Genomic DNA, 72089 nt, shown 5'->3' with positions numbered 1-72089 from the left:
CACTTACATTTCCCCCTATCAGGCTTTATCAAAGTGTGGCCTATTGCTGGATTTTCCCAGCCTTCATAGTCAGGTGTTCATCATGTGATCAGGCCTTGCAGCCACCATTTTAGATGTTGGCAAATTCTCTGCAACAGCATTTTACATCTTCTTTCCACCGATTGTCTCGTTTTGCACAGAGGGAGGAGTTTATATGGCCAAAAGCTCAGTTAGGAGGACTTACTTCTGTCATGGAGTATGATATAGATTGAAGACAGGGCCCTGCTACACCGCATTCCTGAGGCATATTGTTGATATATTTAATATTATACATAAAACAGACACAAATATACATCGCTCCTGCAACATATTTTTGATTGTACGTTTAGTGTCTTATAGGGCAGGCACAACTAGGCATAGACTTATTATCCATAGTTCACACCTCCACACATGTATTCAAACTATGTATATCAGCCAATTACCCAAACTTCCACATCCCATACATGCTTCTCTGCACATATTGCTATAGCTTGGACTAATCTGAATTGTCCAGGAACACTATGGCTATCATTCATAAAGCATTCCCACATGCGGAAATGCTGAAAACAGCTGACTTTACCGAGCATTTAGCAAAGTGTCTATTCATAAAAGCTGTTTCCGCATGAAAAGCTACAATTACCGAGCAATGCGATAATTTATTGCCTTGTGCAGTGATTATGTTAACACATGTCACTATGGGCCATTTGCAATTCCCTTTTTCACCTGAGTTTTCTCCTAAGTGATATTTTTAAACTTGTCAATAAAATGCCTTTTAAGCCACCAGAGAGCAAGAAAATACTCAAAATAATTTTGATAGTACTATTTCACCTACTTTTTGGTTCTTTTTTAGTTGAAATGTGCTGAAAAGTTATTTTAAATCAAAGATGAAAAATTATCTCCTGGGAGAAAAGTCAGGTGAAAAAATGAATTGCTTATGGCCCTATATGTCAATTCATAAAGATTAGAGTAAGCGGTGTCAGCATGGAGACTACCGGCGCTTCCTTGGCAGAGCCGATAAGCATGCGGAGAACAGCTAAGCTAATGAAACAGACCTCCCAGGCAGCAGCAGTAAGGCCTGGTGCACACCAAAACCCTAGCAGATCCGCAAAATGCTAGTAGATTTTGAAACGCTTTTTCTTATTTTTCTGTAGCATTTCAGCTAGCATTTTGTGGTTTTGGATAGCGTTTTTGGTGTAGTAGATTTCATATATTGTTAAAGTAAAGCTGTTACTGAACAGCTTCTGTAACAAAAATGCCTGCAAAACCGCTCTGAACTGCCGTTTTTCAGAGCGGTTTTCCTATACTTTACATTAGAGGGAGAAACGCCGCCGCAATCCAAAATCTGCAGCAGCCCAGGAGTATGCATTTCTGCAAAACGCTTCCCGCTCTGGTGTGCACCAGCCCATAGAAAAACATTTCCCAAGCGTTTCCACATCCGCAAGCGGATCGAAAAACGCTGCCGAAGCACTCTGGTGTGCACTAGGCCTAAGAGCATAACAAACACCGGCATCCCAGAATACCAAGGCTGTGTTTTTTAACCCCTTGGGTACCTGTTTTCATATTTATTTCACATCACAAAGCCAGCATGTGTAACATTTTTTTTGAAGTTCTTCTAAGCTGTAGCAATTAAATAGATTGTTTAGAAAGACTGATAGACAGATTCAGCGCAGATCCAGGTCAAACAGAGGTAGTTTAAAAAAAAATGCACATGTAAAGGGATGCTGGGGCTGCCTCTTCTATAGTAAAGCTGTCTCTGGAGGAGAACATTTATCAACTCGGCTTCTTCTCGTGTTTCCACAAGCCTACCGCCTGCCTAGAGCCAGCCATTGCTACTGTAAACATTTTTATGAATGAGCACACAGAAGTCTAGAATACCGAATGCGGCATTTTCCCGCACAGATTTTCTTTTACCGCACTGCTTTTATGAATGATAGCCTATGTAGTCAATCTCTCCATTGAGTCCAACAAGCTCCAGTGATCGTAGAGGGTAGATACACATTATTTCGATTTTACAAAGTTGTCCATCTCCTCCCTGCTAGCTCGCAGCATCTGATCCTCAGGATGCTGGGCATTAGCAATACGATCACCAGTCACATGTGAAGTCCTGCTTCCTTTCTGGATAAAGTGGCACCTCATGTGACCCGGCAGCATGTAAAAGGTCACATGAGGAACCGCTGTAGCCATTGATGTAGGATGCTGGATGGGCGAATGGAGATCCCATCACTGGAATGCTGAGCAGGGGCGTAGATATGGGTAGATATGGGTGGGCAAGGGGGGACATATGTCCCCAGGCACAGCACTGTGAGGGCGCTCAGCACAGCTACTGCACCCCAACGCACATGAGAGGTGGCTCGCTGGCTGCCTGACATGCCCCTGCTTCTCTCCCTCCATTTGCAGAGTGCAGAAACATTACAGCAGCAGAAAAAGCGGGACACGTCTGGCTATCTAGAAGGGAGAACATCTGTCTATATAAACAGGAGGAAGGGGGGAGAAAATCTGGCTATATAAACAGGAGGAAGCGGAGGCAAGTTGGGCTATCTAAAGGGGGAGCACATCTGCCTATCTATGGGGGAGCACATGTGGCTAGCTAAACAGCATTTATCCATCGGTCTCCACACATGACCACACCCACATTCTGATGCATATCCACGCCCATTTTGTCCAGGTGCGGGTTTTTTTTTTCAAATATTGTCTTTGTCCTCTGGCGCTGAAAACCATAGCTACACCTCTGACGCTGAGAGCAGGTAAATGAAGCGGCGCTGCGCATCTAAGGAGGGGAAGATGGGGAGTGGGGTGGGGGGGTGGGGGAGGAGACATTTGGGGAGGGGAGCTGCCACCATCTCATTGTTGCTGCCCTGAAGCATGTGAGTAACGTTGCATCATGGAAGAACCACCCCTTGAATGTAGGAAACATTTTTAGGTTCTCCTGGGAGACAGGGATGGTTCTAGAAACAATGGGGTTCCTGGGCAGAATTAACCTGGGGCAACTCCCAACAGTCCCACTCCGACCAAAAAGGGGCATAAGGGTCGGTTTGTTACAACTAAATTTCCCCCATGTGGCCCCTGAGCTGGCTGCTGACCTCCCTCCCCACCATCACCCCTCTACTTAACTGTGCTCCCTGGAGCCCCAGCAGAGTTTTCGGCAAAGTAGCATCTCACCTGTCCCAACGGGCACGCTCATCTGTCGGTCCGTGGCTCCGTGAACTCCCCAACTTCATCCTCACAGGGTGCTTCGCCTCCGTGACCCGGTGCATGTTATTGCATAATAGCATGCTGTGGGTCACAGTGAAGATACGTCCAGCGGGGGATGAAGGAGCGACTGCACAGAGTCATGGAATGACAGAGAAGAACGGAGAGGTGAAACGTTAACCTGCTGAAAACTCTACAGGGGCCCCAGGGAGCATAGTTAAGGGTTGAAACTTTGGGAGCCCCTACAGGCTCTGGGGCCCTGGGGTAATTGCCCCCTTTGCCTCTATGGTAGTGCTGGTCCTGCAGGGAGATTATTTATTATTGGTGGAGATACCACAGAAAGTTTGTTTGAGATTTCAAGGACACATTTGGAGTGGATTCACACCAAGTGCGCTTTTCAAAGCTCCAGCATTTGGAAAAGTGCTTGGCTATTGTGACCCTATAATGTTCACACAGCAGAATTGGGATTTTCGTAAAATCACACACACACTACATGTAGCATCTTTTGGGGGTAATTCAGCTTGAATGAATGTGAAAAAAATGCACTTTCATTCAAAAATCACTCTGAAAATGATTTGCTAAATACAAATTGCTAAGTGTTAGCGCCTGCGATTTCCGGAGCAAACTGAGGTTTCTTTCACATGATGCATGTTGCATTACAATTGGATCATATTGCAACAATGCCAAAAGCTCACATTGCCAGGGTCAGATTTCTGGAATGGCCACAGAGGCCCGGGCCTTGGGTGGCTGCAGCCCAAGGGGGCACCTAGACATGAAATAAGGGCTGCTACCAGTGGTGGGGCAAATTTTCACACATGCAAAATTTTGCTTTGAAATTTGCAATTACACCTCGTAATGCAAAATTTCAGAGAAAATCGTAATTAATTTTAGATTTAATATTAATTTAATAATTTTGCATAATTTTTATGAAATTTTGCATAATTTGGTTCCAATTTAGCAGTTAATAGCAAAGCCCCCATATATGCTATAGCTACCAGAATTGCTACATATGTCAAAGAGACTCTGAAGTCTCTAAAAACACGTCTTTTTATTTCATAAATCTGTTTAATATCTTAGCCCCTAACTAAACCGCTGCATTCCCGCCGCTCTAAACTATCTAAATTCGTCCTAACTCCCCCCTACTCTCCCCCGCAAAATCCACGACTTTCTTGGTCGTGGATTTTGCTGTCCTAAGCGCTTCCATGTGAGGCAGAGCTATGAGCTGTAGCCCTGCCTCATACACGTCTATCAGCCGCGTATCTCCACTAGAGTTGATCGGAAAGAGCAAATTCCATTCCGCCAGAAATCGCAGATTCCGTCAGCGTTAAATTCCGTCGCTATGAAAATTCCGCCAGATTTTTACTAAATTCCACGGAATTCCGGATTCCGCCGGAAAAATTAAAATAGTTGCAAAAGTGACATTGTTTATCCTATATGGTAGCCCATAGACCCTATTGACTGTTCCCTTAGTCCTTTTCTTCTTCCTTCCTCCTCCCAGAGGGAGGAGGATCTCGTCTTAAAGGAAATTGTAGTATTTCAAAAGCCAGCTTACATACCTTGGCTGGGAATTGAACCCAGGTCTGAGTGCGAGGTAGGTAACTCACTTCACCACTATACCACCACTACATGCTGAAGCCAGCCTAGCATGTACCATTATGATATATCCAAGAGAAAAATTAGCTTGCTTAAGGATTTGTAGCATGTCAAAAGTCAACTCACATTGGCCGGGAATAGAACCCAGGCTCACCGCTCTGTAGGCTGCTATCCTAACCATTATACCACCAACACTACATGCTTAAACTTCTTGGAGCAGACTTACTTCCTCCCTCCAAAAGACACACATACATCCCCATAAAATCATTCAACAGCAACTGCATGCACAGTCTTTGTGGTACACAGTCTTTGTGGCACAATTGGTTAGCGCGTTTGGCTGTTAACTGCAAGGTTGGTAGTTCAAGCCCACCCAGGCATGGCCTTGCCTTTTGTGTTCAACAGTTGTCCGAAGAGAACCCCAGATAGCCATGTAGATTCATCTCTCTCTCTCTCTCTCTAGTAGCAATGGTCACCGCTTTCCGCAGAATTGTATTTTCCGCAATTTTAGGCGGAAATTGGTCATTCCGTTGGTCAGAACGCAATTGCTTTTTCAATCTGGCGGAATTCCAAAATTGCCTGTGAAATTCTGTCGGTATTCGTTGATGGTTTTAACCTGCTGGGTGGTCTGGACAAGCTCAGCTCGTCCAGTACCGCCGGAGCCTGCCGCTCAGGCCCTGCTGGGCCGATTTGGCTGAAATAAAAAGCAGCACACGCAGCCGGCACTTTGCCAGCCGCGTGTGCTGCCTGATCGCCGCTGCTCTGCGGCGATCCGCCGCGAGCAGCGGCGAAAGAGGGTCCCCCCAGCCGCCTGAGCCCAGCGTAGCCGGAATAAAAAGTTCCGGCCAGCGCTAAGGGCTGGATCGGAGGCGGCTGACGTCAGGACGTCGGCTGACGTCGATGACGTCACTCCGCTTGTCGCTATGGCGACGATGTAAGCAAAACAAGGAAGGCCGCTCATTGCGGCCTTCCTTGTTTATTCTGGGCGCCGGAGGCGATCGGAAGAATGCCTCCGGAGCACCCTCTAGTGGGCTTTCATGCAGCCAACTTTCAGTTGGCTGCATGAAATAGTTTTTTTTTTATTAAAAAAAAAACCTCCCGCAGCCTGCCTGGCGATCTTAATAGAACGCCAGGCAGGTTAAGCTGAAAATTCAGTTCAATAGCATCAAGTCCTAGAGAGAGAGAGCTCATTTTTCTCTTGGGTATATCACAATGGTACAACTAGGCTGGATTCAGTATGTAGCATTGTAGTGTGTTGTGTTGGTGGTATAATGGTTAGGATAGCAGCCTACCAAGCACTAGACCTGGGTCCGATTTCCAGCCAATGTGAGTTGACTTTTGACATGCTACAAATCCTTAAAGGGGAACTGAAGAGAGGGGTATATGGAGGCTGTCATGTTTATTTCCTTTTAAGCAATACCAGTTGCCTGGCAGCCCTGCTGATGCTCTGCCTCTAATACTAGTAGCCATAGCCCCTGAACAAGCTCGCAGCAGATCAGGTGTTTCAGTGGTTCAGACTTTAAAGTCCGATCTGACAAGACTAGCTGCATGCTTGTTTCTGGTTTTATTCAGATACTACTGCAGAGAAATAGACCAGCAGGGTTGCCAGGCAACTGGTATTGATTAAAAGAAAAAAACATATGGCAGCCTCTGTATACCTCTTACTTCAGTTCCCCTTTAAGCAAGCTCATTTTTCTCTTGGATATATCATAAGGGTACATGCTAGGCTGGCTTCAGCATGTAGTGTTGGTGGTGGTATAGTGGTGAAGAGAGCTACCTACCACGCACTCAGACCTGGGTTCAATTCCCAGCCAAGGTATTTAAGCTGGCTTTTGAAATACTACAATTCCCTGGAAGACAAGACCCTCCTCCCTCCGGGAGGGGAGGAGGAGAAAGGGAGTAGAAATAGTTATCATGCAGAAAAGAGTTTGGTGGGGAAACAAAATTCCGTAAAATTCTGTGGAATTTTAAAATTTTCTGCGGAATTCCGTTTTAGCCCTATAGCAATTCCGTTCCATCATATTAGAACCGGAATCACCAAATTCCTTCCGGAATTCCAGCGACCATCCCTAATCAGCAACATGAAGAGAAATAAACCTGTAACATATGCGGCTGCGGGCACGCAGGGTGTCTCCGCAGCCGCTTCGGTTCCCTATTCAGAGTCTTTTTCCGTTCCCTCTGCGTCTAGTACGCCGAGGACGGAATTGTCATTTGCACATAAGGTTTCTGTATCGCGCGGCCGTGCACGTAGACGGGATCTTTATGCTGGGAGGAGGCGCGTCAGCTGACCCACTGGTCGGCTGACGTCAGAGCGGACGTTCGCCGCTCAGGATTGGCTGATTGGAGTGGGAGCGGCTTGGAGGTGTCCTCTGCTTCTTAAGCCGACGCTGCTCACTCGCAACTTGTCTGCGGTTGCGATTACTTATGTGCTAGCGCTCAGACCTTAGACTAGTATCCGGTGTGCTTTGATCTGGGAGGAAACCAGGGATTTCACACAAGACTAGGAGATTATTTACTGTATATTTTTGATATTCTGTGTATGATTCTGGCTAACCTCTGACTCTGCTAATTGCTACTCGTCTTTGTACTTCTGCCCATCTGATCTAGTTGTCGAATCACTGCTTGATTACCTACTACTCTTTTGCCTTCTGACTCTGTACTGTATCTGCCTCTTAGTTGCCGAACCTAGCCTGTCTGACGCTCCAACTCACCAGTGGGCCCTCGCCACTGGTGAAGCATTCTCAATGGTGCCCACCAGCTCCTCTGGTGAGGCTCAGCTAAACTAATCAGTTACTGTATTCTATGGGTGCCCACCAGCTCCTCTGGTGAGGCTCAGCTAAACTTATTGTTACTATGTTCTTATAGTGCCTACCAGCTCCTCTGGTAAGGCCCAGTCTATTGTTGCCCCAAGCACTACTCATACCTTGTATTTTGCTAGCTATGCGTGTATTATTGGTGAGACTGCAGATCACCACATAATCAGGTATAGCGTCTGTATTATTGGTGATTCTGCAGATCACACATAATCAGACGTCTGTGTTGCTACACCGATCGTTACAAAACCACTGTGTATAATGAATCTATATAATATACAAGTTTCACAATTGGAATTGACTTACTGAAATTAACTTTAGTGATAGTATAATTTATTGAGTTGCACCTGTACCGCTACTACCCCAGTGTCCACCACTCAGATGGCAATGTACCAGGTCCACCCAATTTTTCCTGATCTTGGCACAGTAATGGCTGCTTCATTCAAGTTAATAGCACGCATTAGCCAGCAGCACAGATGAAGACGTTCTGGATCACCTATGTTACCCAAACCTTTGTACCGAAGTTACATTGCATTCATGAAGTCTTGTGCTTCTCTCCAGTGGTGTAGGAATAGGCCAAGGATGTCAAACCAGTCCTTTGAGCGCAGATTTCCTGGCACATTTTTTACACTGCTCAAATTAATGGATGGAACTAAATGAGGAAAGGTGTGGTCCATCTGGTAGAACACATTACTCTCTTTCTCAGTCCATCCTAAACACTGGCATGGATCTGGCCCTCCAGGCTTGGAGTTAAACACCTGTGCAATAGTCAATGCAAAGGTTGCAATTGCATCGGGGGCCCTTGGGCCATAAGAAAACCTCCCTGAGACAGTACAAGCTCTTAAAGAGAAACTTCAACCTAGAATTGAACTTTATCCCAATCAGTAGCTGATACCCCCTTTTACATGAGAAATATAATGCTTTTCACAAAATAGACCATCAGGGGGTGCTGTACGACTGATTTTGTGCTGAAACCCATCCCACAAGAAGCTTTGGGACCGCTGTACTTTTGGAAGTTTGTTACAATGTAACAAGGTTTACAGACAGAGACAGCTGTAAACAGCTGTCTCTAACAGCCAAAACAGCTAGGAGCAGCTACATAACCTACCCACAGTAAAAATGTCACCATGTAATACATTTCAGAATGTAAATCGGGGAGAGGAAAGATTTTACAATGAACAAACACTGACTAAATCATTTATACATAATTATGGTAAAAATGAAGCACTTTTTTTACTACATTATTTTCACTGGAGTTCCTCTTTAAGTGGTCCTGTGCTGGTAATCAGTTCTATAGATGCTTTGAATAATAGTAATCATTAACAAACTGTTCCCCCTCCCCCCTCTTGCACCTCTGATACTATGGTTGTACTTAGCGGGTTTCTGTGGGCCGTATCAATTGTTATATATAGAGTGCTTGGGGACCCAATGTAAAAAATAACTTGCACTGGGGCCCATAGCTCCTTAACCACATCACCACTACTCTCATTGTCAGTGGACTTCACTGTACTGCACCCAGGTATTCTACCATAGTAGACACTAAAATTGCTAAAATCCCATTGCCTAAGTAGGAGGAGTGTTCGGCTTAGGTACTTGTATGGCCGATTAGAATTCGGCTCAAGGGTGAGTAGACTTAAGACACCAGAGGCGAAAGACACTGCTAAAAAGTGAAGGTGCAGTGGGTAGGAGTGTATAAGTAAATACTTCTCCATGCCTCCATTCCCCTACACTTAGTCCCTTTACCCTCTACGACTCCAAACCTGCACATACTGCACCGTACATGCGCAGTATGTCCCTTCTGCTCCCCTGTGGCTGTGCAGAGTAACGTCACAGGACAGGAGTGTGCTCCCTCCCCCTGCATCTCCACTCAGCATGTAATGCTCACTGCAGCTGTGCTCTCACCTGTAATCACAAGTGCTCACTCGCAATTCCTTCCTTAAGCTGGAAGGAGGAAGTGCGCTGTGGTGAGGCTTGCAACACGACCAATAGGATACGTGCAAGCTGTTGGAACGCAGGGAAGACGGCGGAATTATGGGTAAATAACCCATTCTCATGTAGCCGCGGCAATTAAATCGGAATTTGAATCACGAGTAAGCACTAGTGATTACTCGTGAGAGCACCGCTGCCTGTGACGTTACTATGCACGGTCCCAGAGGAGCAGAAAGGTCATACTGAGCATGTACGTCCGGGTCTGGAGTTGCCGAGGGGAATGGAAGGCACTGTAAGCATTTGCTTATACCCCCAAAACACTGTACCTTAACTTTTTACCAGTCTTTCGGCTCTGGTATCCTTTAAGAAATAGGGGTATGCACACTTAGCATTCTCCAAGTGAAGAAACCGTTCTGTTTCCATAATGTTGCCCTGGGGAAATCTGTATCTACCACCTTGATGCCTCTTTTACAGTGCGACGTTAAAGTCGCACATTCAAAAAAAAAATGTTTCAACGTAGACTAGCGCACAACAATACAAAGTCTGTGTGACATTCACAGTGCACACGTTGCATTTGTGTGCAACGCTTAATTATTAGAAAGTGCTGCATGCGGTGTATTGTACACGTTATTAGCTGCGTTGGACTGTTTGCACATGCTCAGTAATGATTTGGAAGCATACTTTTCATTGCCTGTATGCTCTACTGTATGCGATGATAACGAGGCATGAAGTTGCATTGATTTTTTTGGGTGGCATTGTGTTGTAATTTGTGTTGCAACTTTAACATCGCATCAAAACAACATACTACTGTGCAAGAGGCCTTACTGTATGCTCTCCTCCAACACGATTTCCTAGCAGCCATACAGCTGTGTGTTCCATCCTACTCAGTGTTTGCTTCCACTTTTTTCTAGCAGAAAGGATTGGGGAAATACATCCGTTCAACAGGAATTTTTACCGCATATAAAAAAAAAAATGAGAACAGTGTCAATATAATCAGGCACTTAATTTTAAACTTCTTTGATTTGCAATCATGCAATTAAGTCTGTTTTGCTTTCTGTGTGGGACATTCACGACCAGCCAGTAGAATGTATATATTCATTGCCTTCGGCAAGAGTCCTCCTGGCAAGAGAAAGCCATCTAGGAGAATTGATACGCAGCTTGCATTTTTTTTTTTTTTATCCACAACCTACCCTTCCCTCTTATCCATGACTAACATTTACCCCTCTTCTCCAAGCAAGATGAAAACTTCCACTATACTCTTCCCCCCATTCCTCTCCCACATCTATACCCCCACCATAGCTGGATGCTTGACACCCATCTTCCACAGCTCTGTACAGCAGAGGCGGGACAAGGTCCTCCAGCACCCAAGGCTGAGACACCAAAGTGCGCCCCTCCATCCCTCCCATCCCAGCCGTCACACACTGATTGCTATTACACTAAGAGGACACCAGGGCCCACAACCTCCCCAACACCTTAATATCTAGTTATCTGGCTTGCAGTCACTGCCATGTATCCCCTTTTCTTATTTCTTTCTGCTTCATACACAATAAGGAATGACAGCTGAATGAATTGTGCGCCCCCTCCTACACTGCGCCCTGAGGCTGGAGCCTCTCCAGCCTATGCCTCGGCCCGGCCCTGCTGTACAGAGTATGTAGCTTGTCACTAACTTCCCTCAGAGAGGCTCACAATCTAATCCTTACCACAATCATATGTCCATCATAGTGTAGGGCCAAGTTAGGCCTAACATATGTTTTTGGGATGTATCTAGAAGAAACCCACACATACACAGCGAGAAGATAAACTGCATGCAGATAGTACCCTGGCGGAGATTCAACCCAAAATGCGAGTGCAATCGATTATGCCATCGTGCTGCCCATGCACTACTGATATTAGACACACTCCTTTAAGGATGAAGTCGGGGAGTGCAGGGAGCCATGGACTGGACAGAGTCACACCCCCTACCAGAACAAGTACGATGCTACTCTGCCAAAGATTGCAGGGGTCCCGGGAAACGCACTGAAGTTGGGTGGTGGTCGGTGGGTGTGTGGGGGGATAGCAGCTGGCTCAGAGGTCATTGGGGGAGGGGGGGACTTTGACTGCAGCAAAGGGCCGCTCATACCTCTTTCTGGTTTAGAGGTGTCAGTCGGGGGGGGGGGGGGGGGCATTGTTACTAGAACTGGCCCTGACATATATTGATCATTAAGAGCGCTTACCTGCTAGAATGCATTAAAACTACTCATGCTTGACTTGAGTAGTACAAAGTTTGTTCATCATTGGACAACTCCCTCCCCCCAAGGAATCAAGGAAGGAATAGTGTTGAATGTCGGAAATTAGAAACACACAAAACACTTTCTCAATGCAAGGCACAGCTTTGCTAGTGAAGACAGTAACTAGTAAGCCAGTACAGCTGTAAACAGTACTTAGAAAGTAACCAATCACTTTTTTAAAGTTCATTTAAAAAAAAGTTCATTTTCACAAAGAAAAAAAGCCACAAAACAATTCAGGTACAAAAAACAAAAAAACAAACAAAAAAACAAACAAAAAAAAACACTGAAAATATAGATTTCTTACATTACAGCTGGGTCAATCTTAAACGTGAAAGATCATGGCACAGCTAGTAAAAGGATACCAGCAAAAACCTATAGGAAAATTCTAAAGCATTAATGTTCCTCTAAAAATCTAAAGCATTAATGTAGTATACAGTGGAACATACAGTCAATGAAACATATGCTCCACTGTAACTGCTCACGTGTTTTGCGGTAATGCATGCCTTTATAATCACAACGCATCCACCACGCTGTGAATGTCCTATAGGTAGTGCATTGTAGGGGCAAGCCGCATCATAAAGTAGTCCTTATGCCCACAACCCAACACTGTGAAAGTAGCCTTAGTGAAATATGATGTTTCAACTATATTTTGCATACTGGCACATAGGAAATGCTCAGTTCAGCAGAAAGGTTATATAGTGCCCTTAAAACAAGTTTTTGGTCAAACTACTAGAACCGGCCAATCAAGTAACCTTAAATATGAACAATTCACATTTTTAAATTGGCATATTCCATCCTAGTCCATGGCGTTGCTCAGAATCTTGTGGTCAACAGTAAGCCCTCCCCCCCTCCTATTCTGGGCATGGACTTCAGCTCACCCCTGACCACCAATTGCTACCATTGCTTTAAAGGAGAGAGCAGGATTTCTCTGACCCCTACATTTGTCTGTTTGGTCACACGAAGTCTTGTAGTGTGAATTTTTCCAGCCAGTAAGGGGCCAAAACAGAAGCACTGCCCAGTCTTGCAAAAAGGAAATTAGTCAATTATAAATAAGCTGCATTGTCTTTTTGTGATCCATTGCTACATCATAAATAGGCCCCTATATATAGTTAAAAGCTTACAGGACAACTGTAATGAGAAGAATATGGAGGCTGCCAATTGTATTTCATTTTAAACAATACTAGTTGCCTGGCGGTCCTGTTGATCTATTTGGCTGCAGGAGTGTTTGAATCACACCAGAAACAAGCACACCGCTAATCTTGTCATATTTGACAATGTCAGAAAAACCTGATTTTGTGCATGCTTGTTTGGGGGCTATGGCTGAAAGTGTTAGAGGCACAGAATCAGCAGGATAGCCAGGCAACTAGTAGCACTTAACCGCTTGCCGCCTGCGTCACGCCAATGGGTGTGGCCGCGGCGGCAGCCCCAGGACCAGCTAACGCCAATTGGCGTAAAGTCCTGGGGCAGCAGTTTACGGGAGATCGCACGCAGGCTGCGCGCGCATCTCCCGCTTGGTGGGCGGAGCTAAGCTCCGCCTTCAGTCTCCGAGCGGCGATCGCCGCTCGGGAGAGACTGTTTCACGCCGAAACTGCCGTGTATTTACATGTGCAGCGCTGCGATCAGCAGCAGCGCTGCACTGGGGACAGCCATGTGACACGGCTGTCCCTCTGGGGGACAAGAGAGCGATCGGCTCTCATAGGCAGAAGCCTATGACAGCCGATCGCCGTGATTGGCCGGCTGGGGGGAGGGAGGGGATTTAGAAAAAAAATAAATAAGAAAATAGCAAAAAATATTTAAAAAAACAAACATATTTTTATAAAAAAAAATAAACACGGGGGGGGGGGGCGATCAGACCTCACCAACAGAGAGCTCTGTTCGTGGGGAGAAAAGGGGGGGGGGAATCACTTGTGTGCAGAGGTATACGGCCCTGCAGCTTGGCCTTAAAGCTGCAGTGGCCAATTAAGGTTAAATTAGGCTGGTCACTAGGGGGGGTTTAACACCATGGTCCTCAAGAGATTAAAGACTCTGAAGTCTCCCGAAAATGAGGTTGTTACTTTAACCACTTCCCGACCGCCGTATATACAATTGGCGGGCGGGAAGTGGACCCGCAAGGACCGCCGTATAGACAAATGGCGGCGGTCCTTTTACGGGCATGGGCGGCGCGATCGCGTCATTCGTGATGCGATCGGCCGCCGGCGACTGGCTCCGCCCCCTCGCGCTGTAACCCGCCGGCCGTTCGGAAGCGCTGGCGGGTTACTAGCACCCGGATCGCCGCATACAAAGTGTATAATACACTTTGTAATGTATACAAAGTGTATTATACAGGCTGCCTCCTGCCCTGGTGGTCCCAGTGTCCGAGGGACCACCAGGGCAGGCTGCAGCCACCCTAGTCTGCACCCAAGCACACTGATTTCCCCCCCCCCCCTGCCCCCTGATCGCCCACAGCACCCCTCAGACCCCCCCCTGCCCACGCCCCAGACCCCTGTTTGCACCCAATCACCCCCCTAATCACCCATCAATCACTCCCTGTCACTATCTGTAAACGCTATTTGTTTTTTATACCCTAAACTGCCCCCTCCTGATCACCCCCCACCCCTCAGCTTCTCCCCAGCCCCCCCCCCCGTGTACTGTATGCATCTATCCCCCTGATCACCTGTCAATCACCCGTCAATCACCCATAAATCACCCCGTCACTGCCACCCATCAATCAGCCCCTAACCTGCCCCTTGCGGGCAATCTGATCACCCACCCACACCAATAGATCACCTGCAGATCCGACGTCAGATCACCTTCCAAGTGCAGTGTTTACATCTCTTCTCTACCCTAAACACCCACTAATTACCCATCAATTACCCCCTATCACCACCTGTCACTGTTACCCATCAGATCAGACCCTAATCTGCCCCTTGCGGGCACCCAATTACCCGCCTACACGCTCAGATTGCCCTCAGACCCCCCCCTATCAATTCGCCAGTGCAATAGTTACATCTTTTCTTCCCTGTAATAACCCACTGATCACCTGTCAATCACCCATCAATCACCCCCTGTCACTGCCACCCATCAATCACCCCCTGTCACTGCCACCCATCAATCAGCCCCTAACCTGCACCTTGCGGGCAATCTGATCACCCACCCACACCAATAGATCGCCCACAGATCCGATGTCAGATCACCTCCCAAGTGCAGTGTTTACATCTCTTCTCTACCCTAAACACCCACTAATTACCCATCAATCACCCAGTCACTGCTACCCATCAATCAGCCCCTAACCTGCCCCTTGCGGGCAATCTGATCACCCACACCAATAGATCGCCCGCAGATCCGACGTCAGATCACCTCCCAAGTGCAGTGTTTACATCGGTTCTCTACCCTAAACACCCACTAATTACCAATCACCCCCTGTCACTGCTACCTATCAGATTAGACCCCTATCTGCCCCTAGGGCACTCAATCACCCGCCCACACCCTCAGACCCCAGCCCTGATCACCTCGCCAGTGCATTTTTTGCATCTATTCCCCCCCTCTAATCACACCTTGAGACACCCATCAATCACCTCCTGTCACCCCCTAGCACACCTACCCATCAGATCAGGCCCTAATTTGCCCCGTGTGGGCTCCTGATCAGTCGGCCAAACCCTCAGATCCCCCTTCCGATCACCTCCCCAGTGCATTGATTGCATCTATTTTCCCCTCTAACCACCCCCTGAGACACCCATCAATCACCTCCTGTCACCCCCCTAGCACTCCTATCCATCAGATCAGGCCCAATACAACCTGTCATCTAAAAGGCCACCCTGCTTATGACCAGTTCCACAAAATTCGCCCCCTCATTGACCACCTGTCATCAAAATTTGCAGATGCTTATACCCCTGAACAGTCATTTTGAGACATTTGGTTTCCAGACTACTCACGGTTTTGGGCCCGTAAAATGCCGGGGCGGTATAGGAACCCCACAAGTGACCCCATTTTAGAAAAAAAGACACCCCAAATGTATTCTGTTAGGTGTATGACGAGTTCATAGAAGATTTTATTTTTTTTTCAAAAGTTAGCGGAAATTGATTTTTATTGTTTTTTTTTTTTTCACAAAGTGTCATTTTTCACTAACTTGTGACAAAAAATAAAATCTATGAACTCTCCATACTCCTAACAGAATACCTTGGGGTGTCTTCTTTCTAAAATGGGGTCACTTGTGGGGTTCCTATACTGCCCTGGCATTTTAGGGGCCCTAAACCGTGACGAGTAGTCTAGAAAACAAATGCCTCAAAATGACCTGTGAATAGGACGTTGGGCCCCTTAGCGCACCTAGGCTGCAAAAAAGTGTCACATGTGGTATCGCCGTACTGTAATGTGTTTTGGGGTGTATTTTTACACATACCCATGCTGGGTGGGAGAAATCTCTCTGTAAATGGACAATTGTGTGTAAAAAAAAAAATCAAACAATTGTCATTTACAGAGATATTTCTCCCACCCAGCATGGGTATGTGTAAAAATACACCCCAAAACACATTATACTACTTCTCCTGAGTACAGGGGTACCACATGTGTGGCACTTTTTTACACCCTAAGTGCGCTAAGGGGCCCAAAGTCCAATGAGTACCTTTAGGATTTCACAGGTAATTTTGCGACATTTGGTTTCAAGACTACTCCTCACGGTTTAGGGCCCCTAAAATGCCAGGGCAGTATAGGAACCCCACAAATGACCCCATTCTAGAATGAAGACACCCAAAGGTATACTGTTAGGAGTATGGTGAGTTCATAGAAGATTTTATTTTTTGTCACAAGTTAGCGGAAAATGACACTTTGTGAAAACAAACAAAATCGATTTCCGCTAACTTGTGACAAAAAATAATATCTTCTATGAACTCACTATGCCTCTCAGTGAATACTTTGGGATGTCTTCTTTCCAAAATGGGGTCATTTGGGGGTATTTGTACTATCCTGGAATTCTAGCCCCTCATGAAACATGACAGGTGGTCAGAAAAGTCATAGATGCTGGAAAATGGGAAAATTCACTTTTTGCACCATAGTTTGTAAACGCTATAACTTTTACCCAAACCAATAAATATACACTGAATGGGGTTTTTTTTATCAAAAACATGTGTGTCCACATTTTTCGTGCTGCATGTATACAGAAATTTTACTTTATTTGAAAAATGTCAGCACAGAAAGTTAAAAAAATCATTTTTTTGACAAAATTCATGTCTTTTTTGATGAATATAATAAAAAGAAAAAATCTCAGCAGCAATCAAATAGCACCAAAAGAAAGCTTTATTAGTGACAAGAAAAGGAGCCAAAATTCATTTAGGTGGTAGGTTGTATGAGCGAGCAATAAACCGTGAAAGCTGCAGTGGTCTGAATGGAAAAAAAGTGCCTGGTCCTTAAGGGGGGGGGGGGGGGGGTAAAGCCCACAGTCCTGTGGTTAAAAACCTCATTAACATTATTGCCCCTCTTAAAATGCCACAGAACTGCAGCTAAAAACCCCTTCAATCACCCCAAACTCACCCCTTTATCAGCAGGCAAAATCCACGACTTTCTTGGTTATGGATTTTGCTGCCGCCTCTATGCGCATCAAGCAGCGCGTATCACCGCCTCTCCTCCGCCCCTCTCAGTGAAGGAAGACAGAGGGGCGGGGGAGAGGCGGTGATCCGGGCTGATTGACGCACAGAGGCAGAGCTGCGCTGCCTCTATGGGGAAGAAGCCCACGATGTACCCCTGTGAGTTTGGGGTGATTGAGGGGGTTTTCAGCCGCGGTTCTGCAGCGTTATAAGAGGGGCAATAATGTTAAGGTTTTTAAAGTAAAAACCTCATTTTCAGGAGACTTCAGCGTCTCTTCAACAAATTGAAAGCAAATCTGGTTCTGCCCCATCCCACAAAAAAGACCTGCACACAAGGCGCACAATAATACCCTAGTTAATAATAGCACTGTCAAAATCTACACAACACAAACTACGGGGCCTACTTAGATTAAATAATTACTGCTTTCCCCTGGAGCTTTATGTTTAGCATTATGTAAGATTATGCCTAACATGCATTTATAAAATTAAGTACTGAACATTAACAAATGGACATGCACCATTGAAGTAGACCTAGACTCTTGCACAGGACAGAATGAAAACAACTGCACCCTGTGTGTATTCAGAGAGAGTTTAGTCTAATTCCCCCTTCTCTGTGTCTAATCACCACCGTAATTTCATCTCTTTGCTGTGTCAGCTCAGGAATCCCCTCTGCCATGGCAGAGCAGCTAATCTGTAAACACAGGATGTTAACCGTATGTCTGTTTCTGTGAAAACAGGAAGTAGACACTGCAGATTTGTTGCAGGGTTTGTATCAGCTGTAAGAAAGAAAGGTTTTTCTGTATAGTTTATTATGCTGTTGTGGATCTTTTAGAGCAGAGAAGAAGTTCTGAGTTCTGGTCCACTTTAATGGTAAAGCAGGGACATTCATTTGTACACCACTAACATCTGGCAAAAGAAAAAAAATGCAAAAGAAAGAATGGAATGGGTCACATGATCTCTCATCAGTTACCATTAAAGAGTCAAATGCTTGTTTTGAAGGAAATGCAAAAGGGCACGTACATCAACAATCATCATTAAGGGCAGCTTCCATAAAAGGGAAAAATATAAGTCTGCCTGCAGTTAGAGTTTGTTTGCACTTCCTATATAAAAACAGACAGCCAACATAGTTCCCTTGCAATTTTACTTTGATCTTATTTTTATTTACCCCCCCCCCCTTCTCCTCCTATCCATCTTTACAGGTTATACTGGTCTTTTGTCATAAACTCAGTATTACTGGATTTAGTTGGGAATGACTTAAAATTCTAAGTTTCTACCGTAGCATTCCTATTATTGTACTAACCACAAAATCATAAAAATGTAAACTCTGTATCTATAGCAGATAAACCTATTAATTTATTGGTGCAGGTGGATTAAAATGTATCCAGTGGATGCATAGAATACACTGCACCTGTCAGTCCTTTGGGGACACGGCAACCGCATACGGTCTGAGCTTTTGTCAATAGCTCATCTAAGCTTCAGTGTCATTTATAAATCTAAACAGCTGACCACACAAGAAAGAAACCACAAGGGGCTTATAAGACTTGTCCTCTTGCAAACATGCAAATATATTGCTGGTTAAAAGACAAAAAATGTATTTCGAAACTGGCAATATGGCAGTTTTCTTTTAATATTCCTGGTAAAGAGATATCAAAATTATTACCAATAAGAAAAATTTGCCAAACGATATACACGTGGTGCTAATTAAACAGTGAAAAATAAATTTGGAAAATAAAAAAATATATATCACAAAAACCCCTCTTCATATTACACAGCTGCAACTGATAATCCAGAAGAGTCATTTCTTTATTAAGTCAAACTATTGAATATCATTATGTTAATGCAAGTTACATTAATTGCAGAATTCGTAGAAAAAAAAAAAAATCAGATTGAGACACCGTTCAGTAAAGAGTAGCTAAAATAAATAAAAAAAAAATATCACAAAACCATCTTTCCCTAAACTAAACTGCCCGAGGGAATGAAATTAATTTACATTGGATAGTCTTCATTTCTACATTCTAACAGATGTTACCGTAATTTAATAAAGTGTCCAAGTGCATAAATGTGCAAAAACTGATACGTCTATTTAAAGAAAAAGGTTGATGCAAAAATGCAACTCTAAGAATATTAACACCCCACCACTACCAATCTTCACTTGCCTAAAAATTCTTTCCTTGAAAGAAGATGTAGTGGGAATATTTGTGTCCCTTGATAAAGATACTTTAGCAGCAACTGCAAAAAGAGGTAACATTTTGTTAGAAGGATCATCAGTAATTATCTTGAAACTCAGTAATTATCCAGAGAAACCAGTGTTAGCCTGTCCCAAATTCAGCTTCACCTATTACTTTTTACTGGCTGGCTTGAAAGAAATGCAACAAATAGTAGCTACTGTTAGAGAGAATACAAGCAGATTAATGTACCCTCTTTTTATACATCGATCTCAAATTCTCTTACGATGTGATTACTATAATTCTCAAGCATGGGTATTGGAATAGCAAAACTATAGAAGGAGAAAACACAAAAAAAATACACAACTGGTACTTAAATTGGTCATTTTTTTTTATGTTCGTCTTCAACTTTATTCAAGTCCTAAGAATAGTAGTAATAAATAAATTTAAAAAAATGCAGACGTAAACCACAGACATTAACCCTTTGTCCTTTTACACTTAATCAGTTGCTGTCAGTTATAACTGAACGAAAACCAAATTTCAAAGTAATGCCCATGTTTTCCTATGGCCTCTTTTACACTTAATGCGTTTTACTGAAATCTTCTTCCCAATGCACTACTATGGAAAAACCGCGTACCAACGCGTACTAACGCGTACTAATGCACACCAAATGATTAAGTGTAAACAGGGCCTTAGACTGCCAGTTTTTGTTTTCTTTTTTACAAAAGCTACATACAAGTACCAGCTTGGTTTGTATTGTGTTTATTAAATTTCTTGCCCAAATCTACCTGTACCTAAGTCCAAATTATTTAGTAAGATTGTTAATAAAGGTGCAAATTAATCTGAGATGGTTGAATTATGATTGAATTCTGCTATTATCTGCTAATTATTACGGGATGTTTCAGAAACCTGCATGGTTGCTTAAAAACACCTAAGCATTCTAACACTGATGTGTAGCAGAGTTATGCAAACTATATGTAAACTGCAATTTATGGTATTGTAAAATGTCTTGACCATGAGAAAATTTAACGTGACCAGTACAGTTTTGAGATAGACATTGGAGTGAGATTCTTAGTGGCAGAAGCAAGTATTTAAAATTAAAAAAAACACTTAAAATGATTAACTTCACTGAAAATCTTTAAAGAGAAAACAAAACAAACAAAAAAAAAAACTCAAAGGGAACTACGGTGCATTCCCTGTATAAACAGGAACATAAACAGAGGGGAATAGTTGCATAGCACATTATGCAAGCATTGCTTATAGTAATGCATGCAGTCAATGAAAAGTATGCTCCACTGCCACAGTAAGTGCAAGCAGTAAAGAGCAACACTGCGCTAGGCCATTGTAGTCAATTAGATCCCATCGCACCAGATGCACTTTGAATGTTGCATAGACTTGTGCCCCACTGTGAACTTCGCTTAAAATAACCCCCCAAGAAATATGAATGCAGTACTTTACATGGTACATTGTGACCACTTCCTTATAAAATATATTTAATATATTAGTAGAAATGTCACAATGACAAAATTGTGAAAATCACATGAGACCCTATTCACACACACACAAACAAATGAGTGAAAACTTGATGCATTTGAATATGGATTCAAATTACAGTATCATTTTATTAATTCATTAAAACATAATTGGACTCAACTTTCAAAAAGAGTGCAAAATTGTCCATTTCCTGCCCCTTCCCCCCAGGAAAAAGGTAAAACAAACAAAAACAAAAAAAAAAGAAAAGAAGTAGGATCTAAAGAAATATACACCTCACTTTGTTCTGCAGTTAGAGAGTATGACTGTTTTGATTTTTACTGCTCAAGAACTGTAACGTTCTAAAATAAGATTGTTGCAGGCCAAGTACACTTAAAAGACCACAAAAACGTATTTACAGTTGATATTTGTTCATTTATATATTTATATATGTACATATACACAAGCATCTACAATTTTTCTCTTTTTGAAATGGAAGGATGATTAAGATGCCATATTTAGCAGCAACTGAATTTCCAGCACACATCCTGTGTTGAATATATACTTACAAATAGGAGCAATATCAGAAGGCGAGAGGAAGGGGAGGCCGCAAAAAATAAGGGTGGGGAGGGAAATGTCATTTTGTTTCAGACAACCTGCGTGCTTTTCACTGCACACAAATCTAATACACAAAGACAACAAATGCACAGAACATCCATTGGTGAATGTGTAAAAGGGCTAGATCTACAAATTCTGCATTATGACATACCGTAAAAGGAGGGGGGGAAAAAAAAAAAAAAATCTGTTCAAGGTTACTCTATAAGATCCTAAAAAGCAGTCTTTTTCAAAGTCCATGTTCTGTCAGTCAAAAAACAAAATAAAAAAACCCTCAGCAATAAAATTCCCTTAAAATTTTCTCTCACTTACAGACAAAGCCAATTTTACCATATTACTTTATGCAACACCACTGGGGACCATGTTAAAACTGAATATATAAAATAAGTTAATGCCAAAAAGATCAACAGTCAAGACTTTCAAATTCGCCATAAATGTTACAGCCTGTTTACAACTCCAGTCTATTAGTATTTACTTCCAAATACAAAAAGACCAAAGTTAATGCTTGCATTTTGTATGCAGAGCTAAAAGTTATGAACACTAATAAATACACTCAAAACTCTAGAAGTTGAACATGATATAAAAAAAGTCTCAATGGTGCGGTTCAAAGAAAAAAAAATCTAAATAAAAAAAATTGAAAGAAGCAACCTCTGGCTGCACATATTGTCCTCGAGATTGGATATGCTAATTTGTGGCAATTTCTTTGCTTTCTTCCACAAAACGCATAAATCTGAAAGAAGTCCCATTTTCGCTGCTTGCCAGTTTCTCCAGACCCGCTAGAGGTGCATTTGGTTCGGAGTTTTGCAGTTTATCTAGGTTTCCAGTCATGCCACTGACAGGGGAGCTCCCACCATTTCCTAAGCTTCCAGTCATCGGAGTGATTCCCCCATTTTGAATAACTGAAATCTCATTGGTCTTCATCGCCAAACCATTGGACAAGGCTGCAGCATACTGATTCCAGAAAGTGGATGGATCGCCATTCCCGGTCCTGGCAACCAAGTCTTTTGGGAAAATTTCTGGAAATTTAACTGGATTTGCCCCTAAAAATGTCATTGGACCATCCACAGAAAGACGTCTTCCTCTCCTTGCAGGTGTACTGTTCCACATATGAGTCCCCATGTGAACCTGTTACAAAAAAAAAAAAAAAAAAAAAATTAATTATCTTGATTAAAGTTAAATGAGAAAAGGAAAAAAACTAACAAAAAATTATTTAGAGGTTTCTGTTTTGTTGGAGGTTTGTTTTAATTTTTTTTTTAATTTACTACTGGCCAAAGTGCCGCTTTAATTTTCTCCACCTCTATGCTCAAGGAATGTTCCTTGGGCAACGATATTAAACACAAAAACACACAGTTCATATATAAACACTTTAGCTGGCTCATGCCTGAACATCTGTTCATGCTCTGACATAAGCAACTAATTTTACATCAACTCTGGCTGGTGTAATATGTTGGTAGCCCTTTATAAAAAGAATAAAATAATCTCTGAAATTCTCACCATCCACCGTACCATAGATTCTGGCAAAAGTTATATTCTCTATAGGTAAGGTACAACGCAGAAAGCCGCAAGTACACGGAATTAAAGGGAACCTAAACCAAGAATATGGATTTTCCTTTTAAAATACCAGTTGCCTGGCAGTCCTGCTGATCCTGTGTCATGCGTTCAGCCACAGCCCCTGAACAAGCATGCAGATCAGGTGCTCTGACTGAAGTCAGACTGGATTAGCTGCATGCTTGTTTCAGGTCTTTGATTTAGCCACTACTGCAGGCAAAAGAGATCAGCAGGACTGCAAGGCAACTGGTATTGTTTAAAAGGAAACCTCCACATCCCTCTCAGTTTAGGTTCCCTTTAACTTATTTCATTTGATCTACACTCTGCCAAGGTCTACACAACTTAAAAAATACATTGAAACCTACTGTATATATTTGTATATTTGTCATTTAACCTTGAGGGCTTAGCCACAGTGGGATATTGCATTGTAATGCGACGTTAAAGTCACAATGCAGCATCACAATGCAAAAATAAAAGTGTAACATTAACGCTGCATTACCGTCACATACAGTAGGTACAGTAAAGCATACAGGCAATGAAAAGTATGCTTTCCTGTACCTGGTAACGTGTGTTTAGAGGTAACACTGCAAGCAGTGCGTTACCATAATGCTACACATTACAATGCGACGCTAACGTCACACTGTGAACTTCCCATAGGATTAGCATTGCAATGCGGTAAGCTGCTTTATAAGATTTTATAACGCAGCTCCGCAACATCCCACTGTGAATGTAGCCTGAAGGACAGAGCTACAGAAGGACTTGCCCCAGTTCCATGGGGACTTCCATGTGTGCTATGAAACACAGGGCAACTGATAACAGGCAGTGGGGTGATTTTTCCAGTTGGAACTACAAGGGGAATATACATTATACATTTCAAAATAGGGCAAATGGGTGAGAACACTGCAATTTTTCTGTGTGCTTGACTGCAACTATGGAGATTTCCCCAATATCTGGTTGGGCTGATTTGTTGGAATGGTCAATGAGATACAAGTTAATTTGAGTTGCCACAGAACTAGGAAAATTGCTATTCTGCTTTTAAAAATGAATCAAACTCTGCTTCATTTGATTGCAGCTTTCAAGTTCCATAAATGTACATTTCAAACTTGAATAATTCTGCATCAAATTAGAATGATTTGCATCTGATTGACATTCCTAGGGATGGGGGTCTTCTAACCATGAACAGAAAAACAAATAGAAAATAAATAACTTATCAGATATATATTTACTAAGATTCTCTGCAGCCAGTTAAACTCCTGGACTAGACTGTTTCATATTAAATGTACTCATTCATTTTTCCACCCTTATTTTCTCAACTCTGTTCAAAACTAAAAATGAAAACTTCTTGCTTGAATTCTACAGAAATCAGGGCTGGACAAATTCCACAGGGTCATATAGGGGTGTACCTATTAATTGGCCGTCGGGAGATTTGGGTGTAGAGCAAAGTTGATAAATGGCTCACCCTGCCCCTGCACAAGTCCCGGCGATGTCAATAACTATTCCCCCTCCAGGCCACCATAGATTGTGTGTGTGTGTGTGTGTGTGTGTGTGTGTGTGTGTGTGGGGGGGGGGGGGGGGATGTAATTCAGCTTCCAACCTAACTACAGTGTTATTGTAGTAATTGGTGTACAGTCTTGACGGTGCCCAAATTACTCACGGAGCACCGCTATAGCCATAATTCCCATTACTGCCTATAGTGGCAACGGCTGCGCCCAAGTCTACTACACTGTTTTTACAGCGCTCACAGATAACCAAGGTTTCTTGAAAATTATTGTTAATGGAAATACCTCCCAGAATCATCCTATTGACTCCTGAGTTGCATTGACAGGATCCTTATTTAATAATGTATCCACACCTACTTTTAAGTTATGCATAGAAGTACTGCCTTATCCCCAGCTGTCACATCAGGAAACTGTAATATGACTAATGGTGGTCATACACGGTACAATAAAAACGTTCGATTTTCCCGTTTATTCGATCTAAATGATCGAATTGAATGAGTTGAAATTTTTTTTTCCCTTTCAAGAAATTCAAACAATTATCCCGTTTTTTTCTGGAAAAATGATCGGACATGCTGGAAAAATCTTTTATATTCGATCTAATGGAATAATCAAACTAAATTATCTAATTGAAAAATTGTACCATGTATGGCCACCTTAACAGTGGAATTTAGTAAGACTTCCTTTTTGGATTAGTGCGACCTGGCAAGTTGAATTTACCTGCCTTACTACTATTGACACCTCTCATCTTCCACCCCCCCCCCCCCCCCCCACTCAAACTGAGGAGGAAGGGACATCTTTTCTCTCCTGCTCTTCCCCATATTTTATTTTTACTTGTGACAGTCAGAACTGAGCTCCAAATCCTAATATGATTAAGTATCTTTTCCTTGTTATAGAATGTAATGTTCCACATGCAAGTGCCAGTGAAAAGTGCTGTGAGTAATGCTGGCAGCTTAACCTGGCAGATGTTTATTACACCAATGAAATGTACTAACAGTGATGGTGGTTCCCTACAGCAAATCTGACTAAAGTTTCACTGTTAATTTCAAAACATCCAATCAGATGGGCATAGGATGGGATGGAGGGGGCAGCGGTTGTGAAATCTAAATATTGTGTGGTCATTGCACATTGGCATGTTTACATTAGGGCCCGTTTCTACTGTACGCGGTGTGATGTGGCTACATAGCCGTATCGAACCGCGGAAAAACTGTAACCAATGCACGGCAATGGTACAGTATCCATTGCATGTTGGTTATGTGGAGCGGTGTGGTCCCAGGATCTGCAGCATGCTGCAGATTCTCACATGGCTGCATCCGTGTCCAGTCTCCTCCAGTCGCTTCCGCATTGGGAGATGCAAGGAGAAGTGATGTGGCTAGGTAGCCACACTTGCATGACTTCGCAAATGGAAATGGGCCCTTAATCAGTGAAACTTTGCTCATCTTCAAAGCACATTTGGTTCAGTGCTCCCACATGTACTGTAGGCAAATGGGATGTTATGCAGATATACCCACAAAATGTCCCTTATGAGCACCAGTCTAAACTTGCAGAAGTGTGGTCAAGCCGGCTAAGGTGAAGATGGCCATGCACTTATAGATCGCCACCCGATTTGGCAAAACAAATGTATTTCTCTCTAAAAGGAATGAATTCCTACACACAGCACACCAATTTTCCACAGATACTAGCAAGCAATTTATTGAAAAATGGATTAAACTGCAGCATTACACTGTCCAATGCAGTACAAAGCTATGACCTATCAAGCAACTATAGCTCTGCCCTCAATCGACCCAGCTTTGTCATCTGCCTGATCAATACTTTTGATAGATTTTTGGTTAAAAGAAAAAAGTACAAGTATGTGCAGGGGAGGTGTAGGGGTATGTCGATAGATAGCACCTGGTCAGAAGGACTTGGGGACTGTGTTCTTTAGAGCCAGAGGTTAACTACATCAGAGTGTACTAAAAAGATTCTACTGAATGAGTCATTCATGTTTTAGATGAGGTGAGGCTCTTCTACTGATCACACATATGCTATTGCTCCGTTATTGCCTGATGAAGCGGGATCAAACCTGCGAAACGCGTTGCATTGTCCCCCGGCATATGTAAATAAACTTGTTGTATTTGACAAACACATTTTTGTGTCTGCTTGGAGGAGGCAAGTCCACCACAACCTCTTCACGTTTTAAACTTTTTAGATACTTTTATCCTTTTGGAGCCTCTGTATCCATACTAAGCTATATTAAGTCCACCCCTGGTGGAGGGTTGTTGCCCGCTTTTTTCTCTCATCTACGGAGAGCGACTTCTTAATCCTGAGTGGGGTCAGGTCTAATCTCCATACCTGCCTATACAGTGGTTGCCTTTGAGGTAACCCTGCTTTGTTAGTATAGCTTATTACTTTATCATACTTAATTTCAATTCCAGTACATACTACACTATGGCCTCGATTCATAAACAGCAGTGTGATAACAAAAATCTTGTCGGGAAAATACCGCACTAGGTATTTTCCCGGTCTGTGTGCTGATTCATTAAGATTTCCCCAGCTGCCCTTGGAGGTCGGTAAATTACCACAGCCCATTGAGCGGTAGAGTAGAGCAGTGTCTCGATCCTCTCTTTGCCCTGCAGAAATGAATCACACAGACGGCTCTCTCTGGCTCTCCCACTGAGGACTCAGACAGATGAGTCACACAGTCTTTCCCTGCCTGCTGAAATGATTCACACAGAGGGCTCTCTGGCTCTCTCCACAGATGAATCAAACAGAATTCGGCTCTCTGCACTTTGGCATTCATCAGAGCTGTCGGAAACTTGTTATCGCCTCACTAGAGGTGTCGGTAACTACCGCCAGGCTTACCGATTGTTGCAGGCTTTATGAATTGACATTTGCTGACAATTTACTGACATGTGTTGTCAGTAACTGCAGCCAAGTCGGTAATTTAGCTCCCTGGTCGGTAATGTCAGCTTTTCATGCGGTAACAGCCTTTATAAATTGACATTTTGCTAAGTGGTCGGTAAAGTCTGTTTTCAGCATTACCGCATGAGGTAATGCTTTATGAATCGAGGCCTATATGTGGCTCTAGGTGTCCCTACTCTGTGTTACGTTTTAGATGAGCAAGAAATGCTTTAGCTGAAATTGAAGCGCAGCATCAGCAGATGCAACCATCTCTTCAAAAAGTCAATAGAATAAAGATTTCACATGTAAAAGGACAGCCTGTGTGGCTCCAGAATAGAGAAATTTTCCTTGACAATTGATCCCTTATGTTCCTACCTAGTACTGTACTAAATGTATAATACCAGCATATCCATCAAGCACTGTATTTTGTGATCAGAAACACAAGTTGCATGAAGAAACTGGTATGACTCAGCACCTATAGAGGAGGACATACCAAGTATACATCATTGCTTTGAAGATACTATGTTTGAAAAAACCTCACGCATGCCAAAGCCATACTTTCAATGACAACAAAGACTAGCAAATGTTTCTGCAGTACTTCATCCAAGTCAGAATGCCTATGTGATGCCTTACAGTAGTCAGAATGACAGACAGGTCTGGGTAATGCACAAATATAGCACATGTTGATTGCAGAACGTGCACAGAACACTAGAATACCAGTATTACAGCCTAAAGCCAAGTACCCACAATTGCAAACATAATGCAATCAATTAAACGACCATCTATATGGAGGTCAATGGGGATCTTAACGATCGCCTGTTCAGTGATCCGGCATGGTTGTCTCAATCACTGCATTTTAAGCATCATTTAACAAATTTTCGTTAAATTATGTTACACAATATCACAAAAAACAAAATCCGTTGTGAAAAAGTCACACAGGAAAAAACAAACAAAAAAACAATTCGCACTGTGGGTACGGGCCTTTACGTACACAATAGTTAAGGTTTTATTTACAAGTAGGTCTAAAGCCCAATCTACATGATACGATTCTTTGTGCGATTCGATTAAGATTCTATTTACGATCCGATTAAATCCGGCATGTCCGATTGAGATTCGATTCAATTTGGTTTGCCATTGTTTTGCAATGGCAAATTGAATTGAATCAAATCCCAATTGGACATGTCGGATTTAATCGGATCGTAAATAGAATCATAATCGAATCACACAAAGAATCAAATCGCGTAGATTGGGCTTTAGATGGCAGAAAAAAAAAAAAAGATATATTTCATACAAATTAAAAAAAAAGTAAGAGGAAAATTAAACTTGCATGTATTTGAAATAAAGCAAAGACTAACATATACTAAACACAAGTAAATTTAATTGTCCTGAAAGCCTAAATGAGCATGAATTACATACTTTCAGATTAAGGTTACTTTTTTCCTGTAGTCTAATGCTGGGTACACACGGTAACCGTTTCCATGCGATTTTCTGACCCGATCATTTTTTCTGCACTATTCTGCACTCAATTCTCCTATCTTCATTCTTTTTTCTTATCTTTTTCCATTCGCTGCTATGAGAAATCGCGCGCAGAAACGATCAGGAGGAATATCGGATATGAAGGATTTTATCATCCATCTATCGCACGGAAAATCGTACCGCGTGTATTAGGCATAACTTCAGTAAGGCTTAGTTCACACCTAAAGCTGTACTTTTCCAGTCCAGTCAGACTTGCATCAGTTTTCTATCAGTTTTACCTGACTGGACAAGAAACGTACACATTTTGTGAGAGCCCACAGGCACACATACATAACTGATGACAACTGTCAAAAACAGGACACCTTTTTGGTGAACCAAGCCTTATGAATAAGCCAATTTGACAAGCCCCGCCCTTCACGTATCTCAAGGAATTAAAGGAAACTATTGCAAAAACCTCTACAACTTAAAATACACTTGTACACATACATAAAAAGTACATTTCTCCAAGAGCACAAGCAGGAAAAATTCCTGTTTTCCTATGTTGCTGATGCTTACAGCAGGCAGTAAAAATGTGAAAGCTTTTGGAGAAGTCCAACTCCTTATAGGGGTGAGTCTCAGTATCTCCTTTATTCCTTACAAATGACACTCCATGGATAGGATCCATACAAAGATGCTGGATACCCTCCCTACAAGTTTGCATACAATGTTGCCAGTGGGACTAAGAAACTGCTATTCAGTAAGGTCTTTTGAAGAAAAAAAAATAAACCACTGAGAATCCACCATTAGGAGCTGGACTAGTCCACCGCAACAAAAAAGGGGAAAAAAAAAAAACTAAAAAAAACAACCTAAAAAGTAGTGCATTGCACTCTGGAAAAGATGTAACAGATTTTATACACATACATTTTAAATTATATTTTTGTTATCGTAACCATATTTTAAAAATAAAAATAAATCAAAGTTTACTTAAAGTGGACCCATAGTGAAAATCAACTGATAAACAATTTTATGTATCCTCCTACGCCTAAAAAGAGCTTTTTAAAGACATCCCATGGTTTATGTTTAAACATTTGCAAAGTAGACTAAATGTTTTATGGTCTCTGCTCAATGACAGTTCATTAAGTGTCCCAGAGTTAAAATTACATGAACTACTGACCTTTTTCTATCTCTCCCCTGCCCTCAGAAAAAAACTTTATGGCTCTAATTTACTTATCAGTGAGGTTTACTATATTCCTACCAAGGTACTGACATTACAGGAGTTGTCATTTACAGGCCTGAAAATTAACTCAGGCAACAGCATAAAATAAGTAAAACAGCCTTGTTATGAATAGGTTTTTTTACTGTACATATACTGTGCATGGTCATCTCTGGTCACATGTCGCCTCAAGCACACTTTAGTAAGGCAAAACCAGAATATGCAAATACATTAAAAGCACATCCAGAAAATCTTATATTAAGTACATATTGCTACAAATACATAGCTTGCTTCCCATCGAAAACAACATCCACAAAACAAAAACTAGTACAGTATGAGTTCTTGCTATTTATCAAGTTTTATAAGTACAAAGCCAATGAGCAGTCCATGCTTAATAAAGCATTGCCAAGCAAATGATAGCAGGATTCAACTAATATTACAAGATATACCCTAATCTCACCCACCATCTAAGAACAAAGCACCAACATTTGGTGCAGTTAGCAGGTCATCAAAGTACATATGTTTCAATGTAGACTGTCAGAGTAATCCGTTACACGTGCCGGAGAGATTTTGAGTAAGAACCAGCAATATTCTGGCATGGAAGGGTTTTAATGCTTCAAAACATTAAAGAAGGATGACAAAGGCTAGCAGGCGTTCAGCATGAAGCAAAGTTACAGTACTCCACATTTGGTCCATAAGTATGCTGGAAGAGATACCAACTTCAGTGAAAGCTGATGGTGACGAAGCTGTACCTCCCTGCTGTGCACTGCAGAGATGACGTGTTGGAATTGCATGAGACTTTATATTATACTTGAATATGATTTGGCTTTTGAAGAATATATTACAACTTATGCTTAGTCAGATGAGGGGGAAATACATAGGTTAAACTATCTTAATACATACAGGGTGTATTTCTCTATGCTTTCCTTCTGTCCTGACTCCAGTGCAAGAGTTCAGGTCCACTTAATGGACAACTGAAGTAAGAGGTATACCAAGGCTGCCATATTTCCTTTTAAGCAATACTAGTTGCCTGGCAGCCCTGCTGATCTTCTGCCTCTTCTAATACTATTAGCCATAGTCCCTGAACAAGCATGCAGCAGATCAGGTGTTTCAGACTTTAAAGAGAACCTGAGGTGGGTTTGAAGATTATTATCTGCATACAGAGGCTGGATCTGCCTATACAGCCCAGCCTCTGTTGCTATCCCAAACCCCCCTAAGGTCCCCCTGCACTCTGCAATCCCTCATAAATCACAGCCATGCTGCTGACAAACAGCTTGTCAGAGCTGGCTGTGTTTATCTCTATAGTGTCAGTCTGCTGCTCTCCCCGCCTCCTGCAGAACTCCAGTTCCCGCCTGCATCCCTTCCCTCCCTGCTGATTGGAGGGAAGGGACGGGGGCAGGGACCAGAGCTATGCAGGAGGCGGGGGAGCAGCTGAGACTGACACTACAGATGTAAACACAGCCTCAAAGCACGGCTGCGATTTATGAGGGATTGCAGAGTGCAGGGGGACCTTAGTGGGGTTTGGGATAGCAACAGAGGCTGGGCTGTATAGGCAGATCCAGCCTCTGTATGCAGATAATATTCTTTTAACACACCTCGGGTTCTCTTTAAAGTCAGATCTGACAAGACTAGCTGCATGCTTGTTTCTGGTGTTATTCGGATACTACTGCAGAGAAATAGACCAGCAGGGATGCCAGGCAACTGGTATTGATTAAAAGGAAATCAATATGGCAGCCTCTGTATACCTCTTACTTCAGTTCCCCTTTAAAAAGGCCAGGTGTTGGGACTTTAAATACACACTGCAAAGGGCCAGGAGGACTGACAGTTTAAAGGGAACCTAAACTGAGAGGGATATGGATGTTTCCTTTTAAACAATACCAGTTGCCTGGCAGTCCTGCTGATCTATTTGGCTGCAGTAGTGACAATCACAGACCTGAAATAAGCATGCAGCTAATCCAGTCAGAGCATCTGATGTGCATGCTTGTTCAGGGGCTGTGGCTTAAAGTATTAGAGGCACTGGGTCAGCAGGAGAGTCAGGCAACTGGTATTTTAAAAGGAAAAATCCATATCCTTAATTTAGGTTCCCTTTATGTAACAGCTGACCAGAACTATTAGTTGGGAAGAAAAAAAAAAATGTACCAGAAAGACAATATTTCTTACTTGCTGGACCGCAGTAAAAGCCTACTAAGCCAGCACACCAGAAAGAGGTCAAGGGGCAGAATATAGTGACTGCAACAGGCATGGTCAAGTTACAATGTAGTACTTGAAACATTGTGAATAATATGACTGCTGTACATTGAGCTTTTTTTTCCCTTGACAATTGTAATTAGCATGTTTCATCGGCCAGTTCATGAAATCATTCCAAAGATAGTTCCAGAATATTTTAAAAAGCTTTGTATTTTAACATTTTTGCATGTTAAATCAGATCTTGGCGTTTCTCATTTACCACCAGCTTGATTAATTAACCGGCTGGTAAAGTAAACTGACAGCTCCAAAACCTGTAAAATCAATAAAAAAGGTGACAATGCACAGGAGGCTGAATCAATCACTAAGGCCTGGTGCACACCAAAACCGCTAGCAGATCCGCAAAATGCTAGCAGATTTTGAAAAGCTTTTTCTTTTTCTGTAGCGTTTCAGCTAGCGTTTTGCAGTTTTGTGTAGCAGTTTTGGTGTAGTAGATTTCATATATTGTTACAGTAAAGCTGTTACTGAACAGCTACTGTAACAAAAAACGCCTGGCAAACCGCTCTGAAGTGCCGTTTTTCAGAGCGGTTTGCGTTTTTCCTATACTTAACATTGAGGCAGAAACGCATCCACAATCCAAAATCTGCAGCAGCCCGGGAGTATGCGTTTCTGCAAAACGCCTCCCGCTCTGGTGTGCACCACCCCATTGAGATACATTGACCAAGCGTATCCGCAGCCGCAAGCGGATCGCAAACCGCAGCAGAACCGCTCTGGTGTGCACTAGGCCTAAGGGAGTGCAGCCAGCCAAACAAAGTATTAAGTCCAGTAAGCAGAAAAAGAGGCCTTGCACATCCCTAAATAAAACACTTTATATTAATTAGAAAAAAGTTAAAAGGCATACATTACTTATCCCAAACATGGCAGAGAGGTACAGGCAAGTGGTCAGGCCGACAACCGTTTCGCGCCGTCACATACTGCGGCGCATCATCAGGACCTGACGTATGCCTTTTAACTTTTTTCTAATAAATATAAAGTTTTATTTAGGGATGTGCAAGGCCTTTTTTTTGCTCACTGACAGCTCCAAAACCTGGTTGATGGTTGGGCCACTGCAACGTTCCGATTTAGCTGTTCAGCTTCTTTAAAGCAGAATGAACGTAACTATAAATAATAAATCTAATCCATTTTCCTGCATGCAGACATGCCCCACACATGACAGCTCATTGTAATCACCAAGATGGCCTACATAAGTGCAGTCTGCATACAACCAGGCAAAAATACCTGCATGCACTACTGTTCATGCAATTCCCTTTGCCGATAGACCACTAATGTCAGCTAACGCAGAAAACGCTCACAAAAGTAAAAATTGTCCAATGTGTTCCCTCCCACAAGGCTTGTCAGATTTATTTTTGAAGTGTTAAGGCATCAAAAGCTAGGAACCTGTATCATAGCAGATTACGATGATAGCTGTAAATTAGCAAATTATAGTTTGTTGCAACATGCCTGCACCCTTGGCAAGAAATTGTGTTTGATAGATCTGGAGCCACACAAAAAATAAAGAAAATATAGAAATAAAGTCACAGCAGGTGAATGCATTAGATTTCCACATACCCGCTTCATTACCCAAAGCTTTCAGCAACCCAGCTATGATCTTCTGTAAAAAGGCTCAAACCAACTAGCAGCCTTTTTTGAGCGCTAGAGATTTGTAACGCTCTTGACAAGGCTATGGGGGATTTTTATAAAATCAAATCCCTCAAGTGGGATCCCACCCATGTAGCATTACATGCATGGCTGGATTTCAGGCAAGGCCACATAGGCCATGGCCTAGGGCACCAGGAAAGCAAGGGGTCGGGCTGTGGGCAGCAGGGTGGCAGTAGCAGTTAATCGTCCTGCTACTCAGTTTGCACATAGCGGTGGGCGGCTACTAACATCCAGATCTGGCAGCCAGGGGAGGAAAAGCCACTTAGTGATTTTTGAGCTGCCTGTCACTCACGGAATGTGCCACTCGCCAAGGAGCTTACAATCTAATCCCTGCCATTATGTCACTAACTGTCCTCATAGGAGTTTATAATGTAATCCCTGCAATCACTTCACTAACTGTCCTCAGGAGCCTACGATCTAATTCCAGCCGTGTTGGGGGGGGGGGGGGGGGATTTTAGGACGCTGGGGCGGCTGGGGATAGTGGGCCTTGGGCGGTAAAAAGTACAAATCCGGCCCTGATTACATGAGCAAGAGCTTTTCAAATCACAAAGGGCTCAGAAAAAGTGCTTCTAGTGGGTTCCAGGCCTTATGAGCCCAGAGAGGGAAGTGGACGTTGTGGCCAAACAGTCCACCTTTACAAAATCAACCTCATTGACTGGTGCATGAACCATTTCCCATGAGCTTTCACCAGGTGCCTGCTGCTGCTATACTAAGGGGAACTCACATTTACTTTCAGACAATACAAGTAATCCGTGATAAGCATACAAATCAAATCTGAGACACAGAAAGGTGTACTAACCCATGGAGAATAGACACTGCCAACACTTAACAGAGGACCCTCAGATTGAGGTTTACTTCCTGCTGCACAGCCTTACATATATATTACAACAGGGACACCTTTTTCAAGAAATTGTTGGACTTTATTCCAGACTGTCTCCTTAGAGGATGAGAGAAAACTACGTTCTAGTGAGAAAGGAGGACTCCACAGTGACACTCGCACCACACTTGGTCACAGCATGCCACAGACAGAGGCGAATACATAAAAACTAAAAAATGCCAACAGACTGCTTACTCGTCGTACCTTTATAATAGTGTATTGATTTGGTTGATGACAGCAGGGTGTAACTACAGAGGAGTAGCCCCTGCAACCACAGGAGGGCCCAGAGGTGCGTGGGGGCCGCCCACTCCTAATCTACCGTCCCTCCGATACTCCACATAAGGTGTTTATATGGCTACATGTTATGGGTGTGAAGATCCTGATGGCCACACTTGTTATATGACCCTTGTGAGATGGGCCCCAAGGCTGTGAGGGTCACTTTGGGGTGGCAAAATAAAAAAAAAAATGGTTGTTCACACTAGGAGCATTTGCGGACTCTAATCGCTTGCGATTTTAGAAATCGCCTTAAAAGCGATTGTGCAATGATTTCCTATTAGAGTGTTCATGTATGAGCGTTTATTTTCAGCAATATACCAGGTTCCATTTTGTCAGTGCTTTTGCTATAGTGTAAGGTATAGGAAAACCGCAAAATGCTTGAAAAAGCACTTTGTGCAGCAATTTCCCAAACGCTTTTAAGAATAAATACATTGTATTCCTTTCCAGGTCAAAGAGTTCACTTCCTGACTGACGTCAGGATTGGAAGTAAAAATCTCAAACGCTTAGCAAAATCGCTTAGAAAAGCGCTTTTCTAAGCTCAAAGCACAGGTCCCTGCTGCAGGACATGCCTCTGTGCCCTCCCCACACTGTTCTCTACCCACATCTCCCCCCCCCCCCCCCCCAACACCGCGCTATAGCACCCCCCCTGAAATTAGTGAGGGATTCCCTGCTCAAAACACCCACTAGGGGTGTTTCTGCAGGCATTCCAAAGCTGCCATCGGGCAGCTCCATCTCTCCACTACCACGCCCCCTGCCTCTCCCCAGCCTTCCTGCATGCAGCTCTGAAGGCTCATACACATGAGCCACAGCGGTGGCTCGAGCCATATAAAAAAAAAAAAAAAAAAAAAAAAAAAAAAAAAAAACACAACAGAGGGACACAGATTAGGCGGACGCTGTCGCCGAAGGTTCCTCCCCTCCGCCGGAAGCTCGATACATTGTGTATGGAGTTGCTGTCGCTAGTCCGCATACACACGGCGGACTAGCGACAGTTGCGTCGATGTTGCGGCGACAGCTGTTGCAGGCGATTGACCACGCCAATCCCCTGGTGACAGCAGCGACTAGCAACGGTTTGGGGTGCGCGCCTCATACACACAGGTGACCTGTCGCTGCAACATGAGTATGAGGCTTAAGAGTGCAGCTTCTTCCAGCGTCATGACCCCAGGGGTCACGAAAGTGAAACTGGAAGATTGCAGGTGAACGGGATGGCGGAGAGCAGCAGAGATTATGGCTACCTGATCCGCCCAGCCCCCAGGATCAGGTAGCATTGGCCTTTTTCTGATTTCCAGCCCTGCTTCGGGTCCTTTTTAAACAAGTTCTTAGTTACATCAGTTATTCCTGAGATAGACAGATTATAATATATCAAAAACCTCTGGAGTTTTGCAGATCTGCTACAGGTTTTTGGTGTGCACTGGGCCTAATAAACATAGGGTAGGAGCCTTTGCTACAACCCCTGGTCTAATCCATAGACTGCTGCAAATGTCAACACTTCCATCTCCTAGATTCTGTTATGACTTTTATATGCACATAAAAATAATCAAACTGCAATATGAGTATTAATACTTGCAATATATTACAGCCAAAATTGAAAGCATTCATGTTAACAGAAGGGAGATTCCCTTTTTAAAATCTCAATTAAACCCAAAACTGAACAAGTCAAAATTATAGTGAGTGATCAGGTTGGTTTATAAGGGAATATAACATGGTATTAGTAAAGCTAATTGGTAAACTGAAAAGTTCCTCCATGAGAAGGGACGGATCTAGACCAAGTTGTCCTAAGTTGCGCCTAGAGCAAGGTCAAGTTTTGGCGCCTAAACTGCCATTCCCCATCCAAATTTTGCCGCCTTTTTAAGAATTCAACAAACTGCGCCTGGGGCAAGAGACCCGCTTGCCCCCCCCCTAGATCCGTCCCTGCATCCAGCCGCCGGTACTTCTGGAAGCCTGAATGCGGCTTCCTATTAGCGTTGAGAGGGATCGGATGCATGCTGCGAGAATCTGCAGCACGTCAGCCATAATTTCCCCGTGTTGCATAGCATCGCAAATGGATACTGCTCCATTGGCTTACATTGGTGTCCATTCGGACGTGTTGATTGCATAGTGGCTAGTGGAAATGGCCCGAAAAACACACCAAATTGCATTTTGCGTGTTTTTTAAAAATGCCTACATCGACGTATAAAACAATTGCAGCAATTGTGATTTCACAAAAATATCACGATTGTGGCTATTTTGCTGCAATTTTATTCTGCGTCAATGGAGGCATTTAACAAAAGCGACCCACAAAATGCTCTCTAGTGTGTCTCTAAAGGGCATTTGGAAGCACAGGTTGAATACAGCCTATTTAACTGATGGGGGCGTAGTTCAGGAGTGACCATGTGACACACAAAGTAGGTAGAAGTGAAGTCAGCATATCCGTAGGCCTGAGACAAGAATCTTTCATAAATAACATGTCTGTGGTAAAACTTAAGCCTGATGTGTAGTTGTGTTGCTAGTAAGGATGGTCACTGAGATGCAAATAATTCTGTTCTGATGCAGGTTTCTGCAAATTTTGTAGCATGAAAAACGGGCTAATCCAGATACTTTGCAGGAGTCAATTGGTCCATTTTCTTAACTGCATACCTTTATTTTACTAAATTTGCATAACTCTGCATCAAATCAGATGTTGCATTTGAATGACCTACCCTAATCACTATTGCGACCTCCAGCCAAGCCATTTCACAAACTGACATTCTTACAACATTTTAGGGCTCGTTTCCACTATCGCGAATCCGCATGTGTCCAACACATGCGGATTCGCACATGTAATGCAAGTGGATGGGCCTGTTTCCACTGTAGCGTTGTTGAGGTGCGTTTTTTTCAGAGGTAAAAAAACGCACAAAAGAGTCAACGAATTCGCCTGCGAGTGGAATGCATGCGAATCGCCGCTAATGTATTTAATAGGGAAATCGCATGCGGCTTTGTCATGCGGATTTACCCGCGATTTCGCATGCGATTTCGCATGAAAGCCAATGGAACTTAACACAGGAGTAAGTCCATTGGCTTTCATGCGAAATCCTGCCATGCGAAATCGCGGGGTAATCCGCATGGGGAAACGCAGCCGCATGCGATTTCTTCAGCGGTGGAATCCAGGCGATTCCGCACCGCTACAGTGGAAACAAGCCCTTAATATGTATTTTAGTACATTACAATATAGTAATTTTTATCTGAGCTGTAATTTGTTTAAACAAAAGCATTTGAGTGAGTGTTAACTTCAGGCCTCTTTCACAGTGCGACGTTAAAGGGAAGGTCCAAGCAAAAAAAAAATGAGTTTCACTTACCTGGGGCTTCTACCAGCCCCATGCAGCCATCCTGTGCCCTCATAGTCACTCACTGCTGCTCCAGTCCCCCACTGGCAGCCTTCTGACCTCGGAGGTCAGGGCCGAATTGCGTACATTTTTACACATTCCCGCTAGTGCAGGAACATTAACACATACATTTTTACGCGTTAGTGGTGCAACGTGTACATTTTTGTTCCTGCACTAGCTGGAATGCGTAAAAATGTATGCAATGTGGCCCTGACCTCCGAGGTCAGAAAGCTGCCAGCGGGGGACTGGAGCAGCATTGAGTGACTACGAGGGCACAGGATGGCTACATGGGGCTGGTAGAAGCCCCAGGTAAGTGAAACTCTTTTTTTTTTTTGCTTGGACCTTCCCTTTAAAGTCACACGTTAGAAAATTTTATAACGCAGACTAACGCACAGCAATACTGTGCGACAGTTACAGTGCACACGTTGCGTTTGTGTGTAATGGGAGGAGATATTAGAAAGAATTGCATGCTGTGAGTTTAGCAATGAATCTGCTATGTTAGTTGTGTTGCACATGCTCAGTAATTTTTTTTTATTTTAATATATGTAACGTATGCTCCGTTTTCGTTCCATCACTGTGCGACGAAAACGGCGCACCAAAAGCCGGGCTAAGGAATGCACTATAACGTCCAAGTTATAGTGCACAATGCGTTGCGTTAGGGGCACGTTGTGCAACCTTAACATCGCATCAAACGCAACGTCCTGATGGGAAAGTAGCCTAACACTAGAGTTGGGCCGAACGGTTCGCTGGCGAACGGTTCCTGGCGAACTTCGGTGGTTCGCGTTCGCCTCCCGCAGGCGAACGTTTGCGGAAGTTCGCTTCGCCCAGTTCGCATCAAAAAACAAAATTTTTACCCTCCATTTCACTGTCAGCAGACATGTTATGGTCAAACACACTGCTTGAGGACCCGCCCACCCTCCCTTCAAGCTAGGTCCTTTATACCATTTGACTCAGTTGTCTGCCTACACTAATTAGTTATGGGACAGCTGCTACACTCTCTGCTAGTGAGATTTTAATTGGCCTCCCTCCAACCCTCCAACCCTCCAACCCTCCAACCCTCCAACCCTCCAACCCTCCAACCCTTCAACCTATTCCCTCCTCCCTCCGGGAGGAGGGTGTCTTCTGGCAGGGAATTATACTTTTTTAAAAGCCAGTATATATCATACCATAGCTGGGAATCGAACCCAGATCACACTGCATGGTGGACACGTCAGTGCATCACCCTAAGCACTGTACCACTACAGTAGTAAGTGAAGCTACCGTAAAATGTACCATTAATGCTCAATGCAATAGAACCATTAGGTTGCTTAAAGGAGAACTGTAGTGAGAGGTATATGGAGGCTGCCATATGGATTTCCTTTTAAGCTATACCAGTTGCCTGGCAGCCCTGCTGATCTATTTGGCTGCAGTAATAATAATAATTATAATCCAAACATTTGTATAGTGCTTTTCTCCTGTCAGACTCAAAGCGCTCAAGAGCTGCAGCCACAGGGACGCACTCAAGAGGCCACCCTGCAGTGTTAGGGAGTCTTGCTTTGAACTCCTTACTGAATAGGTACTTGACCTAGCCAGGATTCGAACCCTGGTCTCCCATGTCAAAGGCAGAACCCTTAACCAGTACACTATCCAGCCACTGTCGTGTGAATCCCACCAGAAACAAGCATGCAGCTAATCTTGTCAGATCTTACAAAAATGTCAAACACCAGATCTGCTGCATGCTTGTTCAGGGTCTAGGGCTAAAAGTATTGGAGGCAGAGGATCTGCAGGATAGCCAGGTAACTGGTATTGCTTAAAAGGAAATCAATATGGTAGCCTCCATATACCTTTCACTACAGTTCTCCTTTAAAGGGAACCTTAACTGAGAGTGATATGGCTGTTTCCTGTAAACAATACCAGTTGCTGGCAGTCCAGCTGATCTTTGTGACTGCAATAGTGGCTGAATCACACCCTGAAACAAGCATGCAGCTAATCCAGTCTGACTTCAGTCAGAGCACCTGATCTGCATGCTTGTTCAGGGGCTGTGGCTAAAAGTATTAGAGACACAGGATCAGCAGGCGATTCAGGCAACTGGTATTATTTTAAAAGGAAAAATCCATATCCTTCTCCGTTTAGGTTCCCTTTAAGGATTTGTAGCATAAAAGCCAACTCACATTGGCTGGGATTCGAACCTGGGTCTCACTGTATGGTGGACAAGCACACTATCCACTATACCAACTGAAGCTGGCCTGAAATTGCTGGCCTGAAATTGCTGGCCTGAAATTGCTGGCCTGAAATTGCTGGCCTGAAATTGCTGGCCTGAAATTGCTGGCCTGAAAACAAGCTGCATCACACCCTGAAACAAGCATGCAGCTTGTTTTTCAGGCCAGCAATTTCAGGCCAGCATTTTCAGGCCAGCATTTTCAGGCCAGCATTTTCAGGCCAGCATTTTCAGGCCAGCATTTTCAGGCCAGCATTTTCAGGCCAGCATTTTCAGGCCAGCTTCAGTTGGTATAGTGGATAGTGTGCTTGTCCACCATACAGAGAGACCCAGGTTCGAATCCCAGCCAATGTGAGTTGGCTTTTATGCTACAAATCCTTAAAGGGAACCTAAACGGAGAAGGATATGGATTTTTCCTTTTAAAATAATACCAGTTGCCTGAATTGCCTGCTGATCCTGTGTCTCTAATACTTTTAGCCACAGCCCCTGAACAAGCATGCAGATCAGGTGCTCTGACTGAAGTCAGACTGGATTAGCTGCATGCTTGTTTCAGGGTGTGATTCAGCCACTATTGCAGTCACAAAGATCAGCTGGACTGCCAGGCAACTGGTATTGTTTACAGGAAACAGCCATATCACTCTCAGTTAAGGTTCCCTTTAAAGGAGAACTGTAGTGAAAGGTATATGGAGGCTACCATATTGATTTCCTTTTAAGCAATACCAGTTACCTGGCTATCCTGCAGATCCTCTGCCTCCAATACTTTTAGCCCTAGACCCTGAACAAGCATGCAGCAGATCTGGTGTTTGACATTTTTGTAAGATCTGACAAGATTAGCTGCATGCTTGTTTCTGGTGGGATTCACACGACAGTGGCTGGATAGTGTACTGGTTAAGGGTTCTGCCTTTGACATGGGAGACCAGGGTTCGAATCCTGGCTAGGTCAAGTACCTATTCAGTAAGGAGTTCAAAGCAAGACTCCCTAACACTGCAGGGTGGCCTCTTGAGTGCGTCCCTGTGGCTGCAGCTCTTGAGCGCTTTGAGTCTGACAGGAGAAAAGCACTATACAAATGTTTGGATTATAATTATTATTATTATTACTGCAGCCAAATAGATCAGCAGGGCTGCCAGGCAACTGGTATAGCTTAAAAGGAAATCAATATGGCAGCCTCCATATACCTCTCACTACAGTTCTCCTTTAAGCAACCTAATGGTTCTATTGCATTGAGCATTAATAGTACATTTTACGGTAGCTTCACTTACTACTGTAGTGGTACAGTGCTTAGGGTGATGCACTGACGTGTCCACCATGCAGTGTGATCTGGGTTCGATCCCAGCTATGGTATGATATATACTGGCTTTTAAAAAAGTATAATTCCCTGCCAGAAGACACCCTCCTCCCGGAGGGAGGAGGGAATAGGTTGAAGGGTTGAAGGGTTGAAGGGTTGGAGGGAGGTGGGAGGTGGGAGGTGGGAGGTGGGAGGTGGGAGGTGGGAGGAGGGAGGTGGGAGGAGGGAGGTGGGAGGTGGGAGGGAGGAGGGAGGAGGGAGGAGGGAGGAGGGAGGAGGGAGGAGGGAGGAGGGAGGTGGGAGGTGGGAGGTGGGAGGTGGGAGGGAGGAGGGAGGAGGGAGGAGGGAGGAGGGAGGAGGGAGGAGGGAGGAGGGAGGAGGGAGGAGGGAGGAGGGAGGAGGGAGGAGGGAGGTGGGAGGAGGGAGGTGGGAGGAGGGAGGTGGGAGGAGGGAGGTGGGAGGTGGGAGGTGGGAGGAGGGAGGTGGGAGGTGGGAGGTGGGAGGTGGGAGGTGGGAGGTGGGAGGTGGGAGGAGGGAGGAGGGAGGGGGCAGAGTGTGTAGCAGCTGTTCCATAACTAATTAGTGTAGGTAGGCAAATGGTATAAAGGACCTTGCTTGGAGGAGGGAGGGTGGGTCCTCGAGCAGTGAAGTGTATTTCACTCAATTAGGTGTGACTCTAGGCATTAGAGCTTTTGAAACATGTTTTCTATCATTTTTGCAGTGTATAGAATTTTTTAAAACTTTGAAAGTTCGCCTCCCCATTGAAGTCTATTGCGGTTCGCGAACTTTTTCGCGAACCGAACCTTTCGCGGAGGTTCGCGAACAGGGTTCGCGAACCGAAAATCGGAGGTTCGGCCCAACTCTAACACATGTAACAGTTGTCAGATCCTGTACTAATTCTACATTCAGGGCCCATTCACACGTGAGTCGCAAAACGGTAGCGCTTTGCCCTACCGTTTTGCGTGGGTGATTTTACCACGATTAGCGCAGTAAAATCACTGTACACGCGTGATGCAGAGCGATCGTGATCAGCGCTTTTATAAGCACTAACACGATCACTCCATAATTGCGAGAAAACGCTGCAGGTAACATTTTGTGATTGCCGTTAACCGCAAAACACCCGCGATTAGCGGCAATCGGGGCAGTGAGATCTCTGCCATAGGTTAATATTACGATAGAGATTCCGCGATTAGCGGGAATGACCCACTAATCGTCCAAGTCAGAACGGGCTCGAACAGGATGGCTGACAGGGTAGAGTGTCAGCTTCCTGACCAGGAGCTTTTTGTTTCAAAAAGCCAAAGCCATTTTAATGTAAAATTCCTAAGCTTTGGCAGTGATAAAATGTCTTTCATGTTACATACTTTTGCTTAACAAGATTGCTATATATAAATTAGAGGAGTCAGGGATGAGGAGTCAGAGTCGGTGGAATCCAACGGTCCTGCACCCACCTTATTTATATTCAGTTTTATGCGCAGGAGATGGGCGGGAGCTCGCGTGCATAACAGCATCACGATTTTGGACTCAACCCTAGACAGAAAGGTTAAGTGGTCTTTAATGTGCCTAAATACATTAAAAGTGAGCCAGGATGCTTTCCTTAGCTATAAATTACTATAATTCCCAGGGGTGTTGATCCAGAGATTTTATGTAACTGCCATCTGAAGTCAGGAAGGAATTTGTTTCCCCTTTTAGGACTAATTTGCAAAAGCCTTCTAAGGCTTTTTCCCTTCCTCTGGATCAACTGGGATATTTAAGTATAGAAGGGTGCAGGACAGTGTTGTATCTTATTTTCTGGTTGAACTTTGACAGTTTTCTTCAACTATGTGCGCAGGTTACCACAGTTAAAAAGATTAAAAAAAATAAAATATGCTCATTTACACTAGACAACATATGCACTTTCATAATTTTATAGTACATCAAATTTGGTTAGTTGAGCTTTAAAATATATTTGGTTCAGCATGTTAGACCTTAACAGTGGCTCCTCTTCCAGCTGACTAAACCAAGTTTTTTTTCCTTTGCATTCGTCACTTTGCAGAAAGCCTGGATACAGCATCAGAAAGCCCTTAAAAAAGGACCACTATCGCGAACAATGGTAAAATTTAAAATCCTTAAAAAACACAAAAAGTATGTTTCTCCCATAGTAAAAGGTGCTATAAATTACCTCCCTCCTACGTTGCCGTCACTTGCAGTAGGTTGTAGAAATCTGACAGAACTGACAGGTTTTGGACTAACCCATCTCCTCATGGGGGATTCTCAGTTTTATTTCTAAAAGCACTTGGTGAATGGCAATTGCCTAGTCCAACGGCCAAAATAGTGTGCAAACAGGTAGGAGAGGCAGCCTGCATCTTTCTATAAATCCTTTTCACGGAGTGCTTTTGTAAAGAATAAATTAAATATTGAGAATCCTCCATGAAGAGATGAACAAGTCAAAAACCTGTCAGCTCTGTCAGATTTCTACTAACTACTGTAAGTGACAGCAACATAGGAGAAAAGATATATAGCCAATTTTACTCCGGAAGAAATTCTTGCAAAATACATTAACGCTGTGTTCCCATCGCATACAGTAGATACAGTGAAGCATACAGGCAATGAAAAGTATGATTAAGTTTATCTGTTTAACGTGTGTTTAGCGGTAAGGCACTGCAGCAGTGCATTATCATAATGCTGCACATTACAAAGCAACGCTAACATCGCACTGTGAACGTCGCATAGCCTTAACATTGCAGTACGGTAAACTCCGTATATAATGCAGGACCAGAATGTCCCACAAAATATGCTAGGATAGATAAAATGTGCCCAGAATAGTGTGTTAAACATTTTTAATGTAGATTCTGGGTCAGGGAAAAGTATGTTCGGAATAGCCCTAAGGTCCCCCCCATCTCTTAACATTAAATAGAACATTTTTAATTTTGCATAAATGAAGTGTAAAATACCAACTGCAATAATTTTTATATCTTTAGACTTTCAACAATTGATTTGGTTCCATTTAGGGCCCTTTACAAAAACTCTGCATTCCATCACAGAAGTAGGGATAGCCCCATCGGGCCACCACATTGATCGCAGTATGGTGTGATGGCCCCATTGCAGTGATGCAAGAGCTGCAGTGCGTTGTGCGCGGTTAACCCGGAAGGGAGGCACATTTTTCATTGTAAAGTATGCCTCACTGTATGGTCGACTACAGCAGTAACGAGCAGTGCAACTTTTTGGGACCATTGTGGTGCAAATGTAAAACCATTGCACCACCACGGGATGAACAAAGTGTGAAAAAGGCCTTAAGATATGCACACAAATGCAATAAGGGCTCTTTTCCACTAGTAATCGCTAGGGTTTGCATTAAATGCTAGCGATTGCTATTCAGCAAAGTCCTAATTTTTTCTCTGTCTGAAAGAGTTAAATATCAGGTATGTAAGTGGCTGACTCAGTCCTGACTCAGACAGGAAGGGACTACAGTGTGACCCTCACTGATAAGAATTTCCAACTATAAAACACTTTCTTAGCAGAAAATGGCTTCTGAGAGTAAGAAAGATAAAAAGGGGAATTTCTTATCTGTGAGGGTCACACTGTAGTCACTTCCTGTCTGGACTCAGGACTGAGTCAGCCACTTACATACCTGATATTTAACTCTTTCAGGCAGAGAAAAAAAAAATGGAACACAGCATAGTTATTTGTGTGCTAGGCACTGTACATACACAGGTCTATCTCATGTCACTTCGGGTATCCTTTAAGAAACGTCAGTTATCTATGCAAAAGAGCGTCTCTGAGCTTTCCGACTAAATAGGTCTTAATGCTGGGAGAACGTTATATTGTGAGGGCACCAATGTGTGCTTAAAGCAAATGAACTAAACTAATGAATATACTTTCATCACAGATTTAAGTCTACTGTAAGCAAGTCCTTGACTAGGGACGAGCAAGCAAAACTTGCAAGTTTGCTCTACCCACTAATTGCCTCCAATCTCGCTGAGGGGCTCGTTTCCACTATTGCGGTGCAGAATCGCCTGGATTCCACCGCTGATGAAATCGCATGCTGATGCGATTCCCCATGCGTTTTTTGCCACGAATTCACATAGGTGAGGGTATATGCGATTTTAACCATGTCACTGCCTGTGTGAATTTACATTCGTACCTATGCGAATTCGCGGCAAAACGCATGGGGAAACTGCATGCGATTTCCCCATTAAATACATTGCATGCGATTTGCATGCATTCCACTTGCAGCCGAATTCTGCGGCTCGCGTTTTTAAAAACGCACCTCAACAACGCTACAGTGGAAACAGGCCCATCTACTTGCATTACATGTGCGAATCTGCATGCGTTGGACGCATGCGGATTCGCGATAGTGGAAACGAGCCCTGAGAGATTCTCAACAGGCCAGTTCACCATGTGGCTGCCTTAGGCAGAGAACAAGGATTTACAATCATTTTCATGCAAACAAATGTTAAATACATATTGGTCGATGGTGGCACGATCTTTGGATAGACCAAGCCCATGATGGCAATTGAAAGATGCGATTTATCAATTTTTACTTTATGGTCATTTTGTCTTAATAAATAAGCCAGTTTTGCAAGACTGCTTTGTAAACATGCTAGCGTTGATATATACGCCTGCGCACACATACCCTGGTTTATATCAATGTGGTGTTTCAAGTACTGCTCTTTAGTACGCTCATAAAGAGTCTTCACATATAGGAATAAATCTGTATATGCTCCGCCATCTTGCTCCTTTTTTTAAAGCCCTGACAGCACAACTCAATAATGCCCTCTACCTGTAGAAACAGCATCCAATGCCAGATCCTGCTAAACACCACTGGGATGGTCTACAGCAGAGGGGAGAACATCTATTCCCTATAAATTATTAGTATATAAATACTAAATAATAATAATAATAATAACATCAACATCTCCCATAATACACTGTTGTAGCCCTTTCTCCATGGGAAAGAGCTATGAGCCAGGAATTGAATTAAACAGGGAATCTGATTGGTCTATTCTCAAATAGCATACATTTGCATACACCTGCATTAACACTGAATTATTATTTTCAGCTCATTGACCATCCCTAGCCCCAAATTACTATAGACATGCAGTTAGTAACTATGGGATACCAATAGCTGTATTGGCATCTCACAGCCTCTATGCTGATGCTGGCTAAGAAATCCTAAAGCACCAGTCAGCTAAAACAGATTCAAATTTATGGTTTAACGAAAAAGACACGACGCTTCCTCTGAAATTCTCCTCAAGCTATTTCACAAAATATTTGTTAATCCCATTTGTCACAAGTCTCAAACTCAATCTAAGAACAGAGGATTGTACGTAATGCAATAAATAAGTTTACATCATAAAATAAAAATATTACCACAAACAGAAATAGAATATATTGCATCAGTTTAAATCCATATATAGATGAACTCATTTGATAATGAGAAACTGTAAATAAAATACATTCAGCAGTATTCAGTGCGGTTAAACTACAACAATGGACACAAAATGCTTTCTTCCACGACAAACGGATATACGCATGTTCACTTGGGGACAATGTCATTAACTCATTTCACGCAGAACACCCACATGCGTCATTGTGTCCTAAAATTTATAAAGAGCAGAAAATGGCTCTGAACAGCTATACATTTATATTAAAATATAGAGCTCAAAATTATAAAGATTTATCTGCACTTGGTTACATTTATTAAGGATACTACCTTTGCAATAAAAAAAAAAAAAAAAAGATTCCTGAATGCATTGCTAAGTATTTGATTAGATTATAATTTTAATACTGGAATAAATGTGAACAAAGTCAAATAAGCTCATCTTTAGACGTGTTCTAGGATTTGGAAAATACAGCTATGGAGTCAGCAGTACGGGGCCTGTAACTAAAGTAAATTATAAGGATAAGATGGTATTAGGTATGGTCAATGATATGCAAATAACTCAGAGTAAATATAAGATTATGCAAATATATGCAGCTCAATTTCATTGGTCCATTTTAGGTCGCATTCACAGTGAGACGTTGAGGAGCTGCGTTATAAAGTCTTATAACGCAGCTTACCGCATTGCAATGATAATCCTATGGGCCATTAACAGTGCAACATTAAAGCCGCAATGAAAAATGTTGCATTGTGGTAACTCACTCCTTGCAGGGTACTACCTCTTAATGTCGCATTAAAGCGCAACGTCCCACTGTGAATGCGACTTTAAACTTGCATACATTAGCATGCCAAATATACTTGGTATAAAAGGGCCCTAAAGTGCAATTTCAGTAACAGAAATAGAACTGTATTCTTTTGGTATAACAAGGATGAAATCCAGTAGATTCCTACATTTACACATAAAATGTATTCTCTTCTCCTGCAGCAATGCAATTCTTGCTCTTCTGAGGCAGGGGTAACACTAGAGGTAATTGGATAGTTGCGGCTTCCACATAGGACTCAACCCTCCAAATGGCCGAATTAGAGGTAATTGTACAGGTGTTTCCCGACATACTGTATCACACCAAGGGCATGATTCACAAAAGGCTGCTAACTTAGTTAGCACGCCTAAAAGCCCCTTAGCACGCCTAAAACCCTTTAGGACGTGCTAAGTTTTGCACGCCAAGTCATCATGCGCAAAGTCTAGCTAAAAACGGCTCGACGTTTCGGGCGCACCCAGTGTGACATTTTAGGCGCACCTGGTGTGACTTTGCACGCGATCAATAAAAGCTTTGGGCGTGCTAACTGCTTAGCACCGTAGTTAGCACACCCAAAGCTTTTAGGCGTGCTAACTGAGTTAGCACCCTTTTGTGAATGAGCACCAGACAGCCAATGTTAATGTGCTGATTCAGATTTAGTGTGGCTTGCGCATACAGGAAACAAAAATACTTGCTGCATACACTATTTTTCTGCACATGTTCCCCTTGACAACCAGGTCTATGACTGTTTACATGTGTGTGGTGTGCAGGAAAAGGATATGCATGATTCATGCATGTATGAAGTGTGAACCCTCCCTGAATGAGCAATGTGAGACCAAGGCATTTACAGAAGCTTGGTTACTGTTGATAAGAATGATCATTTGTGATTAACCAGGATGACCATTTAGTAACAATCACTGTACATACATTGCTGCTCAGCTTATTTGCCTAACAGCCTGTTCGATTAAGAGGGAGTGGAGGAGACCAGGGATGCTCATCACGAGGTCGTGATCCCGACTAACTCGTGATCACAAGGTAATCGGCATTAGTGATCGGCTCTCGATCATGAATGCACTCGTGATTGCACTCGTTACCCAACTCGTGATCATGAGTTACTCACTAGTATGTATTCATGATTAAAAACCCGGCGACTTTAGCGGTTAATAGCAAAGCCCCCTTACATGCTAGAAACACCAATTTTGCCAGGTAGGTTAACATGAAGAACAGTGGGAACAAGAGGAAAAACTATTTTTCAAAAAGACCTTATAGTTTTTGACAAAAATTGATTTTAAAGTTTCAAAAGAAATTTAACAAAAATAAAACTTTTTGGGAAAAAATAAATATTTTCTACAAAATAAGCTTTGGAGGAGCAATTACAGCCCACCAACAGAAAGCTCTGTTTGGTGGGCAGAAAAGGAGGAAGGGGGGGGGGGGGGGGGAATCACTTGTGTGCTGAATTGTACGGCCCTGCAGAGAGGCCTTAAAGCTGCAGTGGCCTAATTAGCAAGAATGGCCTGGTCACTTGGGGGTTTAAGACAGCAGTCCTCAAGAGGTCTAAGTTCTCTACATTCCATCTTCAGTATCTGTAGTAAGTCATCTGAATTTCTACATCCAAATAGTGAGAACAACCAACATAAGAGCAGAAAAGATGTAATCTTTGATCACTGGATAAGTCAAAAACATTCCCAGAGGGTTTCATTTAGCTGAAATTATGTAATTCCCATTATGGATACCTTACTGTTAAAAACAGTAGCTTTTGAAAAAGGCACTCAGTGTATGCAAGAGATGCCAGTTCCTTCACTCAGACTGAAATCATGACGAAAGTACGGTAGTTGTAATCATCCTGCCAGGCATTGTTTCATGCCTGACACACACATGCAAATTACAATGAAACTCAACAAGATCGCTAATGCTCAGTCATAATGAACAACAAGTATCAGTCATGCATTCCTCCATTATAATGCATTTGTTGTGAATCACTTCAGTTGAAACCCACTACTAAATACATAGATTCTCCACCAATCGAAGCCTTCTGCAGAGTCCAGTCACGTTTTATCCAGTCTGATTTACGAAAATAAAGTCAACCTATTAGAGAACCTTGAAGGAAATCAGAGACGTTAAGTTGTAAAGATTTGATAATAACCTGGGGCTTCCTCCAGCCCCACAAACCCATCTGAGTCCCTCGGTGTCCTCCCGTGGTCTGCCGTTCAGCCGCAATCAGCCCTGGTAACTGGCTCAGTAGGTCTGAGCAATCACAGAAGACTCGGACTGGACCAGACAGCCTGTTATCTGGGCTGATCGCGGCTGAACGGCAGACCGCGGGAGGACATCATGGGACTCAGATGGGTTTGTGGGGCTTGAAGAAGCCCCGGGTCAGTGTCAAATCTTTACAACTTAACTTCTCTGGTATACTTTAAGGCCACGTTCCCAGTGGTGCATTGTGGTGTAACAGATGCTCTGTAATGGAGCTTACTGCAGTGCAATGTGCAGCCTATGTGTCACTCACAGTGCAGACAACAGCATTGTGGCATAACAGGTAGTGGCATCATAGCATTAATGCAGTGCATCACCGCTAAACGTAAGCAAACAGTAAAAGTGAAGCCTGTATGCTTCACTGTACCAGACAACATTCAGAGAACACATGGCACTGATGTTCTAGCAGTCATGGGGAACACAACAACCACCGAATGTGGCCTTTGGCTATGTTCACCGTGGTGCGTTATAACAGCCACTTTGTAATGTGGCTTGGCACGCTGCAATGCACCAACTAATGTTCAAAGTGCGCCAATTGCGATGTGGTATAACTTTGTGCGGCAAATAATGGAACAAATTGCTATGGGGGGCACAACAATCTATCGGGACAACGTTTGACAACAGCTATTATGAAATATTAGGGCAAAGCCACCCTTGTTTAAGGCTGACACACAAACTAACATCTCCTGTTTTTACCATCAGTTACATATGCATTGTTCACTTGTTAGTCAACTCAAATTACCACTAAATAAAGAAGAGTGACTGCACACACACCATATAATAAATGTACATAAAATGCCCTTAAACCCAAAAGCAGCACTATAGCTTATTAATCAGTCCTGTCAATTCCAAATGTCAACTTGCTCTTTCATATAGACTAAAAGAAGCCTAAGTTGACTAACCAGAAAAGCTAATGCTCACAATAATTTTATAGCTGTAAACAAAAATAGTGAAATGGGATATCCAGAATTAGACAAGCCTTAAAGGGGCACTATGGCAAAGAATTTTAAAATTTAAAAATATACAAATATACAAATAAGAAGTACGCTTTTTTTTCCCAGAGTAAAATGAGCCATAAATTACTTTTCTACTAGGTTGCTGTCACTTACAGTAAGTAGTAGAAATCTGACAGAAGCGACAGGTTTTAGACTAGTCCATCTCTTCATGGGGGATTCTCAGGGATTTATTTATTTTCAAAAGCACTTAGTGAATGACAGTCCAACAAAAAAAAAAAAAAAAAAAACTGTAGTCAGCAGGGAAGCTGGCCAGCATCATTGTATAAATCCTTTTTAGGGAATATCTTTATAAAGAATAAAAGCCTTGCTGGGAATCCCCTATAAAGAGATGGACTAGTCCAAAACCTGTCGCTTCTGTCAGATTTCTACTACCTACTGTAAGTGATAGCAACATAGGAGAAAAGTCACTTATGGCTCATTTTACTCTAGGAAAAAAAATAAAAAAAAAATAAATGTACTTGTTATTTGTGTATGTTTGCACATATTTTACAATTTTTGCCATAGTGCCCCTTTAAGCTTTAGGCATACACTTCAACTGAAACATCATGATGGATATGGGTGACAGTTTAACAGTTGTTCAGAAACGGTGCTCAACTCTCGGCCAAGCAGCCTGTTCTGAGGGGTGAGCGGAAGAGTCAGAAGCATCCCAACTGTGGGCACTACGAAACCAGAGAGTCAAGTATTATCCAAATTGCTGTTGGAGAAGTTAATGACATCAGGGGACACTTGTACTCACAGCAGACTGTCACCTGAGATTATCTCAAATTAGGTTTCTGGCAACTACAATATCAGAAAGTAAATATAACAAAAACACACAACGATGCTATGAGTGCGTCCCTTATTTACCACATATCTACCAATATTTTCATCAAAGTAGTACCCTAAATACTATGTAAGTAATTAAAACTTGCAAAGTAAGGAGCAGTCTAATTTTTTTAATTATTTTTTTGTTGTTGGGGGGGGGGGGGGGGAATGATAGTGCTCTCCTACCCAAAAGAGCTTGTTTTAAACACCATGTGGTCCCAGGAACATAACAGCTGAAGTCTTTTGGTGAAGTGAAGTGCAGCTAAGATTTTGCTCTGGTGTACAGTGATTTGGGCTAGTTTAGCCATAATTTATAAATGGTGATTGTCTTGTCTAGGAGAACTAGAGAAGCATGTGATCAGTTTGGTCAGGTGATAGATATGCAAGACTCTGATTTGCTAATCATGATCATGTGGTAAAACAGCATGTGGTCACCCAAATCCGAGCTTTACAAATCTATCAGCTGATCAAACAAATCACAGGCTTCATGAGTTCTAGACATGTCCAGCACCAAACACACACACACACACCTTTCTGCACAATTGTTCTAATTACTGCATCTGCTCAGCCACTGATAAGGAATCATGCAAAATTTTGCAGACAAAGTTTTGTAGACAGTCCCTATTCAGTGTGCAGCAGGCTCTTGTGTACAGCGCCCTGCCCTCGGCCTCTCCACCCCCTCCCCAAGTGCTCTGTACTGTAGTGATGCTGGAGAAGTCTGCAGAGCCAGTTCTGCTCCACCAGAGATGGACAGAGTGAGCATAATAAGCTGAGGCTTGGAGCACACTCGTCTGTCGTTTTTCTGCACACCATGTGTGTGTGTCTGTGCACGTTTTATCACAGAAGCTAATGTAATTGATAGAGAAAATGCGTGTAGTGCTTCACTGCTGACTGTTTTTATCTGCATGGGGAAAACACATTCAAGTGTGCTCTAGCCAATTGAATAACATGGGTTCTCAGTTTACCTATGCAGAAAGCGGGGGTTGGGGAGGGGACGGGTTGACGGGAAAGTGCCCCATCCAAAGTTTCGACGGGGGGGTGGGGTGGATGGTGTTCAGTGATTTCTAGTTACGCCCCCTGTCTATCACTATTTAAAAATAGGCTCCTACATCTTCATACTGATCTTGGATGACCTTTACCCAATCCAAATATTTTCTAAGGGTGCCTATGCACATAAATTTCCCTAAGACTTTAGACTAGGACTATGGTAGGGATTAGATTGTGAGCTCCTCAGAGGACAGCGCCTGACATTATTATGTACCTTTTAAAGTGCTGTAGAAGAGGACACCAATATATAAATAATATAAATACATAATATGGTAAGACCGGCTGACTATGGTAGGGTTAGATTGCAAGCTAGTAGTGTCGCCGTCCCCCCCCCCCGGTGGAGTTAGTGGCCCCCATTATGACTCCGCTGTGCATAGCTCCGTTAGTGCAGGCAATGAATGCGGAGTATTGTGCAAATGGAAGCCGTGCCGCTATCTCACCTAATCCGCCACACAGCATTGTCTGACCTCCTGTCTGCTCTCCTCCCAGCATTCAGCATCTCTTCCGGTGATTCCATGAGTGCAGGAAGAGGTGCCAGCACTAGGGGGATAACTGAGCAGTGACAGGAGGTCAAACAACACTGGCATGCAGGTGAGATATCAGCATGGCTTTCACACATGCAATAGTCAGCATTCATTGCCTCAGCAGGGGGAGCCGAGCACAGCGGACACATTATCGTGTTGCGCCCACTTTGCGGTCGGCAAATCGGTAACTACCATTTTTGGGGAGTTTTTGTCATTATGGAAGTTAAAGTAAAAACGCTCACAAAATCGCTTTGTTCAGCGATCGCGTGAGCGTTTCTATGAATTGTATTTATTATTTTCCGGGTCAAAGAGATCACTTCCTGATTTGCGTCAGGGAGTGAATTAGAAAAGCGCTTTTAAAAGAAACAGCGCGTAGTGGAGCACCAGAAGGGGGAAAGCGCACAGCGTTTTTTGACTTTAGGTGTGAATGAGGCCTAAAGGACCCCAGCAACTAACTGATACCCCATCAACAATTCTGATAGTTGATCAGTTTGTGTGACTGATCTATGGACTATCTCAACCAGACAAACTTCCAACTGATTTCAGGCAGATTATTGAATGTAACTGATCAGACGCCGGTGTGATCCCACCCAGATGACAGGAGAGACACAGCTGCATATCTGTATTCTGTATTGATCGATCCAAAGCTCAAAAGAGCAGTGGTCCAATTGATCTTTGATCAAGTGGCACACGTGGTAAAATGATTGCTACTCCAAACAAATTTCCCATTGAGGAATAATTGATCAGCAGCTGCACTCTCACATAGTGAATGGCCACATTTACCCCCATGAGCGAAGGGCATTAAAAAAAAATAATAATAATAAGCCATTATTTATGGGGTATCAACATATAAATATATTTCAGCATCACAGCTGTAAATGCATTCCATAAATAAAAACAGGTTTTAAGGTATAAGTTCCATGTATTCGAAAAATGGTTAAAAAAAATCGTAAATGCACAAAAAATTTGCACATTTCACTAAACATTGCTCTGTAAATCATGTAATTTAAAGGGGCACTACAGCGAAAAACTGTAAAATGCACAAACATACAAATAAGTACATTTTTTACAGAGTAAAATAAGCCATAAATTACTTTTCTTCTATATTGCTGTCCCTTTCAGTAGGTAGTAGAAATCTGACAGAAGTGACAGGTTTTGGACTAGTCCATCTCTTTATAGGGGATTCTCTGGGATATATTTATTGTCAAAAGCATTTAGTAAATGGCAGTTGCTCTGTCCAACTGCCAAAAAAATGTGTAGCAAGCAGGGAGCTGGCCAGCATCATTGTTTAAATCCTTTGTAGGGAATATCTTTATAAAGAATAGAAGTCTTGCTGAGAATCCCCCATGAAGGGATGGACTAGTCAAAAACCTGTCACTTCTGTCAGATTTCTACTACCTACTGTAAGTGACAGCAACATAGGAGAAAAGTAATTTATGGCTCATTTTACTCTGGAAAAAATGTATTTATATAGGTTTGCACATATATTTTACAGCTTTTCGCTGTACTGCCCCTTTAATATGCCACACCCTGCTAAAAACACCACCACATTTTGATGGCTAATAATTAAAGGTGATCAATAAAATGGTAAAAACATTTTTGCATCTTGTTGACGGTCACTACTCATGATATAGAATGGAGCAGTGCCCCAGCAGAATTTAACAAAAATGTTGTAGGTAAAACTATATAGTTACTAGAGCCCCCTGCAATAAAAATAGCCCAGCACTAATGCTACAGTAGTACTCCTACAGCAGCCTAAGGTTTTAGTTTTCCATTGAAGCGAAATGGCAGACAAAATTATCCCCATTTAGGCTGGATTCACAGTGGTCCATTGCATAAAGCACGTGTTCTAAGGAGTGTGAACAGCAACGGACACTGGACATTGGTTCAGATCCAATTCCTTTTCTCTCCTAAGTTCTCTCCTAGGAGATATTTTTTCATCTGCTGTTTATATAACTTTTCAGCACTTTGCAATTGAAAAAGTACCAAAAAAGTAGGTGAGAAAGAAAAGTACTAGCAAAATGAATCAAAGCATTTTCTTGCTTTGTGGTGGCTTAACAGGCATTTTATTGATAAGGTGTAAACATATCACCTAGAAGAAAAACCTAAAAAGAACAAAACAAAAATATATTGGATCAGGCCCATGTAGACACCAAGCCTGCATGCAGAGAGAGTCTCTGCCTTGTAACACTATCCATTACAAGGCAGAAATGTGAACAGGCCCATAAAATTGTATGGGCAGTGGGGTGACATGCAGAATTATTCTGCAATGCCTGAGCACTGTGAACTAACCATTATGCTAACCTGAATATCTAATCAGACAATTGTTTTTCAGGGTTGTTCTGTTCATGAAGTTAAAAGCCGCACTAGTTTGCTTGGGAAGATGAAATGGTGGGGGGGGGGGGGGGGGAGGCGGGGAAACAAAAAAAACGCATTTGATTCTTAGCTTCCCTGTCCAATTGATGGGAGTGGCCCCTTTCCAATTGTGCTATAATGAAACTGAATTGGGGCATTTGTAACCACATGTGCATCAGCGGCTGAAATGATAAGAAACTGCCGTGCATTACATTAACTTGGTGACTGCCACCCACTTCAGCACACAAGCATGAGACAACTGCCAGTGCCGGATGCTTGCAGTCAGCTGCAAGCACCTGGCAAATAATCAGCAGTTGCTGACAAGCAGTTGACGGTACTGCTGTCAGCCAGACGTGGAAGAGCCCTCAAGCACTTGCATCTAAATGTATGACTTTTTCACACGGAGAAACATGTTCACAGCGTTCGAGGCTACAGTGCAGATTACGTATATTGTGTAATGAAGCTAATTATACAACAGTTCTTAAATCCATTAACCAGGAGATTTGCTACAAGTCTGCTTTAACACTTTGTGTCCCTTTACCACAATTAACCATCTCAAGAATGAAAAAAACATAAGCCGACTAGTGACTAGATCACTCAGACATCAGACAATACCTACAAGGAATAAATGTTCTCTGCACGTGCACAATTTCATATCAGGTAATTATTCAGCTAATGATAGTCAATTAGGTGCAAGCAATTCTGGCTTGCATGCAAGACGTATCCAAATTCACCGGGAAGTGGATTTGATGAGCCCAATTTCAAGCCCCACACAATTTGAATTAAAAGGGGCCCCAGCTCACCACGGCTCAGAATCTCTGTCAGCCTTCAGCAGTATGGACTCTTCTGCGCATGCATCCCCATGTCAGCAGGTGCAGTACGCTCTCAGCGACATGGGCGCAAGCATGCTCAGAAGATGAGGACCCATTTAGGGTCAGCGATACTGCAGAGGATACCAGCGGGACACAGAAGACCGGAGCCGTGGTGAGGGAGACACGTGACTTCTAGGGGCTGGAAGAAGACCCAGGTAAAAAAAGATTTGCCTCATATGGCATTAAATATCTGGCAGGTTTGATCATTAAGCGACATCAGACCTCAGGGTATGCTTGCAAATTACACTAGATTCTTGCTGGAGATGACCATAAATGGTCCCCTCAACCAAGAACAGTCTAACAAGTGTACAAGGCATAAGTATTCAATACACACCAGTAATAAGAGGGAGCTTTCCTAATCGATCATTTTTTTTGGCATTCTTGTTGGAGGCCCCATTGAGGCCTCGTTTCCATGGACTGTGGAACTGTGTGCTCAGCAAGCAGTTACCAGGCAGGTGTGAGTTTGAGAGGCATTTCTCTGCATATCAACAGTCTGTGGAAAAGAGGCCTAAGTGATGAGGAATAGGAATGGTCAATTAGATGTAAAAAAAAAAATCAGAGTTGATACAAGATTAGGCAAATTTTGTATGCAATTTTAAGCAGCTTGAAAATGGACCAATCGATTTTCAGCGTTGCAGGTTTCGAACTGTTCATTTTCAAACTGCATACATTCCCATACAAAATATTCCTGCATCAACTCAAAATTATTTGCATCCCATTGGGAAAAAAAATATATAGTTATAAATCTATAGGGGACTATGAGATCAACCAGAGAACTAGTAAGGGGGTTGCAAGGATCCCTACCACTTAATATACAGAGGTAAACTTAGATTGAGGCCACATTTACAGTGATGCATTGCAGTGAAAAACCACTTTTTAATGTGACTTACCTCACTGCAATGCACCACATATGCGACATTCACAGTGCGGCGGGAGCATTGCATTGTAGTGTGTTGCGGTATGTTAACAGTGCATTACCGCTAAATGTGCATGTTTAATAAAAGTGAATCATACTTTTAATTGACTGTATGCTTCACTGTACCGAAAGCAGCATGTAGGTAACGTGTGGTGCCACTGTCCCAATCCATTGCATGGAGTTTCTGCTTACAAAAGGTAAAATCGCAACAGCCACTCTGACCCTGAAGTGTACTGTGGGGGAAATTTAAATGTGACCTGTTCTCTTAATTTTTGAAACACACTTAAAGCGGAATATAACCCTGCATTTCAACTTTGCTCTAAAACATTTACAGCATATTATATGCAAAAAGCATTTTTTTTTTTTACTAGACCAGCATTGGAAGGGTTAAACACAGAGGTTTTAAGTTCCGTGCAGACATTCAGATAGTTACATTCTATTTAGTTAGATGTATCTATTGATAAACAGTTACACACTCTTTGGCTGTCCTCCAAGCTCCTTCTCAGTGAGAGAGATGAGTCACAATAAACACTTACAGATACATATTTGTAAACAAAAAGTATCTAACTCAAGTTCGGATGCGTCTGCAGAAATCTCTAGGGACTTTAAAGCCCTGTGTAACCCTTCCAATGCTGGTCTAGTAAAAAAAAGAAAAATGCTTTTTGCATATAATATGCTGTAAATAATGTTTTAGAGCAAAGTTGAAATGCAGGGTTATATTCCGCTTTAATTGCATCACTCAACACACCCCGATCATGGCTCCCTTGTTGAGAAGAAATGTCGAGAATTATAAAAAAAAAAAAGTTGAAGAGCCAATGGGTTGAGAAAAAAAAAAAAAAAAAAATGTAAAGTTTTAGTTTGATATCTCTAGATCATTAAATATTAGGTGCATGAAGTCTACAAAATAACACATTACCTTAAGATTGCCTTTCGTAGTAAAGGCTCGTCCACATATGGTGCAAGCAAAGGGTTTTTCGCCAGTGTGTGTTCGCTCATGGATTTGTAAAGCACTTGAAGATGAAAAAGACTTGCCACATGCATTGCAGTAATGCTGCTTTGGAGTCCTCCTGGCCAAGGATGGAAGGAGAACAGGAGATGTGGCTGAAGATGACAGAGATCCTGAAGATGGAATACTTGATGGCGGTTCTTGGTTGTCCTGAGGCGAGCCATGCATGAAACCATTAAACTCAGTCTTTATGATAGCTGCTAGAGGATTAGTAACTGGAATTGCTAGGGAGCTGGTATTGATAGTCAAACTGGAGTTGGGTTCAAAGAGTTGAGATGGTAGATCTCTCATCTGGTGCGTAAGCATATGCTGTTTCAAATTGCCTTTAGTGGAAAAGCCACGATTGCAGACTGTGCAAATAAATGGTCTCTCTTTGGTATGGCTTCTATAATGAATGTCCAAGGCACTCTGACATGCAAATGTTTTGCCACAAATATCACAAATCGTGTTTTTAAACTTATTCCGCTCTCTGAATGGAAATAATACACTCATAGGTTCTTCTTTGATCACTTTGTCTGTATTCGTGGAGGTCAAATCAAGAGCACCTCCATTGGCAGGAGCTGGAGACATCCCATTTGGAAGTTCAGGTGGTAAAGCTCTTGGTTGCTTTTCGTCTGTGTTAGGGAATCTCATGAAATCATGTGTGCTGTTAGGCGATAAAGCATTCATGGAGTAAGTGGATTCTGAAGCAGCTGGGCTTCCCGCACTCTGGCTCTCTGTATCTCCCCCAAGAGATGAAGAGTCATTAGTCATCTGATCACCTTCAATAAAGCCATTTTCAGAAGACTTCAGACTGGCTTGAAGCTGCTCTACTAGTCCAGCATTGATCATCTTCATCTGATTCTCCAAAGCAGCAATGCTTGAGACTTCATTAGGCATCGGGGAATTAGATCGGCTATCGTGTGATGCATCTACAGTCTTAGGTGTGTCAGGGACACTACTGTCAGGACAGTCTTCCATATTGTCATCTGAGAAGTTGTCCAGATCATCAATAGTTTTCCCATCAAAAGACCCAGTGTCAGATTCCATAGAATCAGGATAGTTTTCAGCAACTGGGGTGTTCGGAATCTGCCCTCCCATATGCATTCTAATATGCTGTTGTAGGACAACAGCATTAGTAAATTTCTTTTGACAAATGGGGCATGAGTGTTGTACTCTAAGAGGTGGCATGGCACGATGAACACTGTAGTGAGTTTTAAGGTTACCTTTTGTAGTAAAGGCACGGCCACAGACTTTACATTTAAAAGGTCTTTCTCCAGTGTGGGTTCGGTAATGCATTTTCAGAGCACTATGGCAACTAAGCACTCGATGACAAATAACACATTCATTGGGGTCACTAGACTTCTTGTCAATGTTCTCTACAAGCTGTTGTAATTTGGAAGTCTCTGATGCAGGTGCTGCATCCAAAAGACCTCCAAATGGAAACTTTGCTTTGAACTGCTCTGACATCAGTGGCAGAAGTGGATTTGGAAAGCTCGACACAAGACCAGAATCCCCTGCAGGAGAACAATCCGCATTATTCATGCTTTGGAAATCATTTGATTTTTGGGAATGGTCTTCACCTTTCTCTTCTAATATGGGCAAATCAGCATCTTCTGGAAGACCATTATTTTTTTTAATCAGTGGCTCTGTGGCTGGCAAGTCACTTTTTGTTGAATGTGATGGGCTAACAAGTGGATGACTAATAGCAATAGGCTGAGGCTCCTCAGTCTTAATAAAAGGTGTTAAACCAGAAATGGTTGGTGGGAGAGGCATCCCTACAGAAGTGGTCAGTGTAGGCAAAACCGGTTTTGTGTCCAGCCAGTTGGTTACAGGCTTTTCAGGTGGTATTGACATCCCATATGGGATGCCTGTACTTGTAGGTATGTTGTCCAAATGCTCTGGCACCGGGTATGGATTCATGTGAATGTGAGGGTATTTCTCTTTATGACGTTGAAAGTGAACTTTTAGATTACCTTTGGTGGAAAACCGATTTCCACATATGTTGCATTTAAATGGCCTTTCACCTGTATGAGACCTAAGATGGATCTGCAAGGCACTGTCACTGCCAAAGACTTTAGCACAGAACCTACATTTGTGTTTGAAGAATGTCTCATCGGATGTGCTCTTTGCTTCAAAACCTGTTGCATTTGCTGGCTTGCTTTTCCTCAGAGAATTTAAGTCCTCTGCAGTCGTTCCTACACTGGGTAATGTACTATTGAAAAGGGTGCTACTGGGGGGAGGTTGAGGTAGTAGTGGGTTTGATGCAGGACTTAATAAACTGCTTATTGCAAAAGCTGGTGAAGGTGTTATAGATGCTGGCGAATTACTAGTCTGCGAGCCACCAGTGGTTGAAGGTAACCTGTCTGAGGATGACAGATTACTTACACTTACAGTTGCTAATGTGTTTATTATGTTTGGAGAGGAACTACTGCTGGATGGATTTGTGTTACTAGGGCTGCTCTGAGGTAGCTGTACTGGGGGTAGTTGTTTCATACCAGTTATATTAGCTGATTGACTAGCAAGATTCTGTGCTAAGCCAGCTGCAGCAGCCAGCTGTTGAGACAAATGGGAGCTCAATGTGGTCAGTGGAGTAGATGATAACCTTAATGTCCCTTGAGAGCCACTAGAAGATGTAGGTATCTCAGCACTTTGTGATGCCAGCAGCAATATTTGGTGCCGGATTTGCTCAATCAGGTGCAACTGGTGTATCTGCTGCTGTTGTAAAGCCAGGAGCTGCTCCATCAGAGCCGGTACAGCTAGTTTATTATTTGTGACCCCTTTCGATTTTGCTTCTTGGGAGAACTGTGCTACGGCCACCCTAGTACTCTGAAGGTTTTCAATGATGACATTGCTGTTAATAACAGAAAAGTTGCCCAAAGTTGTCAGATCCCTTAGTTGAGGTAGTGAGGTTGTGATAGCCGAGGTACTCGGAGTGGAATTATTACTGCTTGAAACTCCACGGTCCACTTGGCTGGAACCACTGCTGCTATTGCTAGCTTCGATCTCCACCTCCATGGGTTTTTCTTTGTCAGGCTTATTAGGTTCTGAAAGGTCACTACAGTCTGCTTGATCTGTGTTATTAACTGTGTCATTCATGTGCTCGTCAGGATTATCTGAGGGGGGACTTGGAGAGGTTGTTTCAGCAGGAGGTGGTGGTGGTGGATTTTCATTCACAATTAGAACCAATTGATTTTTAGTGCAGTTCTTCTTATGCTGCAACAAATCTGATAATTCAAAGAACTCCGCGCAACATCTGCTACAGACATGAGCGTCCTTGTTCTTGGGTGTCCGATGGGCCTGACCCCTCTCACCAACTCCTGAAAATAAATAAAATATATATAATAAAATGAGAACAACTAAATCCAAATCACATATTAAAAAAGACATCGTAGCGTGCAAAAACCACTTGCACTTCATTGCTGGAAGAAAATAAAAAAAAAATTTTAGGCATAAAAACCAGATCAATACCACAAGTTTCTCCCTCCCCCCCCCCTCCCCACCTCTACCTTTCACTGTACACTTTGGGAAGCTTTATAAAAGGCGGTGGAAAAACACGGCTTCAGTATCTTACTTCTCCTTCCTGAGAAGGCTGAATGGAGTAATGGTTAAGGGCTCTGCCTCTGACATGGGAGACCAGGGTTCGAATCTCGGCTCTGCCTGTTCAGTAAGCCAGCACCTATTTCAGTAGGGGACCTTGGGCAAGTCTCCCTAACACTGCTACTGCCTATAGAGCGCGTCCTAGTGGCTGCAGCTCTGGCGCTTTGAGTCCGCCAGGAGAAAAGCGCGATATAAGTGTTCTGTGTTTGTGTTTGTTGTTTGAGAAGTTACTCACTGGCCACAATTTAGTTGATTCACACATTCAAAAGCCAGTCAATTTAAACGACATCCAGTGATCTTAACATATTAAAAAGCCAGTCTAGACCATCTCTTGACTGATATGTCAGTCACAACATGCTCATACCCCAATAAAACCTAACTTGATGCATATATTCATAAGAAATAGCTGCTCATTTTAAAAATTAAATACATACGAAAGGGGGGGGACAAAAAACAAAACAAAACACACCACCACTATGCACTTAGAGGGGTAACAAATAATGTGAGTTCTGTATATAAAATATATTAAAAAAAATTAGAAATTTCACATGCACACCCACTCGTACTCGAGAGCAGCTAAGAGCTCTGTTCTGATTGCTCACCAATTTGTTTTTCCCACTAGTTGCTCACATGGCTTATCACATCTAGTGCCATTTGCAAATTAAACACAAGACTGACTTCCAAACTAACTGATCCTATTGAAAAACAGGATGGTTTCCTTTTGTTCACCCAGCGTGAAGACAAACTTCTGTTGTATAAAATAGTGTGTGGTTATCTTACAAGGCTGTGAAAAAAAAAAAATCCAGAGATTACCTCCCTGTATGTTGCGATGCAATCCTAAAAATCACACAATGGAGTTGCCATGACACCATTTGCATTTTAAAAAGCCCTTCTCTTTAAAAACCAGCAATCATAACTTTGTATAGGATATTTAACAGACAAACCTCTATACAAAAAAAAATTAAAATTTTGACAACACCAGAAAAAAAAACAAAAAAAACAATATGCAACGTAAAAAGTTTAGGCAATATATTCTCAGTAAAAACAGCAATGCTAAAATTGTTAAACTCAATCCAAATATGGAGTGTGAATAAAAATGTACTAAGATTTTTTTTCTTTGCTTTACAAAAGTAAAAAAAAAAAGTGGACTTTGCTTTCCATTAGCAAAAAAAAAAATTAAAAAAATAAAATGCAACACTACTTATAGGTTTTACAGCCAGCGGAGAAAGCAGCCATGTTTGTGGTGCTTTGACAAGCAATATATGCATTATAGATGCATCCCTTAACATGAAAATTCAGCATCTAATATATTCAAGGCAAATCTTGCACATTTCCATATGTAATGGTTATGTCCCCATCTACTTTTACAGCCAATTATGAGGGAACAAAAAGCCATTCTGTTTGTGCACACATTTTGAACAAAATGCATTAAAACTATTATGTCAGCATGTTCATTTAAGCTCTACATTCAGTGGAAAATACTTTTCAACCAGATCACATTTATCAAAACATAATGCCACTTTAAAACACAGTTTTGCTTGGTCAGCTGTGCTTAGGCAAATAATGGCAAATTCAGGACTAAACTGCTCAGAGGGGGCCAAAGACTTCTCTGTGCTAATCAGGATGCACTTCCCTAAATAAACTTTTGCCCCCCCCACAAACTCTGTAAAAAGGGGGGGGGGGGGGCATCTTGGATAAAGATAAATAAAAACTGTCAGCTTACAATGAAAATAAAAAGCACTCAAACAGCTTTCACAAATGTAAAAAACAAAACAGTACACAGCAACTAACCACTAAAAACCTACAATGGGCACCGATACTTCATAGGGACAGTAAAAAACAAACAAAACAATGTACCTACTTTCAGTTTTAAAAACAAACTTCATTTCTTCTGTTTCAGATTTCATTTCTTCAGATTCTTTGTTCATTCTCACCTGTAACAAATCCAGTGTACCTAAATGTAAAAGTGCAGACATGGAGATGTAAGAGTGGTGCACGGACAATGACAGTGACAAAATTTTAATATGGATTTTAATGACAATATCCAGGCAGGGAATTTTGAAATAAAAAAAATTCTCCTTGTCTAATTCCCCCATATTTTTATGCATTTATAAGTCCTAGAAGGACAGTAACTAGCCAAGGCAAATTTACCAGAGGCCCTGCAGGTATAGAAAGAATATTGAAATAAATAAAAAAGTTAAACCCATGCAGCTCATTAAACAGATTAGGCATCATAATTTTAAATCACACTATTATAAAAATATTAGTGTCACTTAAAAAGTTTATATTAGATTTAAAAAAAATATATAAAAAAAATAGGAGGGCAAAAAAAAAAAAAAAAAATATATGCTGCATACAACTGAACACAAAGTCCAATACACACTTATTAAAAAAAATAATAAATTCAAAGTGATGAAAAGTGTAATTCCCAAGTGCAATAAACTAAAACAAAGTTCACACTTTATAACACTGAACACTAGGTGGGGATCCAGATGCAAAGGTTTCAAAGAAAAGAAAGGGGAAGGAAAAAAAAAAAAAAAAAAAAAAAAAAAAAAGTATGACAATCCCAGTGTCAGCGAAAGAAAGGCTCCTTGAGGCTACATCTACACTTTGGCTACATAAATATTGGCATTCAGACAAGAAACTAAATCCCACTTGTTTTGGAGAAACTGCTCTATGGGAAGCACTTGTCAATCCACTGTAGGTTTCTGTTGTTTAAGAGCAGGAAGGGGGAATAGGGTTAGCTAGCAGTGGTGCTGATAAGGTGCAGTTAGTTTGTTAACTCCCTGCTAGGAGAGATCAGGGGAGACTGAAATCAGGGTCAGGGATAGAGAATCAAAAAACATATTGGTAGTCTGAACTCTGTCACCTTTTCCAGAGAGAAGGCCAGCAAAGGTTAAGAAAGCAGAACGCAAAGATTGATGTACATGATGATTAGGGCAGCACGATGTACACTATTTTGAACCCATCAGTTTTACATAATTTTCACTACATACTGGTTCTAGCAATATATTCCAGAGTTAGTAAAATGTCTCTAATGAAATAAAAAAAAATGCACAAATAGAACAGCTAATAAAATTAACTTAGTCTCTGTGTAAGCCATCAGGTTGCAAGCAATTTGCATTTTTTTTTTACTACTGCAAATTAAGTTGATTGCTTTGCTACTTTCTCCTAAGTAAGGACTTGTTGAATTAACAAAAAGATAGATATATATATATATATATATATATATATATATATATATATATATATATATATATATATATATATATATATATATATATATATATATATATATAGATATAGATAAGTGTGTGCGTTTGCAAACACTGGAGCACAACACTGAATAGACACTTAACCACAAGAAAAACTAGTTGAGAGGAAAAAAAAAATACACCACACTAACCCGTATTCATGCAACCAACACACTACAGTCTTGAAAATCAGCCATACAAATTTGGTGAAGGATTCAGGGATTGCTACTAAATTGTTAAAAATTGCCATTGATACTTCAGTGGAATAAAAAGAGACAAACTAGAGAAATGTTGATCACTAAAATAACTGTTAAAAATTAAAAAAAAACCACATTAAAAAACTTCTACTACTCTTTGGTTGTGCAAAACTGAAGCTAACGAATTACTGCATTCAGTGGCTTAAATGGAATACTAATATTATTACAAGATAATCCTCTGCACTATTACAAAACATGTCCTGCAGGCAGATTTAACCTTATTGTCAAAAACCTGATGGCAAAGCCATGTTAAAAGATTTAAGCTGTGTAAAAAAAAAAAAAAAAAAAAAAAAGTGATTAAAAAAAACTGCAATTGCTAATAATTGAAATAAGCCCTTCAAAAATACATAAAAAAAAGCTTCATTCTTCAGTTGCTCTACAATACAATTTTTTTTTTTAGACATTACCAAAAACGAAAACTCAAGATGTGCGATGGAGAGACTGGTGGATGCCAAATCAAGGAATTCAGCCTTATTGCGCTCCCAAAAAGCTTTTCTGAACTTCACTGAGGATAGGCTAAAACACAGTAATTATGTTGCAAATGTCTAGATGCTATTTAGATGCAAACAAAGGGCTGCTTTGATGTAGTTTGCATTCAAGCCATAAAAGTTTCTAAGGAGACAAAATGAGAACAATGCCTTTAAAAACGGATGGGGGTTTGCAATTCACACTCTACCTCAATTTTTAATTTTAAGATAAAAAAGAAAAAGAAAAAAAAACTCCAAAACTTTTTAGGGATCTATTGAATACAAATCAAGTTCACCACACTGCAATAGAATAATGCCCAGCTTAAGATGGTAAAAAAAAAAAAAAAAAAAAAAAACACAAAAGCAAATACCCACAAATATAAATGTTAAAAAAAAAAAACCAGTAGCATTAATTAAAACAGATAACTGATAGCTAAATTAAAAAAAAAAGGCTTCATGGGAAAGAGGTCTGTTTTTCAGAACTATTCAGCAGTTACAGTCAGTATTTCACATTATGTTTTTTTTACTTTGTGTTCCTGGAAGTGACTTTTTGCTTTTTTGGGATAGAACAGGATTAATAAGTAACTGTACCATGCTAGAGGTGGTTAATCTTTCAGCTGGATGAGAAGGGGGGACTGTACGGGCTCACCTTTGAAAATTAGTCATAGAAGGCCAGCCAGCTAGTCATCCTTATTGCAACTTCAGAAAAAAAACAAAACAAAAAGGATGATGAAGAGATAAACACCTGAAACAACAATGCTTTACCTTAGAGTAAGAAAGAGGTGCATCCTCCAAAGCAAAATATGCCTCAACTACAAAAAGGGGGCATAGAAACAGATGTAACAATAAAGGAAGATTTGGGAAAACTTTTTTCCCCCTACATCTCCCCTTTAGCCAGCCCATGTGGAGTGTATTGTTTGTTACTGAATAGCTCGGAAGGTCTGACCCTAAATGTTGCAGGATTTCACAAAAGAGCATGGGGAGCAGCCTGCTATTCCTGTAGGATGTTTGGAATAAGGGGACAAATCGCTTTTCAATGGGGGTCCGCTGTAATGAAATGGGGAATGTCACACAAGGTGCATACAGTAGATTGGCAGAGCGATTAGTTGGGGAAGAGAGTGGAAAAAAAACGAGAATACACAGCAGCACTCAAGAGCAAAGAGGGCATACACTACAAGCCAGAGCCCCAAATTCACAGCAGCCCTAAAAGCAATCAGTGGGGGCCCTGCCGCTAATCTACAGACACTGCTACGAGCTGGAGAGCTCCAAACACGAATTAAAGTCCTCTTTAGTCCATCCAATAAGCAGACTAATAATAAAACCACGTTTACCAACAGGCTAATCCTTTAAGAGCATTTGCAACTCAGTTCTCAGGCAACTTCTTAGACTAAAAAAAAGGGGAGAAATATATATATATATATATATATATATATATATATATATATATATATATATATATATATATATATATATATATATATATATATATACAGATTCATCAATTGCCTGGCTGCGATACCTGTATTAGGGTATCCAAGCTGCCCCCCTCCCCAGCACTGAGCACAGGCAGCTGGATGAAGCCCCCCGTCCAGCGGATATACGCGACGATCACACCGATTCCCCGGACACACGGCACCAGATACATCTCCTTAAGAAAGTTTGTACAGAGTTTCAGGTGGGCTCAGCCGTGTCCGACAGCCCCTGACTGTAGCCTAGCAGGCAGCTGTAGGGAAGTTGGAGCGGCTCCTAGAAGTCAGATCTCCCCCTGGGCTCGGGGCAGGCAGCATCCGTGTGGCCGGGGTGCACACACTCCCCCCCTGTGCCTGCTGCTGATCGCAGGGCAGCAGAGTGTACGCTGGCACCGGGGGAGCCCGCACTGGGAAGTAGGTGGCAGAGAGAGAGACGATACCAGGAAAGATCAGGCTGGGTCTGGACGGAGGACTCACTTACCATGACTTCCAGGCAGGGCCAGACCGGAGTCGGATTGGAAATGCTGGGGCTTCGCCTGTTTCCTCCGAGACATGCTGGCTCACACATCAGCTGGGGCAGCAGACAAATAATTTACTCCCAAAATGTGCTCCCAATTCCGGGCAGGGAGCCCCAGCCAGCGCGCATGTGTCCTGCCATAATTATGATGATCAATAATGCATTGCGATTAATCATAGGAGAGGGGTTAGTAATGGGGGGGGGGGGGGGGGGGGTGTAAGAGCGGTGGGGGGCTGGCACATGGCCAGCTCTATTCAAACCAACTCGCCCTAATCAATGAGCCTGTGATTCGCTGGAGGCTCCTGTCTCTCTCAGCTGCCACCCAATAATAAGGGGGCCGGCTTACAGGGGGGGAGGGAGGAGGCTGGGACTTGTGTTTGGATACAATGTTAACCCTCTTAGCAACATGCAGCCCTTTTGCTCCATTACTACAGGAATTTTTTTTTCTTTTATGGACGAGAATACGGTCACGGATAACCTCCCTTTAACAAACATCCGGATCTTGTTGATTGCAAGCTCTGATGGCCAGTTGCTGTCTGCAAGTACTTTTTTGTGTGTGTGTTCCTATTACTCACTTGCCAACTAGAGCTGTAGTCTAGCATGCTATGCCTCTGGCACTCTGAGATCTATAATGCCCAGGACTCAGCTAGGTAGAATATCTATATCCCACCAATCTCTTGTGATCTCTGTACTAGAGACGATCTCCTGCGATGCTGCAACAGATGTAGTGGAAAGTACAGTCCAGATCGCATGGCTGCTCATCAAGGCTGCTCTATCGATTGTGACAGTCACCCACTGCCTTTCACAGCCAGCCAGCCACACCAAACCCAGCTCCTCAGACTTTCACTCTCTACTTTTGGACTTCTGATGCTGGGAATACACCATACCTTTTTACCCCGATAGATGGTTTGATAAATCATTTCCGAAATGTCCGATATTACTTCCGATCGTTTTTTGGCCCAATTTCTCATAGAAGTGAATGGAAAAAGATAAGAAAAACTAGCGGAAGATAAGAGAATCGAGCGCAGAATCGCGTGGAAAAAAACGATTGGGTGGAAAATCGAGCGGAAAAATGTATCGTGTGCACCCAGCAAGAATTTGGTGTCTGGATGGTGTACTGGTTAAGGGCTTTGCCTTTGGCATGGGAGACCAGGGTTCAAATCCTGGCTAGGTCAAGTACCTATTCAGTAAGGAGTTCAATGCAAGACTCCCTAACACTGCAGGGTGGCCTCTTGAGCGCGTCCCAGTGGCTGCAGCTCTTGAGCGCTTTGAGTCCGGCAGGAGAAAAGCGCTATACAAATGTTCAGATTATTATTATTAATTTGGCCACTAATGGTCTGATTTTTTTAGTGAAGAATCCTTTAAGCGATCAGATAATTGGGATCAGAAAATAAACTCCGTTAGTGTCCCCGATCGATTGTAAACGATTCTAAAAATGATTGTCCGACAGCAATTTTATCCATCGAAAAACGTTTTTTCTCCAATCGGTTGTGATAGATAGGGAGTACCGATTGGTTTACTGATATGTCCATCAATGAATTACATCATTTTATTTCTGATTGCTCAAACGGTCCTTTGTCCCTAGAAATTGAACTGTTAGTGGCCAGCTTTAGTTCTGTATAACTCAGGCATAAAATACAGTGTAAAGCTAAGGTGACTGCTCTATCTCTTGTGGGGGTATCAGGACAGTATTGCTTTGGCAGAAGTTTGTGTACCATTCTGTGTGCTTATCTATAGTGGTTATTATTAAACTTTATTTATAAAGCAATAATGTTTTTATCTTTTCATTTATGGTGATTTTGAGTCCTTCAAGTACCTGGAAAAAATTGTATTAATTTTCCACATTAAAAATGATCTCAAACGTTTTCCTTTTTTTTCCACTAATAAAGAAATCATCAGCAAAACTTTGGCGTCCATCCACGATGAGTAAAGTTGTCAGGTCGGCCATCCAGCCACCATTGGGCGCTTTTGCTGTCACTCAAAGAGAACTTTTAGTGAGTTGATTACAGGTGGGCGAGGCTTGAGATCAGCAGGGGGAAGGCGAGAGTGATGCTCCCATGCGATGCTCTCCTGTTCCACCAGAGAAGAGATTTGGGGATGGCGTTCAGGTTTCTGGAGTTGAACGACACCTGAAGTGAGAGGTAGATGGAGGCTGCCATATTTATTTCCTTTTAAACAATACACATTGCCTGGCTGTCTTTGCTCATCCCCTGCCTCTGATACCTGTAGCTAGAGAGCCTGAACAAAGCATGCAGATCAGAAGTTTGGGTATGCTTGTTTCAGGTGTATGATCCAGATGCTCCTGATGCTTGGAAGATCAACAGGATGTCAGGCAAACTGGCATTGTTTATAAGGGAATTAATGTGGCATCCTCCCTTATACCTCTCACTGGCAGGTGTCCTTAAAATAAATCGTTCAGATCACCTTCCAGAGCATCCTCCTCCCATCCCTGCTCTCCTCTCCTCCTCCAGCAGCATCCATACAAAGCCCAGAGACAACCATTAATCTGAGCTGCCCCATGACTCCCCAGACTTGACCCCGCCACCCCACACTATCACGATGACGGCTGCTTAGTTATGTTGACTGATCGCGCCGACCAGCTGTAGCGTCTATAATCCGACTTTTTATTTATGTGCCTCTCATCATGCTTCTGATCTGCCAGCCTAAAATCAAGTGCCAATCTGCCCTGTAGCATCCTCACTTTCCGAACTTTGATTTCTATTTCCGCGCTCCTTAATGTCCAAGTTCTGAAGTTTATTTACTTTATTTTTTTTAGCGTGAATGTGAAATGTTTTATTTACTGGTTGTTTGAGTTATTGTTTGTTGCATTTGTATTAGCAGTGTTTTGTATCGCTGTAGTTTTTGTGAGCTGGACTGTGTGTGTCTCGGAGGATGGTGGCTGGCTGCTCCTGCTGCGCAGTTGGGGGGCTGAGTTTGAAGGATGGACATAATAAATCTTCCTATAGGTGATACTGAACAAGTCATTATTTTTCACTGAATATTTAAACACATGCTTTGGCAGAGATTGATATATGGCTGCTAGAGTGGAGGCTCTGCTCGTCTGCGTGTGAGGGTGATGTGGGTGGGGTGGGTGGGTGTCTTTCTGTTCCTTGCAGAATACAAAGTTTAGGGATCATTAGGATAGGATGCACGTGCCGCACGATATGAAATATGGATCGACCTGGATATAGGATTTGACCAGACACAATATAATAATAATAATAATAAAGAGAATAACAGCATGAGATTTAAGTAAACTATATAATAAATACGTAGTTTAAGGAACGATACAAAAAATATACAGCACGAAATATAGACATCACGAAATATAGACATGCAGAATCGTGAAACAATCAAGCCCATAATTGAACTCAAACATAAACGTACTGTATTATAATCTAACGTTTAAAAGGGGGGTAATGTAGCAGGTTAATATTACTGTAGAAATACATGAGTAGAATATGGAGCATAAAAAATAAAGTATTGGTCAAGATAAGTGAAGTAAGGATAATTATTGGTGCAACGTTACATATATAGCT

General features: G+C 42.4%; 1 protein-coding gene across 4 annotated transcripts; it reads right to left on the bottom strand.

The window, feature by feature from the left end:
* Positions 1-21122: 21122 nt before the first annotated feature.
* Positions 21123-68693, bottom strand: SALL1 (spalt like transcription factor 1). Of its 4 annotated transcripts, none has more exons than XM_068259722.1 (4): positions 68515-68693; positions 64448-64540; positions 58918-62306; positions 21123-22736 (listed from the first exon to the last, which is right to left on the bottom strand). In XM_068259722.1, the coding sequence occupies exons 1-4, from the start codon at positions 68585-68587 to the stop codon at positions 22296-22298; spliced, it is 3996 nt and encodes a 1331-aa protein (XP_068115823.1). In that variant the 5' UTR covers positions 68588-68693; the 3' UTR covers positions 21123-22295. The 4 variants fall into 4 exon arrangements, with proteins under 4 accessions (XP_068115823.1, XP_068115826.1, XP_068115824.1 ...); XM_068259725.1 differs by lacking the exon at positions 68515-68693 and adding an exon at positions 68084-68109; XM_068259723.1 differs by lacking the exon at positions 68515-68693 and adding an exon at positions 67214-67778.
* Positions 68694-72089: the final 3396 nt, after the last annotated feature.

This window comes from Hyperolius riggenbachi, chromosome 11 (assembly GCF_040937935.1).
Source record: "Hyperolius riggenbachi isolate aHypRig1 chromosome 11, aHypRig1.pri, whole genome shotgun sequence".
Lineage (NCBI taxonomy): Eukaryota > Metazoa > Chordata > Amphibia > Anura > Hyperoliidae > Hyperolius > Hyperolius riggenbachi.
The sequence above is the reverse complement of the archived record's forward strand: the minus strand, read 5'-3'. Positions and strand labels throughout refer to the sequence as shown.

Bases quoted from the DNA above. Each gene is read 5' to 3' on its own strand.
- SALL1 (XM_068259722.1), bottom strand. From the start codon at position 68,587: ATGTCTCGGAGGAAACAGGCGAAGCCCCAGCATTTCCAATCCGACTCC. The intron at 64,541-68,514 runs GTAAGTGAGTCC...TTTTACATTTAG, and splicing joins GGCCCTGCCTGGAAGTCATG to GTACACTGGATTTGTTACAG. The intron at 22,737-58,917 runs GTAATGTGTTAT...TTTTTGTAACAG, and splicing joins CTACGAAAGGCAATCTTAAG to GTTCACATGGGGACTCATAT.